The sequence below is a fragment of the Hordeum vulgare genome, chromosome 6H (genome assembly GCF_904849725.1).
Source record: "Hordeum vulgare subsp. vulgare chromosome 6H, MorexV3_pseudomolecules_assembly, whole genome shotgun sequence".
Lineage (NCBI taxonomy): Eukaryota > Viridiplantae > Streptophyta > Magnoliopsida > Poales > Poaceae > Hordeum > Hordeum vulgare.
The window spans coordinates 191983637-192055725 of NC_058523.1; the positions used below are offsets into that span (position 1 = coordinate 191983637).

The following is a 72089-nucleotide window of genomic DNA, read 5'->3' on the forward strand; positions in this document are numbered from 1 at the left end:
GTCGAGCCCAGTCGCTGACATATTTCTCTTGCGCCCTGCATCATTTGTTCAGCACATCCATCTGACTCATCAGCGCAGTCCTCTGTTTCCCCATCTTTTCCACTTCCTCAGTCAACACCTTGTTCACTTCAAGCGCCTGCTCCAATGACTTCTTCCGTTCCGCCAGAGCATCCTTCATGCCGGCCATTGCAAGCATGGACGCATCAAGTTCACCAGCGAACTGATTCCTCTCCGCCTTGAGAGTCTCATAGGTTGATCCCATTTCACAGGTTTTCTGCCACCAAACACCAAGAGACAATCAGAAAGTTCAACAGTTAAAAGTCTAAGTTCTTCAGACCCCTGCCGACACAAGCAGTCGACAGCGGTCTCGGGGACTACACCCAGTGGGTTCACTGATAGTGACCCCACTGGCATGCAGCTCAAGCAGGCCTGCCCTATTGAGATGCATGTTATCACCTACGCCTACGAGGCAAATGTTACCCGACCTGAGTACAACTTACTCTCGGAGACTCTTACAGTAAGTGCACTCCGAGTGCCACAACTGCTAGCAGTCGGTCATATTATTTACAGACACGACCAAAGCAAAGACAATATGTATAAAGACAATTGTCGGTGCAAGCACTCGACAGAAGTCTCGAGGACTACACCCACTGGGTTCACTAAGAGTGAACCCATTGCAAACAACAACTGCTATTCAAGAACACCCAGTGGGTTACAGGAGAAAAGTAAATACTTACTAGACCACTTACTCGGATATCATCACGCAGCTCCAAGCTCCGCTGGTACAAGGCCGCAATGGAGTCGTAGGCCCTCTTGGCTTCTCCAGCCATCAACTCCGCCTGCACCATAGCCCCCTTGGCCGCTCCCACCTGCTCCTCCGGAAGACGCTGGATGCTGAATTCAGCATTCGACGAACCTGGAATCGTCGGAAGTTCCTGAGGCATCCCAAGGTCCGCCCCAGTCGGCTCCTCACCCACCAGCACTGGTTCAGTCTGTGGCAGCGCCTCAGTCGGCAGCACGTCGGCGGCGAGAGCGGCGGCAGGAGGAGCAGCCTCGAGAACAGGCTCCATAGCTGGGTCGGCTCTCCCCTGGTCGCCCTCACCCAGACAAATCGCCCCTGACAGACCGAATGACACGAGGTCTCAGAAAAAGAAAGAAGCACCTGACTGGGACACGATAGTATAAAACATTCGACGTCCCTACAAGGCACCTGGCTGGGATGAGACGACGTGGTCCGTGTCCATGGGGTCGTCTTCCTGACGCGCCGGAGAGGTGGCAGAAGTAGCGACCCTGTCGAGTGAGACCCATTCGGCCAGTAAACAGAAGTTCACTCGGATATCAGAAAGAATTGAAAACTGTGTACACTTACGTAGAGGTGACGGGGACAGCAACCCTCATTCGCGGCACAGCCTTCCGAGGCTTAGGCCCACTCGGCTTGGCCACCTTAGAAGACTGACCTGCAGGCTCAGTGGCGGCATCCCTGGTCCTCTTAGTGCTTCAAACACTCGGGACCGCCGGAGCAGCAGGCGGAGCACTCGAAGACGCGGGAGGAGCCGAGGGGACGGCGGGCTCGTGTCGGCGCTTGGTCTGATGCTCTGGGTTCGGAGGTGGCGAGTCTTGCTCTTCGTTTTCTTCCTCCTCTTCGTCTTCTTCCTCCTCCTCGCTGGTCTCCTCCTCCGATTCCCCGCCGTCGGAGACGTATTCGGCGCTCTCCACGCTGCCCTCTTGGCTGCCTTCCTCCTCTTCCTCCGCCGGATTCCCGTTCGAGACGGGGGAGAACCAGTTGGTCCACTCCTGCATAAATTTCAGTCGGCAATATCAGACATCACACAGAGATATAGACAAACGACAAGAATTGGGACAGTTCAGTGCACTCGGCAATGTCACTCACCTGATTCGATGGAGGATGATCCGCGCTGTAAGGCCTCACTCGCCGAGATCCTTTGGGATTCTCGCAGGGGCCCGTGATTTGGAGCACCCACGAGGTCACCCTCTCCTCAGTCACGGCCACCACGTTGGTCCGAGTGGAGTCCTCGGGGCCTGTGTAATGCCACATGGCATGGTCGCGAGCCTGCAGAGGCTGGATCCGTCGACCAAGAAAGACCTCCAGCAAGTCTATGCCGGTGACCCCCCTCCTGACGACGTCCACGAGTGCCTCAACCAAGGGCTGGACGTCGTTCTTCTCCGCCCTCGTGAGCGCGAGTTGCTTAGGTGGGGCAGGCCGATCCAGACTGAAGGGAGGCAGCCCTGTCGAAGCATTCGGACAGGCGATATCCTGGCAGTAGAACCACGTCGACTACCAGTTCCTGACCGACTCACATAACTGGAGAGCAGGATAACTGCTCTGACTCTTTTTCTGGAAACCTAGATCCCCACAGAGCTGGAGAAGATGTGTTTTATCATCCGACTGGCTAAGTCGTTTGATGGTCTGGGATCTAGCAGAAAATATGTGCTTGAACAGCCCCCCAATGGGGGGGACAGCCAATGAAACACTCGCACAAGACTATAAAGGCAGAAAGGTGGGCGATGGCATTCGGAGGGAAATGGTGAAGTTGGGCACCGAAGTGATTCATGATACCCTTGAAGAAAGGATGCGGGGGTAAAGAAAAACCTCGATGGACGTGGCTGAGAAGCAAGACGCGCTCCCCCTCCCGGGGCGCCGGCTCGACCTCATTCTCCGCCGGCAGCCTCCAGGACTTATGCACGATCATTCCATGCTCCACCAGCTGCAACAGACCCCCCTCCGTCACCGTGGAGGGGAGGAAATCACCTTGAATCCACCCCGCCGGCAGCGGCCGCTGCCGCCGCTGAGCAGGTGCCGCCACCTTGCCCTTCTTCTTCCTCGCCTCCATCTTGCTGGTCTGACCCTTGGTCAGGGAGGCGACGCCGAACCCTCGGGAGGAAGGAGAAGGAAGGAGTGTAGGAGCGCTGGAGGTGGCGAGGAAGACGGAGCACGCGAGAGCGAAAGATTCGGCGAGCGTAACGAAGAAGCCTCGCCGCCCAGATTTAAATAGGGTTCCGACTGGGTCACTGGCGGGTGGCCCCGAAACCTTATCCGCTCGACCGGCCGCGGCGATATCAGTGGAGGAGTTGAAGGCGCGAGAATCGAGGCGTCAGGCGCTACTCGAGTGCGCTGGCGTCATCCCCGCTGAGCGCGCGGAATCCGAAATTTGAGATCCCGGAAAATCCGCCGCTGTCAGTTGACCAGTCGCGTCAAAAGATGCCGCGGAAGCACTCGGCTTCCGACAGTCTGTTTCGCGGGCGCTTCCACTCGGATCGTTGGTCAGAAAAGATAAAATGGATCGAGGCAAGCAACGCCCAAGCCAAATCTAATCCAATCGGATCCAAACTTCAAGCATCGCTTCGTCGTTCCAACCCCAATCCATTCGGGGACTAATGATGGGGTCATAGTCCTAGGGTAGGGTCATAGGCCTGCCATGCAGGTCCTACCCAAGGACTACCCCTCACAAAGGACAGGGCCCTTAGTCAGTCCTGACTGAATTAAGGAGTCCCCATCATCCAGTCGGTAACAGGTCCTCAATCATCCAGTCGGAGACTAGCATTCGGAGGATACCAAGCTAACCGACTGGATACACTCAGTACATCGTAACCTCTGTGGAGGGAAACGGCCGTACGTTTCCGGGTGCATTTATTAGTATTTAGAGCATACGTTACCTGTAACATACGCATTCAATCCCCACTATTCCACCCCTGTACCGGAACCGTTGTGGAGGGTAGCGCACTCTATATAAGCCGCCCTCCCCCACTGGTAGAGGGGTTAGAAAATCATTGTGTTCCATATTCCACTCGACAACAAGCTTTGAGAGAACTGAGACGTAGGGCTGTTACCTCCACCGCAGAGGGGCCTGAACTCATACAACCTTGCCGTAGCTAGGACTCTTCCCATCTCATCCGTACCCTACACATCTGCTGTCAGGCTTATACCCACGACAATAGGTGGAGCAGTTATCCCCTCTGACCGCGTAGTCCAGTTGCCCCGCTTGTTTTCAATTCTCGATCCCTGATCGATGAGTCAGACCCGACACAGCACATACACCCCCTTAGTTTTACGATGCTACAGAGATACTATCGGGTACCGAGGGTGACACCTCGCTAAGTACTCCTCATGATATCTCTGTAGTATAGCTAGTTGGTCGTGGTTATCGAGGGTGGTTCCTCTTTCACCATTCCTGACGATGCCTCTGTCATGCAACCCCTCAAGTGTGAGACCCCCGAGGGTGATTCCTCTAAGCCCACCTTGACGGATACATCGTTCGGAATCCAACGAGGGTGATACCTTAGATTCCCCCCGATGTCACAACCACACAGTTACTCGACCATGTTACTGGGATCATTGGTGAATAGTTGTTAAGACGGGTGGATTCGCGCGAGATTGTGTTGATGGCCTAATTAAAATGTTAATGGATTTGGGTATTTGATCTGGGTTGGTCGGAGACCTTTTCGCACTAACCGTCTGCGTGGGAAGAATTATGGTTACTCGACGTCGCGGTATTAGCCGAAGCTTTTCAGATGTCAGCAACATAGCGGCGTGCGCCCGAGTGGTCCCGAGATGCATCGCGCTTGTGATTAAGGGATGCTAGGACTGACATCGGCCGCCCACGCATCGTGCAGGAGCGTGAAGGGGAACTGGGACCATGAACCCTTTGTGCTTAGGATTTAGACCGACGGGCTGGCCTCTCTGATTAGTCTTAGGTGGGGATGAGACGTGTCGATATTCCGAGGCCGGGCAGGACCCAGAAAAGTGTGTCCGGCCAGAGTGTTATCGAGCGCATCGGGACATGTGGTGCACCCCTGCAGGGATGAAAATTAACTATTCGAATAGCCGTGTCCACGGTTACACGACGACTTGGAGTTGTGCCCTGATCTTATACAACTACAATTGTTACTTAACTGGAACTAGTTGCCTCGGGATTGCTTCCTCGCAGGGAGTCGAGGGAGGATCTCTGGGTGTGACCTCACTTTAATATTGCTGCAACAATATGACTATTAATTTGTGTTACACCTGTTCTACTCTCGTCTATTGCTGCAAGACCGTGAAGATGCTAGTCTTCGATAGGACTAGGCCTTCTCTCTCTATTTCTCGCATTGCTGCAGTCAGTCCACATATAAACCCCCTCCTTTGATACTGATGCATACTTAGCATAGTTCTGATGTAAGTCTTGCGAGTACTTTGGATGAGTACTCACGTTGCTTTGCTCCCCCTTTGTCCCCTTGATCCGTTGCTGCGACCAGATGAGGGAGCCCAAGAGATGGAGTTTCCTGCCGATGTCTTCCATTCCGATGGTGTCTTCTTCGTGGAGGCCGCTGAAGACCAGGAGTAGTTTAGGAGGTTCCAAGGCAGGAGGCCTCGCCTCGTTCGATCGTGTTTCTTTTGTGCTAGCCTTCTCTAAGGCACCCCATGTTATGTCTGTACTCAGATATTTGTTGCTTCCGCTGACTCGTGTGTTTTTCGAGCTTCTGTATTCTAGCCCTCGAGGCCCCTGGCTTGTAAGATGAAGCTTGTATTATTTTATTTGTGTCTAGAGTTGTGCTGTGTTATCTTCCCGTGAGTCCTTGGGTTTGATCGTACGCATTTGCGTGTATGATTAGCATACAATTAAATCGAGAACATCACAGGGAGGGTGGGATAAAGAAACAAAGGCAACTTGGGACAGATGAGATGCACCCCAGAAAGAAATGAGGGATTGATCTTGCAAATATTGAGAAGGATTGAATTAACTTGAAGAGAAGCACACTGGTTGGAAAGAATTGACATAACAAGTCTGATTTGAAAAGAATTGATAATACAATTTGACTGGGCAAAATAATTAGCACTCTCATAGAAATATGAGAGCACCAGTTAGAAAAGATATGAGATCACCACTAAACATCGAAGCAACTCGAATTACCATACTCCAACGAAACATAGAATGAGGCTTACTAAACAAGCGGGAAACAAATATATGACAGAGGTTTAGCATAGACATATTCTACAATAGAATAAGGTTCACATAGGATCTATTCTACAATAGACATTATGTACAAGGAAGTGCACGGGACACACGAAGTGTCCCTGGGTCGTAGCAAGCTACAATGATTCTTTAAGACACAACGAGAACTGTTGTAAGAAAGACTGTGAACAAACGAATCCACTAGATGTCGAACCCCAACCTCACATCATGCATCTTCTGGAAGATAATCCTACATAACTACTTGAATTCCCACCTGAGAACTCCCGAAATTTTTCCGGTTATGCAATCGGGTCCACGGATACAAGGAGTAAAATGCATCACTCAACTCCTAGCAATAACACTACCCGTCCAGTGTATCACATCGGTCAATAAATAACCAGAGACCCCAGAAACTCATCTACCTCAGACCCTCATAATCACAATGATACCAATTATGGCAGTACATCTGGACACCCTCCCCAGTACTAGATGATGCCAAACTCCTCTCGCCACAAAGAGTATTGAAGCAATTTCAAACATCCTCCGTCTTGAGATACTAAGGAAATTGAACGATAACGAGTGTGACAAGACTCCCCTGGAGCTCAACTCCTCGATAACGGGAGGCACCAAGAACAAAATCCCGGTCACAACGACATCGTAGAGGTTCCAGAATACCCTCGTGATCCTAAAATTTTTGAGTGAGAAGAGGAGTAAAATTAAAATTCCTAAGTCGTAATTGCTCACCAAAGCATAGAAGAGGAGTAAAAAGAATCCTGCTCTCCGATATATAGCTAGACTCACAGTAGTTTTTCACTAGACTTGACTCGGTCAAGCTCGATCAATCAAGGGGGCTCCTAGGTCGGTACTGCTTTGATACCAACTTGTAACGCCCAAAATGCGATCCTATCCTTATTTTGACATGAAGGTCTCGACGGGTATAGAAGCGCATCTCATTGTTCCGCAAAAATGGATATTGTTACAAATACATGTAGAGAAGAGATGGGTATATGGAATTGGCTTACACTCGCCGCAAGCTACAACATGAAAAACACAATACAACAATATATTCAATCACCATATAGAAGAGGAGAGTCCGACTATGGACGAAATTAAACGATAAAAGAAGGACGTCCATCCTTGCTATCCCGGGCTGACGGCCTGGAACCCATCCTAGATTGATGAAGAAGAAGAGGAAAGAACTCCAAATAGAACAATCAACGCGCTCATGTCAAAGTATTGCTTTACCTGTACGTGCAACCGTTGTTGTAGTAATCTGTGAGCCATAGGGACTTAACAATCTCATTTCCAATGGTATCAAGACTAGCAAAGCTTAATGAGTGAGGTATAGTTAAGTGGCGAGGCTGGAGCAAGCAACTGAGCATTTATATGAGTGGCTAACTTACGAGTACAAGAATAAGAGGGGGTGATCTACGCATAACAGTTGTGAACTAATAATGATCTCGAAGTGATCCTGAACACCTACTTACATGAAACATAAGCCCTCTGTGTCCTCTTCCGGATGCAGAACTCACGAGAAGATACAATCACGGTTACGCACACAGTTGGCATATTTTAATTAAGTTTACTTAAAGTTTGCTATGACTGGGTGTTAAACAAAGTTTCCAAGTTGCCACAGGGGTGCTCCAACTAGTCCATCACAAACTACCACAAGCTACGTCGGAAACCTCGACTACGGAAAACTCGTGATCTCCTTGGATTCCTGGTGGAAAACCTCAACCTCGAGATATCCCAAAGTATCCTTGGAATCCCTCGCACAAGACGTTCAAGAAAGGTAAAAAATCCAACAAGGTCGCCCGACGTGCCGACAATCCCGATAGGAGCCGTGTATCTTGTTCTTAGGGCACGTCGGTTGAGCTATGGTTACCACGCCAAACACCGAGTTTCCCCGGGTAGCGTTAATAAGCTGCTCTGGGTTGGACCAACACTCATGAGGAGCACTGGCCCGGGTGTTGATTAAATATGTGCGGGTGTTGGCGGGTCCCTATGCTTTTTTTATTAGTTATTAGGAAAATGTAGTACCAATGTTGGGCCTTGACAGAAGAGTTTTTTCCAAAACGAAGATCCAGGGGTACCCATAACAACACCAAACATGTTAGGAGCGCTCAATTATATAACATAACACCGGTACATAAGTAACTAGGGCGACAAAGATGGAACAAAACACGAGGCTACAAGGCCAAGCCTTCCATCTTTTACCAAGTACATAGGTGCATTAAATTAATTAGGTATAATATGGTGATATAACCAGGAATCCATGTTGGTACATGGAAAGCATCCGCTCCTGCAACTAGCAATGCTATCAGAAGGCTGAGCAAGCGGTAACATAGCCAAACAGTGGTTTGCTGGGTTGTGGAAAGGTCAGAGGCTTTTCATGGCAATGCTGGGAGGCTGACAATTAGGTGTTAGGCAGCGAGAGATAACAAAAGAAACGATACAACTAGCATCGCAATGATAGTAATGATATCTAGAGAAATGATCATCTTGCCCGTGATCCCGCTTGGAAGCAGAACGAACCCGTGAAATAGACGAATCACGTAGTCGAACGAATCCTCATACTCCGACACACTTGCGAAACTCTATCAAGAAGAAGCAATCCGAAAACAACAATCAACACACGATAAATACTATAACATATGCAAGACATGATGTGCAAGCAATTATGATGCATGTCCATTTAATTATGCACAGCATGACAAGCACAACAATTTATTAGTACACATTGAATGAAGTTCAATATGAAACGAGTTGCATATTAAGGAAAATCCATATTTGAATTACTTAGTTCACTCTCGTTTAGATACTCGTCAATATTAAATGTTGTTTAAATATGGCAAGAGGTGAAGCATAAATAAACTACACTATCTAGGCATTTTAAATGAGGCCGAAAACAACATACAACATTTCCGAAATGACCCCATATGTTAATTTCAAAATTGGTCCAAATCTGAACTAAACATGTTTTATATTTGTTAAAAACAAAATAAAGTGGACCATGTGATTGTACACGTTATTCTAGTTGATTTGCGCATATATATCATTTAAAACGGAGCTACGGTCTTAAGAATATGAGCGACACAAGATGATATGGCATGAATGCGAAATGTATGCAAATGACAGCCACAAACATGTTAAAAGGGGAGCAATAAGATATATAAAACTACACGAAATTGTATGCAAGTTTAAGTGAGCGCGGAACAACAAATAACAATTCTCGAAAAGCCCCATATGCAAATTAAGATTTAATACTGTTCTTGCCTATAACAAAATTTTATAGTTGTTAAACAGCAAAACAAATGACACCATGTTATACTACACATTTTCTGGTTAAGTTACATACATCATTTATTTATTTCGGAGCTACAGTTATTTATCTATGAATTAAACCATTGTAACATAGCATTCATGCAAATTAAATGAAGACAACAAGTTAAATATTTTAAACATGGTTGAAGGTTCGATATTGTGAAACTAAATAGAATTCTATGAATTTTACATGTCTGAAGTTTATAAATCCGACACATGATTAATTAGTCATTGCTATTTTAAAATCATGCATATTTTATGTAATTTACAAAGACTTGGATAACCGCCAAATCGCAGGGAAGAATGAAAAACATGTGGGCCAAATGCAGCGCACTGGGCAAGCCCTAGCGCGGATCAGGCACAAACGGGGTTGTGTGTGCGTGCCAAATTAAAGAAGACAAGGCAGCAAAAAAATTGGGTTACGTTATATATATATCATTTATTTCATTCTGAGCTACGGTTATTCATCTATAAATTAAATCATTTTAACATGGCATTTATGCAAATTAAATGAAGACAACAAATTAAATATTTTAAACATGGTTGAAGCTTGGATATTGTGAAACTACACAGAATTTTAAGAATTTTACATGTCTGCAGTTTATAAATCCGACGCACAATTAATTAGGCATTGCTATTTTAAAATCATGCATATTTTCTGTAATTTACAAAGACTTGGATAAACGCTAAATCGCACAGAAGAAGGAAAAACATGTGGGCCAAATGCAGAGAACTGGGCAAGCCCAAGCGCAGATCAGGCCCAAACGGGGTTGTATGTGCGTGCCAAATTAAAGAAGACAAGGCAGGCAAAAAAATTAGGTTGCGTTACATATATCATTTATTTAATTCAGAGCTACGTTATTTGTCTATGAATAAAATAATTTTAACATGAAATTTATACAAATTAAAAGAAGACAGCAAGCTAAATATTTTAAACATGGTTGAAGGTTCGATATTGTCAAACTAGACATAATTCTAGGAATTTTACATGTCTGAAGTTTATAAATCCGACGCATGATTAATTAGTCATTGTTATTTTAAAATCATGCATATTTTCTGTAATTTACAAACACTTGGATAAATCCCAAATCGCGCGGAAGAAGGAAAAACATGTGGGCCAAATGCAGCGCACTGGGCAAGCCCAGGCGCGGATCAGGCCCAAACAGGGTTATGTGTGCGTGCCAAATTAAAGAAGACAAGGCAGGCAAAAAAATTGGGTTGCGTTACATATATCATTTATTTAATTCAGAGCTATGGTTATTTATCTATAAATTAAATCATTTTAATATGGCATTTATGAAAATTAAATGAAAACAACAAGGTAAATATTTTAAACATGGTTGAAGGTTGGATATTGTGAAACTACACAGAATCCTAAGAATTTTAGATGTCTGAAGTTTATAAATCCGATGCACGATTAATTAGTCATTGCTATTTTAAAATCATGCATATTTTCTATAATTTACAAAGACTTGGATAAAAGCTAAATCACACGGAAGAAGGAAAAACATGTGGGCCAAATGCAGCCCACTGGGCAAGCCCAGACGTGGCTCAGGCCCAAACGGGGTTGTGTGTGCGTGCCAAATTAAATCATTTTAATATGGAATTTATGAAAATTAAATGCAAACAACAAGTTAAATATTTTAAACATGGTTGAAGGTTAGATATTGTAAAACTACACAGAATTCTAAGAATTTTAGATGTCTGAAGTTTATAAATCCAAAGCACGATTAATTAGTCATTGCTATTTTAAAATCATGCATATTTTCTATAATTTACAAAGACTTGGATAAAAGCTAAATCACACGGAAGAAGGAAAAACATGTGGGCAAAATGCAGCGCACTGGGCAAGCCCAGAAGTGGCTCAGGCCCAAACGGGGTTGTGTGTGCGTGCCAAATTAAAGAGGACGAGGCAGACAAAAAAATTGGGTTCCATTACATATATCTTTTATTTAATTCAGAGCTATGGTTATTTATCTATGAATTAACTCATTTTAACATGGCATTTTGCAAATTAAATAAAAACAACAAGTTAAATAATTTAAACATGATTGAAGGTTGGATATTGTGAAACTACATAGAATTCTAAAATTTTTACATGTCTGAAGTTTATAAATCCGTCGCTCAATTAATTAGTCATTGCTATTTTAAAATCATATATTATTTATTTAATTCGGAGCTACGGTTATTTATCGATGAATTAAATCGTTTTAACAGTGCATTATGCAAATTAAATGAAACAACAAGTTAAATATTTTAAACATGGTTGAAGGTTGGATATTCTGAAACTATACAGAATTGTAAGAATTTTACATGTCTAATGTTTATAAATATGACGCATGGTTAATTAGTCATTGCTATTTTAAAATCATGCATATTTTCTGTAATTTACAAAGACTTGGATAAACGCTAAATCGCACGGAAGAAGGAAAAATATGTAGGCCGAATGAAGCGCACTGGGCAAGCCCAGGCACGGATCAGCCCAAATGGGGTTGTGTGTGCGTGCGAAATTTAAGAAGACGGCAACGGCACACCCTATTTAGGGCTGCAAGCGCCGGTTTATTCGGTTTTCTGCAAACCGGCGCCTGCAGCTGCTTTTCAAGCGCCGGCGCATTTAGCCTTCTTTTTTTCTTTCTGTTTAATCCGACGAAAATAAACTGTGCTGAAACCTGAATTGAACCCGTGACCAACATGGAATTTTTTGCTGCTGCAACCATCCCACCAACCCGGTGATTTAGTAAGGATCAATTTTCTCTTTCTTTTATTCTCTCTTTTCCTATTTTATTTTTTTCATTTTCCGTTTTTTGTCTTACTTTGGTTTTCTGTTTTTATTTTTTTATTCATCCGGGTTCGTTTAATTGTTTGAAAATACGTGAACATTTCTTTTTTAAATTAATGATTTATGTATAAATTTGATAAAAAAATAAAATTCGGTGAACTTTTTTTCTATTGCGTTGAACTAACTCCAAACTTGATGAATTTCTTTAAAATTCGGTGAACTCTTATTCTATTGTGTTGTACTATTTTTCAAATTTGATTAACTTCTTTAAAATTCGGTGAACTTTTTGTATTGCGTTGAAATATTTTAAAATTTGATGAATTTCTTTAAAATCCGGTGAACTTTTTTAAAAATTTAGTGAACGTTTTTTCAATTGCTATGAACTATTTTTAAATCTGATGATTTTTTTAAATTAAGGTAAACTTTTCTAATTGGACGAACGTTTTTCATATTTGATAAACTTTTTTCAAATTCGTGAAGTTATTTTGAAATTTCATGAAAACAATTTAATTTCGTGGAGTTTTCTCAAATTTATGAACTTTTCCACACACAAAAAATTCGTCGTTTTAAATTTTTTATTGAATTTTTGTCCAAAGTTTATGTTTCTTTTCATATATTTTATATAAGATATATAATACTATATCTTAATGTTATACCAGCAGGGGTCATGTAGTCCCCTTTTGTGTTAATCTGTACTATTAAAAGCACGAGAGGGCAGATCCAACTAGGCATATTAGTCGTTGGATTAGTAATCTAATGGTCATAAACCATCGTTAACGAAACAGGTTCGCTAACGAAATGCAGCTTCGTCTAATAATCCCGCTTCGTCTCAACCGCCCACGCTGCCCACGCCCACGACGCTCGCCCCTCCGCCAACCCCCTCCACCGTCGCTGCTCGGAGCCGCCCCCGCCCCTCTATCGGACGCTCCGCTCGGCCCCTCCGCCAACCCCCTCCACTTGCGCCACCTTCCCCCACCGTCTCCCTCTTGAATCCCCTCCTCCCCCTTCCTCCTCCTACCTCAAATCCCACCACCCGCCGCACCCGGACCCCGGTTCCCCGAACCCCAGCCCCTGCAGCTACCTCCTCCATGTCGACGTCGACGACGAGGCCCTGATCCAAACCCCCGGCGGCACAAACCCTAGCCCGGGGGGCGCGGTCGGCTCCTCGCTCACGCTGCCGCCCGTCGACCCGACATCGCACATCTCCTCGCAGTTCTACACCTTCACCGCCGCCTCGCACGCGCTCATGCTGCGCTGCAACCTCGCCGGCCGTCCCGCCATCGCCGACGAGGTCCGCGCCGCCACGTCCCCCTCCGTGCTCGCCTCGTGGCGGGCTGTCTGGAAGGACCGGAACGAGGACACCGCCTCCGGGCCCCGCGAAGCAGCGAGACACAAACATACCCCGGCTCGCACGCTCGCCGCCACGGCGCCACCGGCACCTCCCCCGCCCCGTCGCCCGCCGCCCGGCGGGCCAGACGCAGACGGCATGGATTGCCTGAGGCGGGCGAACCCGTTCCGCGCGTGCGCTGGGCTGCGGGTTCTGGGGTACGTCATGCTGGCGCTCGTCGCTGCCATCGTCGCCGCCTCCTACTACGCCGTCGTCGTCTACGCCTGGGGCCCTGTCATGCCCAAGATGCGATCCTATCCTCAATTTGGCACGAAGGCCTCGTCAGGGATAGAAGCGCATCTCGTCGTGTCGCAAGAATGGATATCGTTACAAGTACATGTACTGAAAAAAAAAAGATATATTTATAGAGAGTTGGCTTACACTCGCCACAAGCTACATCAGAGTCACAACAGTACAGTACATAAATATCATGAAGTAGAGGAGGGTCCGACTACAGATGAAGACAAACGAGAAAAGAAGAACGACGTCCATCCTTGCTATCCCAGGCTACCGGCCTGGAACGCACCCTAGATCGATGATGAAGAAGAAGAAGAAGCAACTCCAAATGAACAATCAACGCGCTCGCGTCAAGTAACCTTTACCTGTACCCGCAACTGGTGTTGGAGTTATCTGTGAGCCACAGGGGACTCAGCAATCTCATTCCAAAGGTATCAAGACTAGCAAAGCTTAATGGGTGAGGCATGGTTTAGTGGTGAGGTTGTAGCAACGGCTAAGCATATATTTGATGGCTAAACTTACGAGTACAATAAATAAGAGGGGGAAGATCTACGCATAACGGACGGGAACTACGATTGATCAAATGAATGATCCTGAACACCTACCTACGTCAGACATAACCCCACCGTGTCCTCGATCGGAGAAGGAACTCACGAAAGAGACAGCCACGGTTACACACTCAGATGGCATATTTTAGTTAAGTTAACTTCAAGTTATCTAGAACCAGTGTTGAACAAAGTTTCCACGTTGCCACATAACCGCGGGCACGGCTTTCCGAAAGATTTAACCCTACAGGGGTGCTCCAACTAGTCCATCACAAATTACCAAAAGCCGCATGGAAATCCTCAATCACGAAGCTCGCGATCTCGTCGGATTCCTTAGTGGAAAACCTCAACTCTGAGATTACTCAAAGCATCACCGGAATCTCGATGCACAAGATATCTCGTCAAAGGTAAAACTAATCCAGCAAGGCCGCCCGACGTGTCGACGAACCCGATAGGAGCCGCATATCTCGTTCTCGGGACACGACGGATGGAACTAGCTACGGGTGCCAAACCTCGAGTTACCTCGCGGTGGTCCCGCAGGCGGACCGTTTGGGACCAACACCATCAGCACTGGCCCCCCTGTTTATGTAAAATTACTCCTCGGGTAGCGCTAACTCCCTATGCGTTCAGTGTTAACAAAATTATTATGTTGGGCAAATGTAGAACCAATGTTGGGCCTTGCCAGACCAGCTTTAATCTAACACGACTTATCAAGGGGGTCCCCATAACAACCCTGATCGTGTTAGGAGCGCTTAATTATGAAACATAACATCGGTAGCTGAAACTAAGGGGGCAAAGGTGGAACAAAACACCAGGCTAGAAAGGCCGAGCCTTCCACCTTTTACCAAGTATATAGGTGCATTAAAATAAATAGCGTTTAACATGGTGATATGACAAGGAACCCATGTTTTCACATGGAAGCAACTGCACCTGCAACTAGCAATGCTAACACAGGGTTAAGCAAGCAGTAACATAGCCAATCAGAGGTTTGCTAAGTTGAACATGTTGAAGGTTTTCATGGCATTGTTGTGAGGCTGATATTTAACATATGGTAGGCAACGAGACATAATCGATAGAAGCGATAAAACTAGCATGGCAATGATAGTAATGGTATCTAGGGAAATGGTCATCTTGACTGAAATCCCGCTTGGAAGAAGAATGCCTCCGTGAAGCAGACGAACCGACGTAGTCGGACGGGTCCTCACATCCGACACGCTTGCGGAACTCTATCGAGACGAAGCAAACCGAAAACACAAATCAACGCACGGAATTCACCACACGATGCACAACACATATGATGCATGAGCAGCTGAATGCATGCAAGTCATGACATGACAATTCATGCATACAGACACTACACATTAAGTGAAGTTCAATATGCAACGAGTTGCATATTGACGAAACTCCACGTTTATTTATTTAGTTCTATCCCGATTAGATACACAGCAATATTAAATGTGTTTAAACATGGCAAGCGGTGAAGCGTAATTAATCTTCCTATGTAGGCATTTTAAATGAGGTCGGAAATGACATATAGCACCCCCGAGACGACCTCACATGTTAATTTACAATTCTTCCCAGATCTGAACTTACACATTTAATTAGTTGTTAAACAGCAAAACAAATAGGTTCACGTGATTCTACGTGTCATTTCAAGCAATTTACACATAGAGAACATCTCCAACGGAGCTACGGCTCAAAAAATACAAGCACCGCAAGATATGATGGCATGAATGCAATATGTGTGCAACGAAGGTCACGAGCACTTCAAAACATACAACCAGCAAGAGAAAATGAAACTACACGAGATTCTAAGAAAGTTCCATGTAGGACACGATCAAATCGGAGCTACGGTTCAACAACTACGAGCAAAACAAGAAATCACTAAAATCTGCCAAAATCAGCCACATAGCATTTTCTACACCATACAACTACGAGCTACTCAACTCAAATATAATCAACCAAGGCACGACACGAAAGAGGGCAAGAAGCACTGCAACACACAACTAACAACAACTAGCATGGCAGCAAGGAACACTAGGAAAAGAAGTCACAAAATGGCTTCCCACACACTATTTCAGACTTAGTGAAAATTACACTTTACGAAAGTGCAGTTTTCGATCTGAAGCCATATTGACAGCATAAAAACCAAAAGCTACAGGACTCCAAATGACATGAAAATTCACAGCATGCTAGAGAAACACAAGGTTTACAACTAACTCCATTGGACCAACCTTAAAAGAGCTACATATCAAAAGATACAAGCAAGACAAGACAGCAAAAAAAATATAACAAATTCCAGACTTAGAAATATTTCAGCTCCTCCAAATCAGCACTATTTCTAGCAACTTGAGAGCAAGCAAACCAGACCTAAACATGCATATCTATTGCAACCAAAAATACCAGGGGCTAGACAAAACATCCAAGATCAACTCTCTAGTTGACAACTCCTTCAAACGAAGCGCGGAATAAATCCTACAAATTAAACAAAAGGGCAACATGGCCAAATATCGCGCGAACTAATTTGCTCAAAAGCTAAAACTAATTGCACAGAAAAATCCAAATCCCATGAATTTTTCTACCCCGAAAATATATAAAATATGTGGGGTTGCAACACAAAATAATGCCACACGTAAATGCGAGATAATAACCCATACACGGAAAAATAAACTAGCGGCAATCCCTACATGCAAAAATACGAGTGACCGCTCTGAAATACATGGAAAATAGGTTTCTAAAAGATGGGCATTTTATCTATGGCATACGAGCAACCCGGTCTTGCGTGAAAAATAATTATGGGCACTATCCTATTGGAACAGCACGCTAATATATGCATTTGGCACAGCAAACCACGTCAAACAAATATGCAAGTTATTAATTTGGATTCTACGCGAAATTCTACACCAAATCCATATACTACACGCCTCGTTTCGACTTACGGAATAAAAGATACGGTCGATCTAATATACGTATATTTTTCTGGAATTAATTATAATTCCGAAAAAATCCCTAAAAAGAAAAATAACTATCGGGCCTAAACTATTTACTAATGGGCTACAGAGGCATGGACGCAGATTAGCTAAAACGCGCACGAGCGTCAAATAGAGGGATCAGGGGGAATCAGCTCACCTGAGGGCCACACGGGCCAGGTCGGTGGGGAGCTTGGGCCGCGGGACGTTGGGCCGAAGGGAGGAGCTGCTGGACCGGGCGCTGGCCAGGGTGCGCTGCTCCTGGCAGGCCGGGGCGCTGCGGCCCACGTGTCGGCGCTAGGGAGGCCCAGGCGGAGGAGGCCCAGGCGGGGCGGAGGGGCAGCCCGAGCGGGAACTGCTCGGCGTCCTCCTCGCCGGCACGCGCCCCTGGCGGCGCAGCAACATGCACCAACGGCGGGGTAGAGGAGGCCAGATCCCAGCGGTGGGGGCAAGGGGATGCCGGATCCCGGCGGCCTAGGGGCGGATCCGGACCTCGGGGATCCGTTCCCGGCGAGAGGGACGGCGGAGCACGGGATCTTGGAGGCCATGGCGCGGAGGTGGCCGGTGCTGCAGTCAGAGGCGGCGCGGCTGCGGTGCAGGTCGGGGCAGGGAGGAGCGAACGACGCGAGGGGCTGCGGCGGCTCGCCGACGAGCTGCAGCCGGCGGCTGGCGCTCGGGAGAGAGGCTCGGGACCGCTGCAGCGCACGGGAGGTGTTCGCTCGGGCAGAGAGCTCATGGGTAGGAGGAGGGAGGCGCCTTGGGCCGTTGGATTCGAGATCCGACGGTCCAGATCGGGTGAGCTAGGCTGGATCAGATCTGGGGAAGAGAGATGGTTGCTAGGGTTTCGGGAATTGCACGCTTTTCGAGGCAGGGTTAGGGGAGACCTAAAATGGAAGGAAGGTGTGTTTAAATAAGAAAGGGGGGCTAGGTTAACCGGAATTTCGTTCCGGATCCAACCGTGCGGTCGGATTCGGACGATTCCGAACGTGGGAACGGTTACGAGGCCGTGTAGAGTGGATATCCGAAGACGAGAGGGAGAACGGGCGGCGCGACAACGAATTTTAAAACACCGACACACATCCGACGAATAACCGAAGACGGTGCCGCTACGGTCGACCGTTCGGGTACCAGACGGAGTCCGATCGCGACGAAATTTGACAGGCGGCCTAGCTATAACTAATCTTGACCGCATGCCAAGTTTCATCCCGATCAGAGAAAGTTTTGCGCACACTTTTAAAACAGGGTTTTTACGATGCCACATGCGCGTGCGTGTGTGGTCGGGCTCAGAACGAACAACGACGAGAACCGGGAACTAACAATGGCTGCAAGCTTGAAAACTAGCGGCAACGGAGACGCCGATGCAATGCAGATGATGCGAATGATGCGATGATGATGCGACAAATAAAAATAGACACACGACGAAAACGGAAAGAAAAGGGGAATCTTCTGGAACGTCGGCATCGGGCTGTCACAAGTCTCCTACACTACAAGAGGATCTCGCCCCGAGATCCAAGAATGAAAGGGGGAAGAGGATGAGAAAGAACAAGAGGTAAAAACTTAGTCGCTTCTTTGACAAACGAGTGAAACCAACGATCCTTGAAAAATGCAAAGAGATGAGGAATGATATGAGAAAGAAGCAAGAATTCACGGAAAATTTCGGAGCACTTCGGTAGGAAAATGGGACAAAAAACTCGATAAGATGGAAGAAATAGACAAGATTCATAACAAACAACTAAATAAAACAAGGGAACACCATGATCTTGGTAGAACAACATAATAGACCCAAAAGAGCAATATCACAATGCCTCCGGAACAATAGAATAGGAACTAGCTCATACGGAAGAAGAAAATGAAGAGAGAATGACAACTACTAACTCAAATGAACTTTGCAAGCATCCTTGCAAGAAGAATTGAACGGAGTTGTTGGAAAAACAAACAACAAAAGAACAAGAAAGTAGTGGGTTATGGAAACCTTTTCAAACTAATGAAGTGACAACCAGCCACTAACAGAAACAAGGATTGATTGGGAGAAAGAAGATATGAACTATTTCTTACACCAAGAGGAAACATTGAGAACTTGGATTAATGACAAGTACCATGATAGCAACAATCCATGGAAAAGCTTTAGGTGAAATCCAAACCAAGATAGCTCAATGAAGAAATCATGGGTTGCAAATATCTCATGATCATAGGATTGGTGGGTTTAATTACCTCATTCTTGAAAGGAAATCTCTTCGAGGCTCCTACACTAACAAGAATGCTATAATACCACCTCAAAAGATAAAGGAAGAACAATTGCACATATAAATGCAAGAGAAAGGATACTTGAGGTACTCCAACAGGAATCTTGAAGAACACTTGAGAATGAATTGAAACCTTGATGAACCACCATGAAGGACCTCCGTATACAAAAGAATGATGCAAAGATATCAAGGTAGAAATGAATAAGATTAAAGGCCTTGCAATGATTTAGATGAAGCTTCACAAAGAGATACTGATAGACTTGGAACTTCGGAAAAGAAAGATAAGCACTTGAGAAAAGAATTGATATCATGAGCCACCCCGGAAGAAGAATTCAGATTACTATGAACAAGAATAAGAATTATGTTATGCTTATCCTTCATCAAGTTAAATTGATGACAAGCAACAAATTTAGCATACCACTTATTCTTCTTGAAATGATCTTGAAGAGACAGAGAGATAAGCACCACTTGAAGCATAATTGAAGGAAGCACCGGTAAGAATTCACAATTGAATGGGAAAACCAAGAATTATTGGAGATACATGAGAATGAAGAGATCATGATCCACCTGAAGGAAAACTTGAACGAAGCACCGGAAAATCGAGAGACGAACGAAGAGACCACAATTAAGAAGAATTGAGGATGAAGCTGAAAGCTGAGAACGAAGAATCTTCTAAAATCATGGCCTTCGGAGGATCGAGAATGAAAACAACTCAGAAATGCACCGGATAGCACGAAAGGGATTACTCATGATTGGAACAATTAAGATGATGGCACCAAGCTGAAATGCTGAATCTCCAAGAGAATGAACCAAGATTTGAGAGAAACAACCCTTCTGTCTTCAAAGCTGAAATGATGAGGAGAACACCACCAAGAATAACTGCGACACTACGGAATAATGAAGAATGAAAGGTTGAGCCAAATATGAGAATTAATTCGAATAGATCTTGGAGAAAGAATATGACTAATGAAATTCATACTTACGTCATAGTTGAAAATAATTAAAGATCTCCGGAAAAGATTACAAGGCTAAAAGATCCTGGGAAAAACCTGTGGGTTATGGGCCCACTCAAAGAAACAACCGTTGAAAAGATTGCTCAAAATGATAGATACTGCACCGGTATAAAGAAAACTTGATGAGGTTGAAAACCTCGAAATAACTGAAGGATTGAAAACCAGAACTTCTGAAATATCTTTAACACTCCAAATAGAAAGAGAGAGGAATTAATAAACAAGATAGGCTGAAAGAATTTCCAACGTCGGAAAGAATTACAAGGATGAATAGGATATAGTGAACACGGATAGCTTGTACTGAATTCACCGGAAAAGATGACAAGAATGAATAAATATGACACGAATCTCTTGAGAATCTTCACAATGAATCACCAGGTAAGAGAGAAAAGAACACACAACGGAAAGCACCATGAAAAGAAAAGTCTTGGATGGAAATCCAATCACTGAAGAAAAGGGTGGGAGGGCGGGGAAAAACAAAGACGACTTGGAACAGATGAGATGAACTCCGGCATAAAAGAGAGAATGATCTTGCAAAATTAGATAAGATTGAATTCAGTTGAAGAGAAGCACACCGGTTGAATGGAATTGATACGATGACTCCAGTTGAAAGGAATTGATAAGACAATTGATAGAGCAAAAGAATTAATACTCTCATAAAAATATGAGAACGCCTCTTAGAAAAGATCTGAAATCACCACTTGACATCGAAGCAACACAAATTTGTTGGAAGATCGTCCTATAAGTAACTACTTGAATACCCACCTATGAATTCCTGAAATATCTGGTCATGCAATCTGGTACACGGATACAAGGAGTAATATCACACAACTCCTATACTAACCCGTCACCTGTATCACATCCGTCAACACACAACCAGAATCTCGGACCTTCATCTACAACAGACCCTCGTGATCACAACGATACAAAGTATGGCAGTACTCCCGAACAATCTGCACTAGTACTGGGGACATCGGGGTTATCTCGCCACTACCAGTATTGAAGCAATTACAGACATCCTTCGTTTTGAGATACTAAGAAATCTGAATGATAACGACGTGCTCAAGAATCCCCTAGAGCTCAACTCCCCTGAAACTCAAAGCAGATAGGAGGCACCAAGACAGAACTCCGTCACATCGGCGTCATATAGATTCCAAAAATGTCCGCGTGAACCTAATTTTTTTAAGTGAGAACAGGAGTAGAATTAAATTATTACGTCAAGATTCCTCACAAGAGCATAGAAGAGGAGAAAAAAGAATCCTACTCTCCGATATATAACTAGACTCAAAGCAGTTTTTCACTAGACTCGACTTGACCAAGTTCGATCAATCAAGGGGGCTCCTAGGTCGGTACTGCTCTGATACCAACTTGTCACGCCCAAGATACGACCCTATCCTCAATTTGGCATGAAGGCCTCGTCAGGGATAGAAGCGCATATCGTCGTGTCGCAAGAATGGATATCGTTACAAGTACATGTACTGAAAAGAAGAGATATATTTATAGAGAGTTGGATTACACTCGCCAGAAGCTACATCAGAGTCACAACAGTACAGTACATAAACATCATGAAGAAGAGCAGGGTACGACTACGGATGAAGACAAACGAGAAAAGAAGAATGACGTCCATCCTTGCTATCCGAGGCTGCCGGCCTGGAACCCAACCTAGATCGATGAAGAAGAAGAAGAAGAAGAAGCAACTCCAAATGAACAATCAACGCGCTCGCGTCAAGTAACCTTTACATGTACCTGCAACAGGTGTTGGAGTAATCTGTGAGCCACAGGGGACTCAGCAATCTCATTTCCAAAGGTATCAAGACTAGCAAAGCTTAATGGGTGAGGCATGGTTTAGTGGTGAGGTTGCAGCAGCGGCTAAGCATATATTTGATGGCTAAACTTACGAGTACAAGAAATAAGAGGGGGAAGATCTACGCATAATGGACGGGAACTACGGTTGATCAAATGAATGATCCTGAACACCTACCTACGTCAGACATAACCCCACCGTGTCCTCGATCGGAGAAGGAACTCACGAAAGAGACAGTTACGGTTACGCACACAGTTGGCATATTTTAGTTAAGTTAACTTCAAGTTATCTAGAACCAGTGTTAAACAAAGTTTCCACGTTGCAACATAATCGCGGGCACGACTTTCCGTAAGATTTAACCCTACAGGGGTGCTCCAACTAGTCCATCACAAATTACCACAAGCCGCATAGAAATCCTCAATCACGAAGCTCGCGATCTCGTCGGATTCCTTAGTGGAAAACCTCAACTCTGAGATTACTCAAAGCATCACCGGAATCTCGATGCACAAGATATCTCATCAAAGGTAAAACTAATCCAGCAAGGCCGCCCGACGTGTCGACGAACCCGATAGGAGCCGCATATCTCGTTCTCAGGACACGACGAATGGAACTAGCTACGGGTGCCAAACCTCGAGTTACCTCGCGGTGGCCCCGCAGGCAAACCGTTTGGGACCAACACCATCAGCACTGCCCCCCTGTTTATGTAAAATTACTCCTCGGGTAGCACTAACTCCCTATGCATTTCAGTGTTAACAAAATTATTATGTTGGGCAAATGTAGAACCAATGTTGGACCTTGCCAGACCAGCTTTAATCTAAAACGAATTATCAAGGGGGTCCCCATAACAACCCCGATCGTGTTAGGAGCGCTCAATTATGGAACATAACACCGGTAGCCGAAACTAAGGGGGCAAAGGTGGAACAAAACACGAGGCTAGAAAGGCCGAGCCTTCCACCTTTTACCAAGTATATAGGTGCATTAAATTAAATAGCATTTAACATGGTGATATGACAAGGAACCCATGTTTTCACATGGAAGCAACTGCACCTACAACTAGCAACTCTAACACAGGGTTAAGCAAGCAGTAACATAGCCAATCAGAGGTTTGCTAGGTTGAACATGTTGAAGGTTTTCATGGCATTGTTGAGAGGCTGATATTTAACATGTGGTAGGCAACGAGACATAATCGATAGAAGCGATAAAACTAGCATGGCAATGATAGTAATGGTATCTGGGGAAATGATCATCTTGCCTAAGATCCCGCTTGGAAGGAGAATGCCTCCGTGAAGCAGACGAACCGACGTAGTCGAACAGGTCCTCACATCCGACACGCTTGTGGAACTCTATCGAAACGAAGCAAACCGGATACACAAATCAACACACGGAATTCACCACACGATGCACAACACATATGATACATGAGCAGCTGAATACATGCAAGTCACGACATGACAATTCACGCATACACACACTACACATTAAGTGAAGTTATATATGCAACGAGTTGCATACTGACGAAACTCCACGTTTATTTATTTAGTTCTATCCCGATTAGATACACGACAATATTAAATGTGGTTAAACATGGCAAGAGGTGAAGCGTAATTAATCTTCCTATCTAGGCATTTTAAATGAGGTCGGAAATGACATATAGCACCCCCGAGACGACCTCACATGTTAATTTACAATTCTACCCAGATCTGAACTAACACATTTAGTTAGTTGTTAACCATCAAAACAAATGGGTTCACGTGATTCTACGCGTCATTTCAAGAAATTTACACATAGAGAACATCTCCAACGGAGCTACGGCTCAAAAGATACAAGCACCGCAAGATATGATGGCATGAATGCAATATGTGTGCAACGACGGTCACGAGCACTTCAAAACATACAACCAGCAAGAGAAAATGAAACTACACGAGATTCTAAGCAAGTTCCATGTAGGACACGATCAAATCGGATCTACGGTTCAACAACTACGAGCAAAACAAGAAATCACTACAATCTGCCAAATTCAGCCACATAGCATTTTCTACACCATACAACTACGAGCTACTCAACTCAAATATAATCAACCAAGGCACGACACGAAAGAGGGCAAGAAGCACTACAACAGACAACTAGCAACAACTAGCATGGCAGCAAGGAACACTAGGAAAAGAAGTCACAAAATGGCTTCCCACACACTATTTCAGACTTAGTGAAAATTACACTTCACGAAAGTGCATTTTTCTATCTAAAGCCATATTGACAGCAGCAAAACCAAAATCTACAAGACTCCAAATGGCATGAAAATTCACAGCATGCTAGAGAAACAAGAGGTTTACAACTAACTCCATTGGACCAACCTCAAAAGAGCTACAGATCAAAAGATACAAGGAAGACAAGACAACAAAAAAAATATAACAGATTCCAGACTTAGAAATATTTCAGCTCCTCCAAATCAGCACTATTTCTAGCAACTTGAGAGCAAGAAAACCTCACCTAAACATGCATATCTATTGCAACCAAAAATACCAGGGGCTAGACAAAACATCCAAGATCAACTCTCTAGTTGACAACTCCTTCAAACGAAGCGCGGAATAAATCCTATGAATTAAACAAAAGGGCAACATGGCCAAATATCGCGCGAACTAATTTGCTCAAAAGCTAAAACTAATTGCACAGAAAAATCCCGAAAACATATAAAATATGTGGGGTTGCAACATAAAAATAATGCCACACGTAAATGCGAGATAATAACACATACACGGAAAAATAAACTAGCGGCAATCCCTACACGTAAAAATACGAGTGACCGCTTTAAAATACATGGAAAATAGGTTCCTAAAACATGGGCATTTTATCTATGGCATACGAGCAACCCGGTCTTGCGCGAAAAATAATTACGGGCACTATCCTATTCGAACAGCACGCTAATCTATGCATTTGGCACGACAAACCACGTCAAACAAATACGCAAGTTATAAATTCGGATTCTGCGCGAAATTCTACACAAAATCCATATACTACACGCCTCGTTCCGACTTACGGAATAAAAGATACGGTCGATCTAATATACGTATATTTTTCTGGAATTAATTATAATTCCGAAAAAATCCCTAAAAAGAAAAATAACTATCGGGCCTAAACTATTTACTAATGGGCTACAGAGGCATGGACGCAGATTAGCTAAAACGTGCACGAGCGTCAAATAGAGGGATCAGGGGGAATCAGCTCACCTGAGGGCCACACGGGCCAGGTCGGTGGGGAGCTTGGGCCGCGGGACGTTGGGCCGAAGGGAGGAGCTGCTGGACCGGGCGCTGGCCAGGGTGCGCTGCTCCTGGCAGGCCGGGGCGCTGCGGCCCACGTGCCGGCGCTGGGGAGGCCCAGGCGGAGGAGGCCCAGGCGGGGCAGAGGGGCAGCCCGAGCGGGAACTGCTCGGCGTCCTCCTCGCGGACACGCGCCCCTGGCGGCGCAGCAACATGCACCAATGGCGGGGTAGAGGAGGCCAGATCCCGGCGGTGGGGGCAAGGGGAGGCCGGATCCCGGCGGCCTAGGGGCGGATCCGGACCTCGGGGATCCGTTCCCGGCGAGTGGGACTGCAGAGCACGGGATCTTGGAGGCCATGGAGCGGAGGTGGCCGGTGCTGCAGTCAGAGGTGGCGCGGGTGTGGTGCAGGTCGGGGCAGGGAGGAGCGAACGACGCGAGGGGCTGCGGCGGCTTGCCGGCGAGCTGCAGCCGGCGGCTAGCGCTCGGGAGAGAGGCTCGGGACCGCTGCAGCGCACGGGAGGTGCTCGCTCGGGCACAGAGCTCAGGGGCAGGAGGAGGGAGGCGCCCTAGGCCGTTGGATCCGAGATCCGACGGTCCAGATCGGGTGAGCTAGGCTGGATCAGATCTGGGGAAGAGAGATGGTTGCTAGGGTTTCGGGAATTGTACGCTTTTCGAGGCAGGGTTAGGGGAGACCTAAAATGGAAGGGAAGGTGTGTTTAAATAAGAAAGGGGGGCTAGGTTAACCGGAATTTCGTTCCGGATCCAACCGTGCGGTCGGATTCGGACGATTCCGAACGCGTGAACGGTTACGAGGCCGTGTAGAGTGGATATCCGGAGACGAGAGGCTGAACGGGCAGCGCGGCAACGAATTTTAAAACACCGACAAACGTCCAACGAATAACCGAAGACGGTGCCGCTACGGTCGACCGTTCGGGTACCAGACGGACTCCGATCGCGACGAAATTCGACAGGCGGCCTAGCTATAACTAATCATGACCGCATGCCAAGTTTCATCCCGATTAGAGAAAGTTTTACGCACACTTTTAAAACAGGGTTTTGATTATGCCGCAGGCGCGTGCGTGTGTGGTCGGGCTCAGAACGAACAACGACGAGAACCGGGAACGATCAACGGCTGCAAGCTTGAAAACTGGCGGCAACGGAGACGCTGATGCAATGCAGATGATGCGAATGGTGCGATGATGATGCGACAAATAAAAATAGACACACGACGAAAATGGAAAGAAAAGGGGAATCTTCTGGAATGTCGACATCGGGCTGTCACAGGCCCACTGCTCCTACGCGGTGGCAGCAGAGGCTCCGTAGCCGCCGCCTCTCTCGTCCTCGCCGCCTTCCACCTCCTTGTAAGCGCTGCCACCCCGTCTCTCTCTTACCATCTAATTTCAGTAGGTATGCCTCGAGGAATTAGTCGTGTGGTGCTAGGTAGTAGGCTCTGTTTTTTTCTTGATCTCGAATTTTTTTATGTCAAATCGAGCGTTCCCGCGTCGTAACCGATTTGTGCTTACAATTTTCGTGGGCTTGTTATTTGTGCTTATGAACTGCGGATTACAGGTGTGCAGTTAGACAGTACAATTCTCGTTCAGTTTCCATGACCAAGCACATCAACATTGCAAAATATATATATAAAATAGCAACTGTCAGGATCGCTCCCTTTTCCCTAAAAACACATCAATATTGAGCATACATAAAACCACATGGTAACTACTCATGAATTTGTATATCTTTTGGCCGAAAAGTCAAATCACACCGTGCAATCTCCTTGAAGGTGAGATGGGCCACCTCTATATATGACAATCTCGTGCCGTTGAAGATACGTCGGTTTCTCTCCTTCCAGGCGTTCCACATTATGTAAACGAGGATCCCACTGTGACCTCTCCTTTGAGGCCTGTCTATATCCTTGAGACCAACATTGCAATTTTGAACTGCAAGGAAGCTTAGTCATTTTCAAGAGGAGCTAATTGTGCAATATGAATCTTAATTCAGGTTAAGAATAATTGATGTCTTCCAGATTAACACATGATAGATGCGTATGCTCCAGCATCATATATTTATTGAACTAATTATATCTCAAGAAATACTGTATATCCTTTGAAATTACCTTTTGAGGGCCCTTTCTTATTCTTGACTTTGAGCATTGAGAACATCATCAGATGCTATGGTTATACTCTTGTTTAACTAATTTTTCATGCTTCAAGCCGTAGCATATAAATTGAACCATATTTGATGATAATTCCTAGACGTGATATTTTGAGCCGCTATCTTGTTATTCACCAAACTATATTTATTAGATTTTAGATTTTCGTTCTAAAACATTGAGTATGACAAAGGATGTGTTGGTTTCTTCCAATTAGAGTGAATTATTCACCATATGGATGAAGCGCCTTACATTATTTGCTATCATGGACTTCTCTTTTTTTTAAATGAGAAAATCAGACCATGATTATGTGTGTTTCTGTTTTGTTTAAATTTCTTTAGGGTTCTTCTTTCTTCTGCAGCTTATAATGATGCTATGGTGCTACTTTATGGTTGTTTTTACGAATCCTGGAGCTGTACGAGGAAACTGGAGACATGCTGCTGAAGAGGATGGTATGTATCCGAACAAAAGTAGCACCATATCAGATAATGTTGCTACAGACTGTGCGAATCGTCCATCCACTTCAGAGGAGCAAGGACATGCGCCTAGATATTGCTCTCGTTGTCAAAATGGAAAACCTCCACGTTGCCATCACTGTTCTGTCTGTAAGCCAGCCTTCTTCATGGTGTCAATTAATTTATAATATGCCACTGTTTCAAACCAACCTTCATACTTCAGGAAAAATGATTTTTGTCATCAAATATATATTGGTTGGTTATGATGCGAATGATCTTGCAAGTGCCGGATTATGGTCAGTGAACTGGATTGAATGTGGCTTTAGTATCAATGTTACTTTCAATGAATAATGGTCAGTTTACGGTTGCTGAATTGTATTGCGCCGAACTTAATTTATAATCTGCTATGGAAAAATAGTCGTGTAAGGTGGATTATCATTAATTTAAACAAAAGGTAAAATAGAGAAAAGCTCGAAAGGTAAGGTGGATTATCATTAATCCACTCCAATGCCAAAAGCAGCCCACGAAAGGGTGATCTGTAAAGTTGCTACAGAAATGCATGGTGAAAAGCACAAGAAAGTTCTTGCATAGTTTGTGTGCAACTTGTGTGGTTTTCTTTTATAGTTACCGATAAATGCATGAAAGTCATCTATCCCTTCTATTAAATTCTTATTGTGACTTGTGTATTTGACTATGTAGGTGACAGATGCGTACTGAAAATGGATCATCACTGTGTTTGGGTAGTAAATTGTGTCGGAGCAAGGAATTACAAGTACTTTCTCCTTTTCCTGGTAGGATTGGAACACTCATTGGGAAATTAATCTCAGATAGTGTATAATGGTTTTCTGAGAACGCATTTTTATATAACTTCAGCAAGATTTTAAGTTGTTATTCTGTTAGGATTGGGTGTAGTGAAAATATTTTGTATTAGTAAGCTATTAGTTTCTTATACCTGTTTTGGACTTGTATGAAAACCATGCTAAAGTGATTTCACAGACATGATCATCACTGTGTTTGGGTAGTAAATTGTGTCGGAGCAAGGAATTACAAGTACTTTCTCCTTTTCCTCGTAGGATTGGAACACTCATTGGGAAATTAATCTTGGATAGTGTATAATGGTTTTCTGAGAACGCATTTTTATATAACTTCAGCAAGAATTTAAGTTGCTGTTCTGTTAGGATTGGGTGTAGTGAAAATATTTTGTATTAGTAAGCTATTAGTTTCTTATACCTGTTCTGGACTTGTATGAAAACCATGCTAGAGTAATTTCACAGACATGTATTTTTGTTTGTATCAATGCCTGAATGAAAAAGATTTATGCTCCTTTTTGGCTTTCCATTTGAATCTTGTTATCTATCTCGTGGAGTATTAACCCATCATAAGCAATTTAGTATGGTAATACATTATAGAACACCATTAGCTTCGTATGCAGTTCGATTTTTTCATAAAGATAAGTACTGAAACCACAAGTTTGTTTATTAGGATGAAGTCTTATATCTAATTTACTACTTTTTGTATGATGCATCATGCATGGATGATGTGCTCAGGTATTTGGAGATCATCAAGATCATATGATTATATGCAGGGGACTGAGCGAAGAGAGGATTAGTGATCCATACCTGCATATACATGCAACGACATTCAAAGATGGTATGTATAATCATATGGTCTATTTATTTGATCATGTATAAAAGATAGCAAAATCTCATAAAACATTAAGAGCAGAAAGCATATATTAGATCATGTCTTGATATACTATTCAAGAGAGGAAGCAATTAAACCTGTAGAAACCGTGAATGAAAAATATCATATTCCTAACTTATGTATACCGTGTATCACTTAATCATATGTTTGATTGATTTAGCCGCATTGTCACCTAGTTAATGGCAAGTGGTTCATGGAAACTCCTTAATAGTGAGTCAAAGAAACCTCGCCGTATGGGCACCAGATTGGCCTTGTTGTTGCCCTCTGATACACGTCTGTTTCACTCAAAGCCGGGCCTAAGAGTGCGTCAATGGTCGTTGCCTACCTCACGCCGAGCTTGCTTTGTAATTGACTAGGCATAGGTCATTGTGATCAGGTAGACACCGCGGCCACCATGGCTTAACGCGGGAAGGGGGATAAATAGGGCCTAGAATGGGAACAACTATGTAGGTGGTATAGCCGACTATTTAAAACATTGTCTGTGACATCGAGTGAGGGCAGCTGTTTTGAAGTAGGCTAAAATGTGACTTGCAATAAGTTAGAGAACAACACAATAAGAAAGCTAACTGATAATTACCCCAGCCCCAACTCTTACCTACCAAATAAGGTAGAAATCCTTAAAATGTTTATACGATTCATGAAAAAAGCAATCAATAAATAAAAAATGAGTGATCTAAATGATAGAAAACAAAATGAATGCCAGTTATTAGAAAATTAGGGCATATAAAATATAACTCTGATGACAAAGGCCACAATAAAATCTAAATAACACATATGACCAACACCTCCAGAGAATAACTGCACACAAATGGAGCTTTATTATATCTCATGAGCCCAAACATGTGGACTTTGACACCCTTGTCTCCTGGTATCATATCATGCATGAAGTAGGTTAGGCAGATAAAGGTTAGAGGTAACAATACAATTTTGAGCCAGCAAATAGAGTAATCCGAATTTCTATAAGGACCTGATGACTTGTTGCACATCAAAAAATTAGAAACTTGAGAAATAGAAATGGGTTACTATACTTGGAGAGATATCTCGGTCTATCATGGTTCTTTGTATGGCAAGCGATAGCAAGATCCTGCAATAAGAAAATGGAGAAATAAACATAGGTTAGAGATGATAAATTTAGGTCTATTAGTGGGCATAAGGATGAGCTTACCAAATAAGTACAAAATAGATATACCAAATAAGTACAAAATAGATATAATAAGTGCAGGATAATATAACATGAGAAGACTGAGCTAAAAGTAGTTTAATAATTTTCAAAAGAAGAAACCAGTAAGCCACAAAATAATTAAGAAAGGCAACACAATCTCTCTTAGTTCCTAGACTAATTTCAGCACTCCATTGATCTACAGTTTCTCCCTGCTGCTTGAGTGCGGGCTGCTGCTTTACATGAATGAAGCCAAATATCGAAGCTCATCTCTTGTGTGATTTTTCTTTTCCTGAAATGCATCCATTATTTCACAACTTTAATTCACTACCATCATTTTTCTCTCAACAGTGCTCACCAAAGCCCTTTTCTCGTTTGCAAGTCGGCTAGCTCCTGTTATCATATTTGTGGATGAGGTGAGTTTTCATTTATCAAACATACTGAAGTAGGTGTTTTATATTTAGGACGGCATCCTTATCATTTTGACAGGTCATGCGTAATCTCCTGACTCATGCAATTTTGGTTTGCTAATGGCAGGTTGACAGCTTACTTGGTGCAAGGGGTGGTGCAATGGAACATGAAGCAACGAGAAGGATGCGCAATGAATTTATGGCAGCTTGGGATGGTCTAAGGTCCAAATATAGTCAAAGGATCCTTATTCTTGGTGCAACAAATCGTCCGTTCAATCTAGATGACGCTGTAATACGACGTTTGCCTAGGAGGTAAAATCTGCATAGATGTGCTTGTGTTGTGGCTGGGAAAGTATTGTTTTGGCTCGAGTGACTTAAATGTGATGATATGTCAAGATGACCCACAGGATATACGTCGACCTTCCAGATGCGCAGAATAGGATGAAAATTCTCAAGATTTTACTTGCCAAAGAAAACCTAGAATCTGAATTTGGATTCGACGAAATAGCCAATTCAACAGAAGGTTACTCTGGGAGTGATTTGAAGGTATCATGCTCAAGTCATCCACAGATGTTATATTCTTCTTCCTTGCGTGCCAGATTATCTGTTGTCCACCTATTTCACCTATTTGTAACTTGCTTGGCACATTTTCTGCAGAACCTATGTGTAGCTGCAGCGTACAGGCCAGTTCATGAACTGCTAGAAGAAGAAAAGAAGGTGGAATTTCCTTGCTTCCAGTATTACTTGTTGCATTCCAAGTTTATTCACCGTGGATCTTTCTCGTCATGTCTTTGATCACCTGGTTATCACTTTCTCTTAGGGGTCTGCGGGCAGTACGAAAATTTATTTAAGGTCCTTAAAGCTGGATGACTTTGTCCAAGCGAAAGCCAAGGTAATTAGAAACAAACCGTCTGTTGACTGCGCCCTTAAAGTTGGATGACTTTATGTTTCATGTTTTATTGTTTTCTCTCCCACCGTGCAGGTGAGCCCGTCCGTTGCTTTCGACGCCACGAGCATGAACGAGCTAAGAAAATGGAACGAACAGTACGGCAAAGGCAGCATCAGGAGCAAGTCGTCGTTCGGGTTCGGCACCTAACATGATGCCGGTAATTATTTTGCCACTGTATCACTTGTAGTACCAAATGTGCCCTGATTTAGCCATAGGGAGTCAGATCAGCGATGGCGCTATTCCTTTTCAGCTTCGATGCCGGCCCTTTTGCCTGTAGCGGCCACTCTGCTCCTTCCTCCGGTTTTGGTACTCACCTAGAGCCTCTTCGAGTGGTGCTATGGTGGCCCTATATCGATAGGCAGACGCCTGACGAACACCGAAGTTTCCTGAGGCACAGCAACTGGGTCGCCCATTTCTAATGTTGTACTGTTGCCGTGTCCCAGCGGAGGCCTCACCAAACTACACATAGGTACATGAATTTTGTACCAAGAACAGCCGACAGTGTACCGTCTCTGAAATAAATCACATGTTCATGATTTGATTTGATGATGGTCTTCTGCGCAGTTAGCTGTTATTGAAGAGTAAGCGAGATGCTTTATATTTTTGTATGAGTTGCCAGATTTGTTTTTATGTCTCGTGTTCCACACCTCAATCAATCACTTGTGTTGTTGTAGCCGTTTCGCGGTCGTTTAACAGCCTAGGTGTATTGTTTCGTCTCGGTTGTACGCCGGGTAAGAGCTGGTGCTTGCTACGTTTGTCTTGTCCCTTCGTGGTTCCAGTCTTTTTTTTGAGGAAGTGGTTCCCGTCTTTAACCGGCAAGAGCAGCTCGTGTCATTCACTATTTCAAAATGTTCGTCGGCATACGCCAACTTAATTCGGCACGTCTTAGTAGCAACTTAATAATGGAGTTGATAAATAAACTGAGATTGCACTAAGACAAACAAACACTTCTGTAGAAAAAACACTATTTTGCCTTGTACATGAAACATTGCCTGTTGCCTGAAATATAACAACCCATAAATGTTATGCTTACTTTAAGCTTGCCTGAAAAGAACATAACATTTCTGTATGCTAGCTATTGTACCTTATTCTTCATTGCTAGCAACTTCTGAGAGTTCGAGGGCAAATCATGTCGCAGAATCCCCTGAAATATTCAAAACAGACAACTCAACATTGGGCACCAAAAATATCCAACTCAAAGAAATACACGTGCATCATGCATGTTTTGTAAATATTGAACCAGAACGCTAGCTTCTGCAGGTGTGTTAGAAACCCCAAACCAACCTATTTTGCGCCATATTTTTTTTCCTGATTTCAGTTCAGTTCTTCAGTTTAGTCAAACTTGTTTTTGTACAGTACCATGTTTGGTTATCATGATAAATCTACCTTATTTGGTTCAAAAATAATAATTAGTGACTTGCACAGATGGCATCAAACTTATTATCATTTAGAGAACACTAATTGTCATTTTACCGAAGTATTCAAATGCCCCCTGCATAGTGTTCATTTTACTCCAGTTTAGCGCATAGAACCTTTCCTTATGATTGTTATTTTCTCAGAATCGCTAGAGTAGAAGGTACAGTAATTACTTGATTATATAAGATGATGTTGTGGTATATTTTCCAGAAGAATAGATTACTCTAAGTGCATTATCACATAACTTTTCATCTACGAGAAGTGTGTTCTGGTAGAAGTTGGTGTGGAAGTTTTTGATGTATGTATTTTTTATTTTTAACAATGCCATAGCAAGTAAATATCTTTCTTTCTGATGAACATATACCATCCATTTTGAGACCAATCTTGCACCCTTGCCTATTCCAGTCTCACCATTTTTCCTATTGTGTTACTGCAAGACACAGGATTACAGTTTTGGAAATAATACCTGCATTTTGTTTATACCGAGGATTATATGAGCTTAGCTAGTATGCTATTAGGGCTTCAGAAACAGGAAATCCTGACATGCGATGGAGTGATCTAAAGGACCGTACAAATGGAATGAGGGATGTGATGATCATTATTATTGTTAAGTGGTTAGTTTTGCTTCACGTTGCATATTATTTTGACTATGTTGCTTCAGTCGGAAACAGCTCTGGTCTCATTTCCATCATCAAACGTCTCCTAAGGAAGAACCCCACTTGGAGAAGGATAACTGTTAACGAAGTTGTCGATAATGATGTCCATGTAGAAATGGACAAGCTAGACATTATCAAAGAAGTAAGTTATTATATTACAGTTCATCACTCCTGCATACAATTCAAATTTTCACCTGATATTTGTGACTACGTTGTTGTCTGTGATGATCTCAAGAAAGTATATCATGGAAAGGATGGTAACCCTAATAAGTATGTTGTTCGAGGTCTATCACTTTCTTTACTGTATGGAGAGTGTTTGGGTATTCTTGGTCCTAATGGAGCTGGCAAGAGCTCTTTTTTAGCATGGTTCGTCACCCTTAATTGACTTGATATATCCTAACTGTGTTACAATGTACATGTGGAAGACATCAAGTCATTTCTGTCCAAACTTTCATTTTTTGAACACATTAATTCTAATTTTATTATCTTGTCCATGTTGATTCTTTCATTTGCAATATTCTTTATTATTCATCTGTACCGCGGTTCAGTTTAACCATCTTTCTTCATGATTAAATTACTAACTCCTTTTCAAAGTTCTGAGTTGCGTACTATCATTGGTTAGTTGTGGTGTCTTAATCCTATTGTGACATTCATCCTTCTTGCTGATGTGTGACAGATGATTGGGTTTTCAAAGCCAACATGAGGGAATGCTTTTGTACAGGATTTCAGCATACATACTGACATGGAAAACATATACAACAACATGGGGGTTTGCCCGCAGAATCAATAGGATATGCACTTCTTTATTTCAAAATAATTTCTTAGTAATTTTTGTCAAGTTCATGATAAATTCCTTCTGATTCTCACATTACGTTGTCTCTATTTTGGGATGCAGTATGCTATGGGAGATGCTGACTGCAGAGAACATCTCCAGTTTTATGGTCGACTGAAGATTCTGAGTGGCTCTGCTTTGGACCTTGTAAGTTATAATAGTTCACTAATTACATAGTGCATTAGCATAATCTCTAAGGTGAATCCAATATATGTTCTAGATGAAAAAGCGGTGTATGCTCTTTTGAGACTTAAATTTCTCTACTTACCTTAGATTTACCATGTAAGATATGTAAAAATACCTTTTTGTTCTGTGGAGTTACAAAGAAACCTGAAAAAGATTTACTGAAATGAAAATGATTTCTGATTTGACATCTGATGGCAATGATTTCTAGGCCATCTAAGAATCCTTAGGAAATGTAAATTTACTTCTTGGTAGTGCTGCTGACAAGCAAGTCCGGAAGTACAACGGTGGCATGAAGAGGCGTCTTAGCATCGCCATCTTGCTGATTGGAGATGCAGAAGTATAGCTTTTCACGTCATCTTTATTTTCTTCAGTCACCAGGTGATCCATGCTCATATTTTTATAAATGCGTCTGAGGCAGTGTACATGGACGAGCCCAGTACTAGACTAGATCCAGCTTCAAGGAAGAGTCTAGACGATCTATGGACTGCTGTGACGCAAGCAAAGCAAGATAGAGGAATCATTCTTACTAACGTGCAACTAAGAAACATTTGATAGAGATAGTTTGTAGCATTACATTGAGTACTTAACATTTGATAGACATTCCTAATTCTGAATGGAGTGAAACTAAGAAACTTTGGTCTAAAAGTTGAAACTACTTTTTTTGTTCCACCTCCTTTGGAGTATGGTTTCACATTTGTACATTGGATTATTTGGGCTGTGTTGACAATGACCTTATTTTCGTTGACATCCAGGATAACAGAAAGAATTTTTCTGTATTTCACCATTCCAATCTTTTGTACAACATGTGGATTATAAATAATCTTGGTAATAAGTATCAAGTATCAACCACCTGTCTTATTTTCACTTCAATGTTATTGGGATTTGACTTCGGTAATACACATTACCGGCAACTTGAACTATCACGGCTTTATTTTATTGCGGAACGACCATTCTTTGGCTTGCGAGCCGGTCATCGCCTTCATGGCTGGAGGCAAGAGCAACATATTTTGGTACCAAGCACAAGAGCTGGTGCTTTTTTCACAATGGGAAGGCCACCAAAATAACGACACAGAGGGTGAACGCCTTTGAAGCGAAGGAAGGTCGCCACCATCCAGATTACTGAGCAAGAGTGCCCAATTCAAGTGTTCCTGTGTTGCATAGTCCAGTGGTGAGAGATCATTCCATTTGCATACCAGTGCTGATTGATTCTCATTCTTTTTTCTTGTCCCATGTACTATTCTTTTTATATAATTGTTAATAAAAAGTGGTGCAAACACTATTTGAATGATGCAATATTACTAAATTCTTGTTTAATTGTTGGTATATTCAGTTCATTTATATTGTTACCAAAGCTAATATGAAAATGGGGTGCTATGATACATCCTTGAACAGAGATATGAAGAAGTTAGGGGCTTGGTTTTAAGCAAAAGCAAAAAATGGCTGAAGTAGTATCATGCTATAGTGTGCAATAGTGTACAACCTTCAAAAGACTCTAGGATGAAGATATTCGGTCACCGAACTTGAAAATTATCATAAGAAATGTGCAATGAACCTATATCACCTGCCTTAGATGATCCTGCTACCACTCTTGGAATTAAGCTTTTATTTTTTGCCGTGTCTTGAAGAAACTTAACAAATACTTCCCGTTGGCCATTGCAACATTTTTCCGTATAGCGAATTTGGCACCTTAGAGTGATATTTACCTTGAGTACTAATTCAACTGTATGCGTGATCAAAAATATTTGAGTAGCGTGAGTACATATTTTCCCACTATTATTTTTGGTTACTCATGAGCTCATGGTTTTCTCATCGTGTAGAATAGGAGAGCAAATGTCTCATAACAACTATGTTTTCTCTATCTGAGAAAAAATGCGGACTTAGAGATTTTTTTCCTGTCGACATTTGTGATTTATATGTGTTACATGAACTATGAAAAGCTACATCTAATTAATGACCCATTACATCATTGGAAAGATTTCTATCTTGTAGTTTTTATATGGTGTCTTGAGGTTTCCTAAATTTCCGTTATGTTTCTAAAAAATTTCCTGCACCTGCAAATATAATTTATAACATTCTAGACATGCATTGCACCTTGTAAGCTTTTGCCACGTTAAGAATTGCGTAAACACATAAGAAATACTAGGATAATTAGTTGTGTCTTCACAATAGTGTGCGGGTTAAACTGTAGCATATCTTAAAGCTCATTTAAATTACAGTTTATTTCTAAAATAATAGTACCATTGAAGTATCTTTCTGAACATGTTAATTCTCACAGCAACCAGTAATATTAGTTGAAACGTGTGCTGCACGTGCAGCTTACTAGTAGTCATAAAGAGGAGCTTGGGCTAGTGGTTTGTGCGTCTTGCTGCTGTTGATTGCCAAAGAAGTTCGAGTCCTGGTACTTGGAAAGATCAAAACAGTCTTTTTTTTCCGTATCAAACGAACGAGTATGGGCCGAGACAGAAATAGCCCAACAACAGATGTTGTAGGCACCACTTGCCCTAACCGATGCATAAAGCGCCGATTAGGAGCTCCAAAAAATATTGGGATGCTTCGGACTCGAACCCCAGACCCATTGCTTGGAAGTTGACTTGCTACTGATATGCTGGTGATAAATTACGGTGCCAAATCTACATAACCTTTTAGAGCATCTCCAACAGCTGCGCTATATAGACGCCGCGCTGAAAAAGTAGTCATTTTAGCACGCGCACTACCATTCCGCGCGCTCTAGCGGACGCGCAAAAACTACGCGCGCGGCATATGTAATTCAGCGCGCGGGAGGAAACGCCATCGCGCGCCGCTTATTTGTTGCACCCACTCCCGCGCGCTGAACTCTCGAGCACTCGCGCGAAACTCCACCTACCCATCCAGCCGCGTCGTCGTCGCCGCCCTCGCCACCCCGTTTTTCCGGCGACCGTTCCGGCGCTTCCCTATTCTCTCCCCACGCGACCGTGACTTCCTCCCTCTCTCTCTCGTCAGCGCCGCCCGTCGCGCGCGGCAGTCCTCCGGCGAGCAGCGTCGGGCCGCCCACTGTTGCTTGGCGCCCGCAAGGTATGTATTGCTTCCAACTTCATATTTTTACATGAATTTTGGTGCATGTTGTTTATAGCCTAGTTTGGAACATTTTAGATGATTTCGACATATGATTCTTCTGAAGAAGAATTTTATATGTAAGAGGAGGAGGATCTTGCAATGATCCTAGCTATGCACATCAATAAAAAAACGAAGCAAGGGGGTTCGGTTATGGGTCGGCAAAAAATTTGGAGGGATAGGATTGATGCCCACAACAGATTGATGATGCACTATTTTGTGGAGAATCCCACATACCCCGAGTCGTACTTTCGTTGCCGGTTTAGGATGAGCACCGAGTTGTTCAGGCACATTGCAGAGAAACTAGCGAGCCATGACTAGTTTTTTCAGCACAGGAGGAAAGCTGCCGGAGAGCTCGGGCATAGCACCTTTCAGAAGGTGACAGCCGCTTTGCGTATGTTGGCATACGGTATTCCCGCTGATCTAGTTGATGATCACTTGGCCATGGGTGAGAGCCAAGCCATCATGTGTGTCAAGCGCTTCGCAGTCGGAATTGTGCAAGTGTTTGGCCCGGAGTACCTGAGATCTCCCAATGTTGAAGACGTCGCAAGGCCATTGGAGATGAACAAAGCTCGCGGTTCCCAGGTATGCTTGGCTCAATAGATTGCATGCATTGTAGTTGGAAGAATTGCCCGAAGGCATGGCATGGCCAATTCCACGAACAAAAAAAGGGTTGCACTATAATCCTTGAAGCGGTGGCCGATCAAGAGACTTGTATTGTTGTATTGTTGTATTGTTGAACTATTTGTTGTATTTCATGATACTATTTGTTTGAGTTGTATTAGTTTTAGCATTTGACACTAAAATTGATCAGTAGATCAACACCAGCTTGATGAATTTCCTACAACATCATATTTGGACAGTGAAATTAATTATTCCATATTTGTAAATCCCAGTTCTGATTAGTCCACGGTTCTAACAACATGGAGCAGAGATATCTCCCTGTCGTGAGAAATGGGAGGATCAAGATGAGGAGAGCTCGAGGCGGAGGGCGGCGACGGCGTGTTCTTCCGCCCCTCGTTGGCTTTCAAGACGGGGCTAGTGTCGTGCGCCTGCCAGGACGTGTAGTACTTCAGACTCGGTGCCCATGGTTTTCTACTGCGTATTTGAACTTGTGGGCATGAACTTTTGGGCACGAACTTGATTGAATTATGTTTTTGATTCAAATTATATGCCATGTGTTTTGTGTTGAATGAAATGTGTGAAATTTGTGTCCAAAATGAAGAAATGTGAGGCGTCAGTTGCGCACGCGCTGCATTGTAGCGCGCTGCTGGAGTTGCACGCGTGCGCTGCATTTCCGCGCGGTTCCTGGAGCCAGCGCTGTGTGCCGCGCCAAACCTGGTGATGGGCACGCTGTAAATCAGTTTTTTGGGCGCCGGGCGAAGCGCGCCTGTTGGAGATGCTCTTACACGCCGAACAGATCTAGAAAAAACAAGGTTGAGCTACGATTCTCACATGAGGGAACATCTACATAACTGTCGGGCTAATGCAGAGACAGCAGCGCCACGGGCGGTGCTGGAAGCGCCCGGGGCGTAGCGATAGTGGTGAGGAGCAGCAAATCCGACAGTTGCTACTCGCCGAAGGGGCATGGCAACGGTGTGGGGTTGGGGAAGACGGGTGGCGGAGAATACACAAACGAGGAGCTCCCAGCAGCGTTGCTGGCTTCGGCTGTGATCTACTTCCTGGGTTGGCTCAGACGAACTGCGGCACGACTGCGACGAGGATGTGGGGCCGACGGAGTTGTCCGCTTCGGTGGTGCGTAGGGGCCAGCGAGGGAGCAAGGACATCTGTTGTGTCACCGACGTCACAATGAGCTGGTGGGGGGGTCGTGGCCTGGGTCACTTGGCCTTGGTGGAGCTCCGACGAGGAGGTCCTCGGATGCACAACAGGGCGCTCATGTGGAAGGAATCTCGGGCGGCTCGTGAGGTCGCAGGCTGCACAGGGTCGGCCTGGTCCGACAACGGGGTAGGCGAGGCTCGGAGCAAGGTGGTTGGGCGAACGGCGTTGCGGGTGCATGGTGCTGGCGGCGATGGACGCGTCCGTGCAGTCCGGCATGGGGATCGAAGCTGCACTGGACGAGTGGTGGCAGCGGCTGGTCGTGGGTTGGTGGAATGGGGAACCCGAGGTGGGTGGCTGCGCGCGGATGGGACTGGTTGAACTAGGCATAGATCAGGTGACATGCAAACGGCATGTCACCATGTGCCTCGCTGGCTTCCATCCACCGTCCAGCCTGCATCCAACGCACCACAGCTTTTCAAGGCAAAACATCCAGACTTCACACTTTTTAGTCCAGACACTCTGAAACTTCACAACTTGGAACTTTATATGATACAGATACAAATCTTTTGCACTTAGATTCACAAGAAATTCAGTTTTGAACAATACAAAATATAAACATCAGCCATTTAGTCCGGAAATAGTACAAACAACAGTCAATTATACTGTTTACATTCATATTCATAAGAAATTCAAACATGCCATTCATCACTATTTAGATTCAGACAACCCACTTCATCACAAGTAATTCAGAAGTACATGATTTGAAGTTTCAGCACCACTTTACAGTGAATTCAGTGAGCTCTTAATAGCCATTTAGTGCCATTTGATTTGTACACTTAGGCCCCAAAAGACGACTATAGTTAGCCCAAATACTATACTTAACTATGTCCAAAATACTTCTAGCGAGCTTGCACGCTAGAACAATCATCCTCACCACAAGGCGAAGCTGTCAAAAGCTGGGTGAAACTCATGATAGCATTGCACTCTTGGGGTTGTACATCATCCTTCTTCTTTTGTTTCACACCATCCTTCTTCTTTTTTGGCACACCATCCTTCTTTTTTTTGCACACTATCCTTCCTCTTTTTTCTTTGCCAATGAAAAGTATAGTAATTAGTTTACAAATGAAGAATAAAAACATATCATGTATCAATTGCAGCATACATTTTCTCCCGTTTTGGTTGGCGCGGTGGATTTATATGGTATACTCTTCCCCTTGAGTAACTTACAAGCCAAGTTTTCTTTCTCCTTAATTTTGTTGTCGGAACCTCTTTTTTCTTCAGTCGTGCTGCTCTAAGCAATTCATCTATTTGCTGCACATTTGGGTCAACATTCTCTTTGTCTTTATATGGTTCATCCATAGCACTAGTGGCATTGAGTATTTCCTGTATGCTAGGTGCAACAGAGGCAAGTGCATTGGCCAATAGGAAACAACATTGTGGGGAGCTGGCTGCTCCATGTGCCGCATTGTGAAATTGATGATACAAATCCCTATACGGAAGTTGAGCTTCAAGTTTTGGATTTTCTACCACTTCCCTTCCTTCCTTATCTTGTATACTTCCATTGCGAGCTTCTCTAGTCCATCTCTTCAAGACATAATGTGTCGGCAATGTCTTTATATTCATAAAATCAAGAACTTTTAGACCATGTCCACACAATATCCCAGTCCTATTGAACATTACACAACTACATGAAACCGTTTTAGTCAAAGGATCACCTATAACTATGCGCTCCTCCTCAAACTCTAAATCACCATGCAAACTCGTAATAGCAACGGCAAATCTGTTATTTCCATCCAATACTCTACAACATGCAACTGTTGATCTTTCATACTCACCTTGGAAAGCTTCAAATATAACTGAAGTGTACACTTTGCTTGCTTCCACCAACATAGGAGTGAACATCTTAATTCTTGGTATATATTTTCTTGCATTGAATTCAGATTGCAATTCTTTTGTTCTTTTTACTTCAACCGCCCTCTCAAAATGCATCAACAACGAAGAATATGAAAATCTGATTTCAAATGATTTTTCAACGCATTGTTGAAGCTCTCACTTAATTGTGTAATTCTCACTCCCAAGATAAATACATCTCTCATATAACATCCAACCCATTTTTCTTTCACCCCGTAGATGCTACCTAACCAAGTTTGCTTATGCACTTTGAGCCTCATATTGTCAAACGCTTCTTCAAATGCTGCCTTGTCCTCATATCCATACATACAAGCACCAAAATCTGTGAGAATATGAGGCTCTTTTTCTTCATCCTCCACTCCCACTTGAGTTAAGTGTTTGACAGCATTTTGCATGATATGAAATGTACACAGTCCATGATATGATTCTATGAAGACCTTCTCTATGGATCCTCCCATTGCTGCATCTTGATCGGTATAGATAGTTCTAGGCTGCCTTCCATTGTGTGTGGCTAGAATGTCTCAAAGAGCCATATAAATGAGTCGCGTGTTTCATCAAACATCAATGCAACACCAAAAATGGTTGTTCCTCTAAAGTGATTGAGCCCAAGAAAAATACCAAATGGCATATACTCTTTGTTCGTGCCAAATGTAGTGTCAAAAGTGACAACATCACCAAAGTGTGCATAGTCAAGTAGCATTTTAGCATCAACCCAGAATATGTTGGCTATATGCTCCTCACAATCCAACTGCAAATGATATTGGAATGATGGATTCTTAGCTATCTTGTCACGAAAGAACTTCAACATACTACCGGCCTGCCTATATCCATCTCCCGCTGTTGCTTGGTCCACAAATGATTCTTTTGGTCAGTCAAAGTGTAACCAACGTTGAAATTCCCACCAGATCGACGACATGCGAATTAATGTGAAGCTTTTGGCATAATTCCAGAATTATCGGTTGTTTCTATCTCTAAAGCTTGCACATCTGAAATCTTCCTTTATGATGCCAACAAGTGACAGGTTTTTTGGCAATTGAAGGAGGTGATTGTGTTCCAAATCAACTTCGGTGACTTCAAAAAATTTGGCCACTCGATCAAATGAAACAATCATCCGAACTTTACAATTGGTTCTTGTTTCAGATCTAATGCACTTCGGGTCATGATCTATTTGACTTTTCCTTTGAATGGCTTCATTGGAACAAACAAACCTACATGAAGTGGTTGTTCCATCAGTTCTGCTTTTGATGGTATTTCTTTACCTCACATCAAAGCCTATGTGACCTCCATATTACACCTAGAACTCCAAAGCCTCATCCGAATTTCTGAACCTTATACCAACTTCGGGTATCCTGTTGCCAATCGATCCCACCGCACAACACACAATTTTGCTGCATACATTTGATCGAGTGCATTAATCAGTGGCGGAGCCAGACAGCACGAGGAGCGTGGGCAAATCTCGTTCATAGCGATGTGAGCTAGCTTTGCCCCCCCCCCCCAGCAAAATCACTACTAAGCTACTAAGCCTCTGGCACTAATGGGATAAGAGAGAGAAAGGGGACCTGAGATTGGCTCCACCGACGGCTCGCGGCGGCGCTCGTCCCCGGATCCTGCAGCGGACGGCGCTTGTCCCCGACCCGCGGCGGGGTTTGGCCTTGGTTCCCATGGCGGACGGCGCTCGTCCCTGCCTCTCCTCAGTGGCGGCGGCGGGCGGCGGCCAGTGAAGGACGCGAGACGAGGAGACGCCAGTGAATCGCCGCGCCAAAGCCCGCCTTTTCCCTGTCTTCCCTGCTAGATTTTTCCCTGCCTTCCGTGTCCGATTTGGTCCGTGTCTTTGTTTTTGCCTTGGGAAGCTGTGGTGCTTTGGATGCAGGCTGGACGGTGGATGGGAGGCTGCGAGGCACACGGTGGCATGTCGTTTGCATGCCACCTGATCTGTGTCCAGTTGGACTAGGGTTAGGGTAGGTCTACATTCGTATATAAATAGCAGGTTCGGTTACATTTGGACATTCCGATCTCGATTGGATTGTCGAAAAAATAGGTTAGGGAGTCCATTTGAGAAACTCGTGATGGTTTGCGGTATTACGGGGTTGATCGGGACCCAACAGTCACGATCGTATGTTTCGGGTTCCATGAGTTTTTCGGGCTACGTTGCGCCTAGGGTTTGTGCACTTTGTAGAGGGGCAAGGGATTGAAGAGAGGGAAAACAGGCAGCCCGGCACCAGATTTTTATACACCAAAAAAGTCTGGCATTTGACCGGCTATAGTGCCGCTATAGGTTTAACGGTTCGGATACCAAACGGACTCAGAATGTGATGAAATTTGGCATGTGGTCTACCTACATTAAAATAAGACTGCACGCCAACTTTCAACCCAATCCGAGAAAGTTTTATACATACTTTAAAATAATATTTTAACAATGACGCGGCGTGTGCGTGTTTGGTTGGTCTCAAAATGGTCAGCAACAAAACGGGGAGAACCGACAACTAATAATGGATGAAAGTTTTGAAAAATGACGACAACTGAGTGCTGATGAAATGCACATGATGCGAATGATGCGATGATCGATGCCACAAACAAATACAATACATGACGATAGCGAAATAAAAGGGGAATCTTCTGGAGCATTGGTTATGGGCTGGGTTGCATTTTTATCTTTCTGTTGGGTCTTTATGTAAGATGTTGCATGCTTGTCTAATATAAGTCTGGATCCTTTGGGGCCCTTCTTGTGTTAAATCATGATACATTTTCATGTCATGTCCCATTGTCCCCTAAGGGGCTCCCGATGTTCTTGGCTCCAGCTAAGCGCCATTGCTCCACACTCCTTCTGATAGCTTCGGTAACACCACTCTTAGACTGAATTTTGCCCCTGATCGTCCACTTGTTAAGTTTCTGCCATAGCCTCCAGCAGATCAGAATGCGCTTTCTGGCGACTTGATCCGATTGGTGAATGACCGCTGTGACAATGGTCGTAGTTGTGTGGACAGCTCCCCAGGTTTCCGATCGCATATCATTGCAGCCCTTTCGCAGCTCGGCATGATCCGATATGGAACATGCAAACTTGCATTCTCATAAGAGATGAGCAGAGCACTCGAGGCTTCGTATGCAGAGAGAGCAAGAATAGCCATTTTGGCCAGCCCGTGTGCTGTAATCTATTATAACACAAGAGTTTTTTTTAAACGAAGGCAAAAGATTTGCCTCATATATTAAATAAGAGAAGATACTTTTTTTGTTACAAACGGTGAACTCATACATGACATGTGGGATTACTCACACGTAATAATGATGCCTAGTCTCTTTGCCCCAGCGGTGGTCCATAGGTTTGCCTCTTGATCAATGATGTTTAAGAGGATGGGCGGTGGAGCGCTCCTGTGACAGAAGACCCAAGCATTTCTCTCATTCCACACCGTCCATGAGACAAGAATGATGAGAGAAGCCATTGCCTTCCTATTGGGGACCCCTGAGACGGTCCTGCCAGCCCACCAGTTCAACAATAAATCCTCGAGATGCCAAGTCAAGGTGTCAAGGTGATGGAGCCCATATTTATCCCTAATCAAGCTCCAAAGCCTGAGCGTGTAACAACATTTGAAAGGGTGTAGAGTCAACAATTTGGCCAACCCCTTTTCTCCAGCCTATTAGTAGTTCAAATTCGATCTTGGATAGCCATCCACGCAAAGAACTTGGCCTTCGGTGGCGCCCAAACCCCCTAGATCATATTATCCATGGGGGAGAAGACCAAGCCAAGGTATTGGGCCTTTTAGGCAGAGGCAGTGGAGTAGTGTCCCCTCGTTGTGTGTTTCCAAACAATGGTATCTTTGGTGAGGTCTTCGAGGTGGACATCATTCAACATCGTCCATAAGGTGAAGAACTGACACATGTGCTCGACGGAGACAAAGGTGGTGGTTTTGGTGTTGAGAATCCACGTGTTGCCTTTTAGGACCTCACACACCTTCCAGTTCTTCTTGGCACAGGTCATGAAGACGACCGGTGCCAAATCTCTAGGCTTGCACCCGTGCAGCCAAGGCGAGTCCTAGAATGGCGTCTTGGTGCCATTACCCATCGTGATTGTCGTTGATGCATAGAAGAAATCTAGATCTTTTTGATAGCATGGGTTTCCCAAACCGACCCACAACTTGTGTGGGGCGGTCCACTCGAACTAAGGCCACCTCAAACGTAGGCCCCGCGTGAATTTGTCTATGTTTAGCACTTCAAGGCTTCCATATTCCAGCGAGCGGCAGACAATGTTCCAGTTTACTTTGCACTTGGCACCTGTCGTCTTGTCCGACCCCGACCAAAGGAATTCCTGCTCAAGCTTGTTGACGTTGTGCAGTACGGCAGGCGAAATGACCAAAGAGGTGTCGAACTAGACAAAAAGTGATGAAATGGCGGACTTAACCAGTGTTGTGCATCCAATGGTGGTAATGTTTTGGCCCTCATTGGTCAACATGTTGCTCACAACCTTATCCTCGAGGAACTGGAAGTCCAGTGTCTTTAGCTTCCTAACCAACAGAGGGAAGCCCAGGTATCTGAGGGGAAGGCTGTCTTCTTTGCCGCAAGGCTATGAAAAATGCAGTCAAGTTTTAGGTGATTACATCTGATGGGAACAACCGAGCTCTTGTTGAAGTTGGTGCACAGCCCGATGATCTCCCTGAAATTGTGCAAGATGGCCGAGAGATAATCGATATCCCTTTTGAAAGGGGTCATGAAGATAGCTGCATCATCCACACATAATGAGGTGTGAAACATAGCCTCTCTTCCTCGAACCTTACAAAAAAACCCTTTCTTGTTGCAAGGTCAAGCAGATGTTGCAGGACGTCAATGGCAATGACAAAGAGGAGCGGGGAGACGGGATCCCCTTGCCTGAGACCACGCCCGTGCTTGATAGGCCGGCTTGCCACACCATTGAGCAGGATCCTCGATGAAGAAGTGGAAAGGAGAGCCGCAGCCCAATCCTGAAATTTTGGCGGGAAAACCCTCCGCCGAAGGAGGTCGAGGATGTATTCCCGTTTGATAGAGTTGAATGCTTTGCGAATGTCCAGCTTGAACATAAGGGCCGGGGTCTTGCATTTGTGCAGCCTTCGTGCCATGTTTTTCATGCACATGAAGTTGTCCTGAATGCTTCTCCTTTTGATAAAAGCACTTTGGGCATTGAATATCAGTTTTTTCATGTGCGGAGCAAGTTGCAACCCAAGGATTTTGGCAATGATTTTGGAGACGACATGGATGAGGCTGATGGGCCTGTAGTCGCCAATCCCCTCGGCACCCTCTTTCTTGGGCAGCAACACCACATTGGCGAAGTTGAGCCAATGGAGGTCGGTTGTGTGCAGGGTGTCAAATTGGCGAATGACCCTCATCATGTCGAATTTGATAATTTCCCAACATTTCTTGAAGAAAATTCCAGTGAAGCCGTCAGGGCCTGGCGCCTTGTCGCTCGGTAGGTCATTTATTGCCTCGCGGGCCTCCTCTTCTGAGATGGTTGCATCTAGCCCGTGCAAGTCAAGCATCTCGACATTTAGTTCTTCCCAATTGAAATCCTTAACGCTTGTTGCCCCTTTTTCATCACGCTGGAGAAGTGTCCCAGGATGAGCTTCTCCTTGTCGTCATGCTTAGTAACCCAACCTTGATCGTGCTTGATCCTCTGTATATGTTTCTTCCGTCGCCTAGCATTGATACGACGGTGAAAAACTTGGTGTTGGCGTCCCCCTCCCTAAGGTTTTCAATCCCTGCACTTTGTTTCTTCTGTGCTCTCTCAAGCACAACCAAACTAATGAATCTTCTTTCCAGTCGTGTCCCGAGGTCGCCTTCCTCGCTGGAGAGCAGGCGGCTCTCCTGAGCGATGTCGTGTTGTAGGATCACCAGTAGGATCACAAGAGATGATTTTGATGGAGAAACCATTAAGACATATTCGTCTTCCCCTCAACCCACACCTTCCATATGGTGGATTTGAAGCTCGTCGTGTTGTTGGCCTCGAACTGCGCCTGGTAGCGATCCAGTCAACAACCCGCCTAGACCTTAGACTTCATTTATGTGTAAATGCTTGTAAACACTATGACTTCATTGTCATCGAATGATGATGTGTAATTTTTAATTTGCATGTGATCGATAATGTGTTATGCAATGTGGACATGCCGACGCGTTATCTCAATTTGTATAAATGTCTACTGCGCCGTGATAAAAAAACATCGGATTTTTTTGGGACATGAGCTATATGTTACGGGCTCTAAGAAAAGATACGTGACATCATTTTGTAAAAGAAGTGACGGTTCCTGCAGCATCCCCAGTTATAAATGGTTGCTAAGGTGAGTGACGGGCTTGTTTGAAGCGTTTGACTATTGATGCACTAAGCATAACTCACTCATGTCCTATACTTCATAAGTGACATGTCCTCCGTAGTTACCCGCTACTCAAAGGGTAGGCCTGAGTGAGGGTCCCTTGAACATTAGTGATGCCCCGAAACATCATTGACATAGCCCATGTGACGGGTAGGAAACTCATCACTTATAGGACGTTTTCCTGTGATGGCCTTTTCAGCCATAGTGGACATGTTCAATTAAAAATAATAATACTAAAATGACATATTATCACTAAAATAATATTAAGTGTCTTGAAAAATCTATTCTATATTTAAATATTGGTGCTAGCCATCGGGCAAGTTTTTGTAATAAGCACAACTAAATTATTCATAGAGATTAGGGAAAATCAAATACTCACTTCTTTTTGTCGAAAAAGGATTTCACCCCGCTTTATAAATAAAGCAAACCGTGATAGCAACACAAACAGGTCCAACACACACAAACACACAAACGCACGTCCCACACACCCGAGTCCAACACCCACAAACACGAACGCACAAAAGTAGCACATGACAACACCAAAGGGTTCTGCTGAGGACACAACTCAACAAACCCTAAGAGACAAAAACACACAGACCCACACCCAGCTGGTGGCATGTGAGGAAATGCCACAACAGGCTAATCAGGCTAGGGAATCAGAGGAGGAAGCGGGGGCGCCAAGCGGAGATCCATCAGATGAAGCTTGGAGATGATGTTGGTGATGGCGTCTCCATCGGAGGAGCAGCTAAGTGGCCGCCAGAGCTGCAGGAAACCACACATTTTAAACATTGCGTCAATGGCACATCGGAGGGGCACATGTTGGATCACAAGCTTGTGGAGAATAGTCCAGAGGGTCCACGTGAGCACCCCGATGGCCAGCCACCTAATGTGGTGGGCCGATGAGGGGGTGGACTGAATTTCCATGAACAAGTCAGGCACATTGGTACGGCACCACTGACCGTCGAATGTTTCGCGAAAGCAACTCCAAAGGAATTGAGCAGTGGTGCAGGAGAAGAAGATGTGATTGGAGTCCTCCAATACGTCACATAGAGGGCATATCCCATCACCTGGACCGTTACGTTTGAGCACCTTCACCCCAGAAGGAACCCTTCCGCGGATTCATTGCCACAAGAATATCCCGATTTTTAGAGGAAGCCTAATGTCCCACACGCTGGTGAGGGCCACCGGGGCAGATGAGGGGATGATGGCCCGGTACAAGGATCGGGTGGAGAAGCGGCCCGAGGGCTCAAGGCACCAAGACATGTGGTCCATGGAAGAATCAATGTCGGGAGAGCTGAGGGCGATGCATTGGAGCATCTCATCCCAAACCGCGAGCTCGGGTGGCCCGAAAGGGCGGTGGAACGCGAGGCGCCCAAGATCCTGGAGCGCGACCTCAACCGAGGTCCTAGCCTCCACGACAATGGTGAATAAACCCGGGAAACGAGTGGCAAATGGCGACTCACCAGCCCAGTGATCAAGCTAGAACAACATAGTGGACCCGGAACCAATCGAGATGGAAGAACCAATGCGAAGGACCGGGAGCAACTGGATGACTGATTGCCAGAACCGTGAGCTTCCGGAGCGCTAGCAGAATGCAAGCGACTAGCCTCGAAGATACTTGTTCCTACTGATGTCAAGCCAGAGGCCACCGTCACCGTTTGCGATTCTCCAAACCACTTAGTCAGCACGGCGATGTTCATGCGCTTGGACGGCATGATCCTTAGATCACCCTAGTCGCGAGGCTTGCAGATGTCGGGCCAGCTCACCATGTGGTATTTCTGCTTATCGTCCTCGCCATCCCAGTAAAAACTAGACTCGTACTTGGCAGTGTCATGGTGCAAGGTCTCATGGAGACTGTAGAAGCTCATCACAAAAATGAGAAGTCTGGACAGGGACGAGTTGATGAGCACGGTTCTGGTCGCCTTGGACAGCCACCGACCTTGCAAAGGTTTAATATGGTGTTGGATCCTAGACATCGTTGGCCTCACGTCAGTGACGAAGAGGCACGCATCACTAATGGGAATCCCCAGGTAGGATGATGGGAAGTGCCTGCTACTTCTCAAGCAATAGCACCAGAAATTGACACGTTGACGGAGACTTGCTTGCGTTGGTTTTTCCCTTGAAGAGGAAAGGGTGATGCAGGACAAGATTACATTGATAGATCTCCATGAAGATCATGGAGAACTTTGCATTGAAGATCCAAGAGAGAGAAGAATCCATCTAGCTACTAGCTATGGACCCATAGGTCTATGGTGAACTACTCACGCATCATCGGAGAGGTCATGGTGTTGATGAAGAAGCCCTCTGTATCCGAATCCCCCCTCTGGCAGGGCACCAGAACATGCCCCAGATGGGATCTTGCGGAGACAGAAGCTTGTGACGGCGGAAAAGTACTTTCGATGATCTCCTGATTTTTTCTGGAATTTTTGGGAATATATTGGCGAAAGACCTAGGGCAGAGGAGGCCCAGGGAGCCCACAAGCCTGGGAGGCGCGCCCCCTGGCTGCGGTTAGGGGGCTTGTGGGGTCCCTGGTGGCCCCTGCCTTGGTTCTCTAGTTCCCCGATTGTCTTCTGTTTCGGAAAAAATATTTTTGGAAGTTTCGTTCCGTTTGGACTCCGTTTAAAATCCTCCTCTGAAAAGGGTCAAAAACATGGAAAAAACTGGAACTGGCACTTGGCGCTGAGTTAATAAGTTAGTCCCAAAAAAGATATAAAAGGCATACAAAACATCCAAAGTTTGACAAGATAATAGCATGAAACCATCAAAAATTATAGATACGTTGGAGACGTATCAAGCATCCCCAAGCTTAACTCATGCTCGTCCTCGAGTAGGGAAGTGATAAAGACTAAATTCTTGATGTGGAATGCTACCTAGCATAGTTGTCCATTGTAACTTATTTCATGTGACATGAATGTTCAGATCCGTAAGATTCAAAACAATAGTTTGCTATTGACATGAAAACAATAATACTTCAAGCAAACTAGCAAGGTAATCATGAACTTTCAAAATAACAAGGCCAAGGAAAGTTATCCCTACAAAATCATATAGTCTGGCTATGCTCCATCATCCTCACACAACTAATTTAAATCATGCACAACCTCGGTATTGGCCAAGTAATTGTTTTCGCACTCTTACTTCCTCAAACTTTTTATAACTATCACGCAATACATGATCATGAGCCATGGATATAGCATTGTAGGTGGAATAGAGTGTGGTGGTGGTTGTGAGACAAAAAAGGAGGAGATGGTCACATTGACTCGGCGTATCAAAGGGCTATGGAGATGCCCATTAATAGATATCAATGTGAATGAGTAGGGATTGCCATACAAAGGATGCACTAGAGCTATAAGTATGTGAAAGCTCAAAAGGAGAACTAGTGGGTGTGCATCCAACTTGCTTGCTCACGAAGACCTAGGGCAATTTGAGGAAGCCCAACATTGAAATATACAAGCCAAGTTATATAATAAAGATTCCCACTAGCATATGGTGGTGACGAAACGAGAGGCTCTCAATCATGAAGAACATGGTGCTATTATGAAGCACAAGTGTGGAAAAAGATAGTAGCATTGTCCCTTCTCTCTTTTTCTCTTTTTTTTTTATTTGGGCTCTTGGTCCTCTTTTTTTCTCTTTTTTTTATTTGGGCTCTTTGGCCTCTTTTTTTTATTTCCTCGCATGGGACAATGCTCTAATAATGATGATCATCACACTTTTATTTACTCACAGCTCAAAGCTCAGAACGATGATGACTCTATAGGAAATGCCTCCGGCAGTGTACTGGGATGTGCAACGATCTGGCTTGGCGTATGACGTTGGAACATCTCGCTAGCTATCTTATGATCATGCAATGGCAATATGAGAGTGACGGAACAAGTCATGAGACAGAACGGTGGGAGTTGCATAGCAATATATCTCGGAATGGCTATGAAAATGCCATAGTAGGTAGGTATGGTGGCTGTTTTGAGGAAGGCATATGGTGGGTTTGTGTACCGACGAAAGTTGCGCGGTACTCAAGAGGCTAGCAATGGTGGAAGGTGAAAGTGCATCTATACCATGGACTCACATTAGTCATGAAGAACTCACATACTCGTTGCGAAAGTTTTTATTAGTAATCGAAACAAAGTGCTAAACGCATACTCCTAGGGGAAGGGTTGGTAGGTGTTAACCATCGCGCGATCCCGACCTCAACACAAAGGATGACAATCAATAAATCAATTATGCTCCGACTTCCTAACATAGCGGTTCAACATACGTGCATGCTACGGGAATCACTAACTTCAACACAAGTATTTCTAGGTTCACAACACCCTACTAACGTAACTCTTAATATTACCAAATCCACGTCTCAGAACTAATTGAGAGGAATCAAAACTTCTCTTTCTACTCAATGCACATGAAGATGGAGGTTTTTGTATCCTCTTTGGGTACCTATCACCTTTGGGACTACTTTCATAGCACAAGCCAACTAACAAGTCACGCACCGTCATGCTCTAAAAGATCTAAGTTAAGCACATAGAGCAAAGTTATCTAGCTCAAAATATATAAGTGAAGCACGATGAGCATTCTAGCAAAATCACGATGAGTGCATGTCTCTCTCAAAAGGTGTGCAGCAAGGATGATTGTGACACAACAAAAAGAAAAGACTCCTACGATACAAGACGGTCCAAGCAAAACACATATCATGTGGTGAATAAAAATATAGCTCCAAGTAATGTTACCTATGGATTGAAGGCGAAAGAGGGGATGCCTTACCGGGGCATCCCCAAGCTTAGGCTTTTTGGTGTCCTTGAATTTGGCTTGGGATGCCTTGGGCATGCCCAAGTTTGAGCTCTTTCCACTCCTTATCTCTTTGTCCATGAGAACATCACCCAAAACTTGAAAACTTCACAACACAAAACTTAAACAGAAACTTGTGATAACATTAGCACAAGAAAACAAACTACTCCCTCCGTCACGGTTTAGAAGACATGCTTGGAAAATCTCTGGGACCAAGGTAGTCATCGATTGGTTGTGAGATGTAGCAGGTGTAAATGCTAATGCGCCTAATCAACTGAGAAAATACTAGTACTAATGTGTGATCAGCAAATTGGAAGGGCGCATGCATGAGTAGTACTAGTACTAATTAATAGGAGTAATTGCTTTCGCGCCTTAAACCTTGTCTATTATGGAAAACGCACGCAAGTTTAACTATGCCTTCTAAACCGTGACGGAGGGAGTACCACCTCTTTAGGTACTGTAGCAATCTTGATTTCTATTTATATTGGTGTTAGATTACTGTATTCTCACTTTTCCATGGCTAGTACCCCTCGATACTATCCATAGTTTCATCAAAACAAGCAACCAACTCAACAAAAACAGAATCTGTCAAAAACAGACCAGTCTGAAGCAATCTGTATACTTCGTATACTTATGGTACCTCAAAAATTCTGAAAAATTACGACTGCCTTGGAAAAAGGCATATAAACCAGCAGAAAAAAGAATCAACTGAAAATCTCTTTCTTAATAAAAATGAAATATAATCTCGTGAGAGAAAAGTTTCTGTCTTTTTCCAGCATGATCAAACAACCATCACCAAGACTAGTCATAAAGGTTTTACTTGGCTCAAACACAAAAAGAAACACAAAAGACACTATCATAACAGAATTATGATGGTATGGACGCAACCAAACAGAACAAAAAATATAAATTCATTGGGTTGCCTGCCAACAAGCGCTATTGTTTAACGCCCTTAGCTAGGCATAAAGCGATAGAATCACGTATCGTCGTCTTTGGTGCTCAAAATATAAGTAGCGTGATCACTTATCATCTTAAGGTATTCATCTTTCTTACTAGATGATTCACCACTATTTTTAGGAACAAAAACAGACTTGGTGACCTTATTGTGGGCAAAGTTTGGAGTATTGTGCACAGCGGCAAAAGCGGAACCCAAGTTGGTTATAACATCCTCTAGTTTGCCAATCCTAGCGGAATCATGACCTAGTTTTTCGTTAACTCTGGGTTCCTTCTCCTTTAAAATTTTCAAAACCATTCCCACCTTGGATCCGTACTGAGTGATTTGATTGCGGATCTTTTTATCCAAATTCTCAATAAGCTCGATAGTAGCAACTTTATTTTCAATGACATCCAGCCTACGCATCACATGTTCCAGAGTTAAGGTAGTTCCATTAACCATGAGTGGGGGTGAGCCTACCAAATTTATTACAGCTCCGTAAGAATCAACGGTATGGCTACCCAAGAAATTTCCACCTACGATGGTGTCAAGAATATACCTATTCCAAGGAGAAATACCCACATAAAAACTACGAAGCAGGACGGTAGTAGATTGCTTATGAGTAGATCTACTCTGAGCATCGCAAATACTATACCAAGTGTCCTTTAGGTTTTCTTCCTCAATTTGTTTGAAATTGAGAACTTCGTTCTCAGCAGTATCGTTCTAAGTGGTGGATCTAGCCATGAGGACAGATAGGCTATCCCACACAAACGAACAGAGAGCAAGCGAACGAAAACGGCGAACGAAAAAGGAAAACGAAAAAGGCAAACGAAGAAAATGGCAAATATTTTTGTAAATTTTTGTTTTTTAGAAGTGGGGGAGAGGAAAACAAGAGGCAAAAAAGTAAATGCAAGAGATGAGTTTGCGACACTTACTTGGATGAGTTCTTGCTTTGATCCTCCCCGGCAATGGCGCCAGAAATCCTTGTGCTACTTCTCAAACAACAACGCCAGAAATTGACACTTTGACGGAGACTTGCTTGCGTGGGTTTTTCCCTTGAAGAGGAAAGGGTGATGCAGCACATGAGAAGTAAGTATTTCCCTCAGTTTGAGAACCAAGGTATCAATCCAGTAGGATAATCTCGTCAAGTCCAGAGTACCTGCCGAAACACAAAAGAGCTTGCACCCAACGCTATAAAGGGGTTGTCAATCCCTTCAAGATTGACTGCAAAGTGAGATATGAAGGCGGAAAGTGCAACGAAGTAAAAGAGTAAGGCTGAAAATATGGTGTGAAGTAGACCCGGGGGCCATAGTGTTCACTAGAGGCTTCTCTCAAAATAGCAAATATTACGGCGGGTGAACAAATTACTGTCGAGTAATTGATAGAACCGCGCAAAGTCATGACGATATCTAAGGCAATGATCATACATATAGGCATCACGTCCGAGACAAGTAGATCGATACTTTCTGCATCTACTACTATTACTCCACACATCGACTGCTATCCAGCATGCATCTAGTGTATTGAGTTCATGACGAACAGAGTAACACCTTAAGCAAGATGACATGATATAGAGGGATAAACTCAAACCAATGATGAAAACCCCATCTCTTTACCCTTGATGGCAACAACATGATGCGTGCCTCACTACCCCTTCTGTCACTGGGTGAGGTCACCGCACGGTATGAACCCAAAACCAAGCACTTCTCCAATTTCAAGAATCATAGAGCAAGTTGGCCAAACAAAACCCACAGTTCGAAGAGAATTACAAGGATATGAAATCATGCATATAAGAGATCAGAAGAAACCCAAATAAGATTCATAGATAATCTGATCATAAATCCACAATTCATCGGATCTCAACAAACACACCGCAAAATAAGATTACATCGGATAGATCTCCATGAAGATCATGGAGAACTTTGTATTGAAGATCGAAGAGAGAGAAGAAGCCATCTAGCTACTAGCTATGGACCCGTAGGTCTATGGTGAACTACTCACGCATCATCGGAGAGGTCATGGTGTTGATGAAGAAGCCCTCCATACCCGAATCCCCCCTCCGGCAGGGCACCAGAACGTGCCCCAGATGGGATCTTGCGGAGGCAGAAGCTTGCGGTGGCGGAAAAGTACTTTCGATGACCTCCTGATTTTTTCTGGAATTTTTGGGAATATATAGGTGAAAGACCTAGGGCAGAGGAGGCCCAGGGAGCCCACAAGCCTGGGAGGCGCGACCCCCTGGCCGCGGCTAGGGGGCTTGTGGGGTCCCTGGTGCCCCCCTGCCTTGGTTCTCAAGTTCCCCGATCGTCTTCTGTTTCGGAAAAAATATTTTTGGAAGTTTCGTTCCGTTTGGACTCCGTTTAAAATCCTCCTCTGAAAAGGGTCAAAACATGAAAAAAGGAACTAGCACTTGGCACTGAGTTAATAAGTTAGTCCCAAAAAATATATAAAAGGCATACAAAACATCCAAAGTTTGACAAGATAATAGCATAAAACCATCAAAAAATATAGATACGTTGGAGACGTATGAGTGCCCAAGCTAGCAGTTAAGGCGGTCGGCGATGAGTTGGTCCTCATTAGGCGGGTAGCCAAGGATCATCACTTCACTTTTGTCGAAGTTGATCTTGAGCCCCGACATCTGCTGGAACTAGAGGAGGAGGAATTTAAGGTTGATAATATCATCCTCCGATACCTCCACCATGATAATAGTATCATCAACATATTGCAGGAGGGAGACCCCTCCCCTCCTACGAGATGTGGAACAACACCCGGAATATGGCCGACTGCCTTGGTCTTGTCTAGAATGTGTCACAACCAGTTTCCAAATAAATGAATTAATTGGAAATCAGCCATGTGCGTCCTAGTGAAGAAAAATATTTCTCACTGGCAGACTCATCTTGATACAGAAATCCAGTAGTACTTAATATTAAATAGGTAGATCAGAGGTTGCTCTATGATTATTACAACATATCCAAGTCTCAAGCAGATGGAATATTACAGTGGTCTTAGGGTGACTCTACTGCTCGTAATTAAAAGGGGCATGGCACATCAGAGTAATGTGACATGACGAGTACTACTACGCGCCAAGCATCACAGTGAAGCTTGACGATTATTCGAGGTGGCAGAAGCGGTGAAATAATACAACGACAGACTCCAGGATGGCAAGACCGACTGAGACTCATCTATACATCGGACTCGCTATCGAACTCTTCATCCATGAGGTCTCCTTCATCCATATCTGACCACATCAACAAGCGAGTGAGTACTTCGAAAAAGTACTCGCAAACAGTTTGCAGAAAAGATGAGATGTATGCAGTTGATTATTAATATGCATGGTTCAGATCATGATATATTAAAAATGTAAGCGTTAGAAATAAATTAAGTTAGTGAATAAATCATGCGGTAGGCTTCCTCAGGTATCCTAACAGAAATGTAAAAATGCACCGATCGGGTGTCTGGAGTGACGCCTCGAAATGTTAACAAGGGTTAGTAAACCACCGTCGGGCGTGTGAGCGACACCACATACACGGTATAAAGATAAATAGCAAGCCACAAACGGGCGTCTTAGCAACACCACAGAAAGGGCATATAAATAAATAATAGACCACAGTCGGGCGTCTTGGCGACACCGCAGAAAGGGCATATCAATAAATAACAGGCCATAGTCGGGCATCTTGGCGACCGCAGAAAGGGCATATAAATAAATAACATGCCACTGCTACTTCTTGAGTTTGCGTTGGTTTTTCCCTTGAAGAGGAAAGGGTGATGCAGCAAAGTAGAAATAAGTATTTCCCTCAGTTTGAGAACCAAGTTATCAATCCACTAGGAGTTTCAAGATGAGGCACCAATGAACCTGCGCAAAAACAAACAAACTTGCACCCAACACGATAAAGGGGTTGGCAATCCCTTCACGATTATTTGCAAGGTGAGATCTGAAGGTGATAAAAGATAAAAAGAAATAAAAGTGCAGCCAAGTATTTTTGGTGTTTTTGAAGATCTCAATATATGATGTGTAAAATAGACCCCGGGGCCATAGTGTTCACTGGAGGCTTCTCCCATGATAGCAAGTACTACGGTGGGTGAACGAATTACTGTCGGGCAATTGATAGAATCGAGCAAAGTCATGACGATATCTAAGGCAACGATCATACATATAGGCATCACGTCCGAGACAAGTAGACCGATAATTTCTGCATCTACTACTATTACTCCACACATCGACCACTATCCAGCATGCATCTAGTGTATTAAGTTCATAACAAACAGAGTAACGCCTTAAGCAAGATGACATGATGTAGATGGAAAATTTCATGCAATATGACATAAACCCCATCTTTTTACCCTTGATGGCAACAACACGATGCGTTCCTCGCTAGCCCTTCTGTCCCTAGGTGAGGACACCGCATGGTATGAACCCAAAACCAAGCACTTCTCCCATTGCAAGAATTATAGATCAAGTTGGCCAAACGAAACCCATAACTCGAAGAGAATTACAAGGATCCGAAATCATGCATAGAAGAAATCAGATGAGACTCAAATAATATTCATAGATAATCTGATCATAAATCCACAATTCATCGGATATCGACAAACACACCACAAAAGAAAGTTACAATGGATAGATCTCCATGAAGATCATGGAGAACTTTGTATTGAAGATCCAAGAGAGAGAAGAAGCATCTAGCTACTAGCTATGCACCCGAAGGTCTATGGTGAACTACTCACGCATCATCGAAGAGGCAATGGTGTTGATGAAGAAGCCCTCCATGTCCGAATCCCCCTTCGGCAGGGCACCAGAATGGTCCCCATATGGGATCTCGCGGAGACAGAAGCTTGCGGCGGCGGAAGAGTATTTTTGTGGCGAAAGAGGTAGGGAATTTATAGGCGAAAGAGGTAGGGCAAAGGAGGCGAGGGGGGCCCACGAGCCTGCTAGGCGCGCCCCCCTTGGGCGCGCCTAGGGGGCTCGTGACCTCCCATGAGACCTCCTGCCTTGGTTCTCAAGTCTTCTGGGTATCTTCTGTTATGGAAAAAATAATCCCGCAGGTTTTATTCCGTTTGGACTCTGTTTAATATTCTTTTCTGAAAAGGGTCAAAAACACAGAAAAAACAAAAACTGGCACTAGTCAGTGAGTTAATAGGTTAGTCCAAAAAATGATATAAAATGGCATATAAATGCATATAAGACATCCCAAGTTGATAATATAATACCATGGAACAATCAAAAATTATAGATACGTTGCAGACGTATCAGCCACCGTCGGGCATCTTGGCAACACCGCAGAAAGGTCATATAAATAAATAAGACGTATCCGGGTGGTACAACCAACCTTCGGGATAATTCTTGAACCAATAAAAATATTTGATCATGTTCCACATCATCATTAGATTTCCACAACCGTTATGAGGGTGTGTTTGGTTTGAGGGATATCCTCCTTGGGACAGGGATAGCCCTTTTTTCGGTGGCTGCCACCCGTTTGGATCTGGGGCAAAGAAGGATAGAGTCAGCCAGATACCCCGAATATTCCTCAAAAACTGGGATGTGGTGACCCGCGAAAAAACGAGCGGGTGGCGGCAACCACCCCGCGCGCGCTTCGTTCTCGTCGCGCGCGAAACGTTTTTTCAGCCATATATGCTCCCGCTTACCCCCACGAAACCCTCACTTTCCCCATTACTCCCCCTCTCTTTCCTTGCGCGGTGGCGACGCATCCAGCATAGAGGACCGGCTGCACGTGAGTTCCTTCTCTACTTCTTCCCTCTCTCCTCTGTTTCTACAAGGCTCATCCAGAGGACGAATGATACGTCTCCAACATATCTATAATTTTTTATGGTTCCATGTTATTATCTTGTCAACTTTGGATGTTTTGTATGCATGAATATGCTATTTTATATCTTTTTTGGGACTAACCTATTAACTCAGTGCCAAGTGCCAGTTTCTGTTTTTTTTCGTGTTTTTGACCTTTTTCAGAGGAAATATTAAACGGAGTCCAAATGGAATAAAACCGGCGAAATGATTTTTTCCATAACAGAAGATACGCAGGGGACTTGAGAACCAAGGCAAAGGACCCCCAAGGGAGGTCACAAGCCCCCTAGTCGTGGCCTGGGGGGCGCCTAGCACGCTTGTGGGCCCCAGTGGCTCCTTTGCCCTACTTCTTCTGCCTATAAATTATCTAAAAATTCAAAACTGCAAAAGAGAGCCACGAAAATACTTTTCCACCGCCACAAGCTTCTGTCTCCGCAAGATCCCATCTGGGGCACGTTCTGGTGCCCTGCCGGAGGGGGGATTCGGACATGGAGGGCTTCTTCATCAACACCATTGCCTCTCCGATGATGCGTGAGTAGTTCACCACATACCTCCGGGTCCATAGCTAGTAGCTAGATGGCTTCTTCTCTCTCTTGGATCTTCAATACAAAGTTCTCCATGATCTTCATGGAGATCTATCCGATGTAATCTTCTTTTGCGGTGTGTTTGTCGAGATCCGATGAACTGTGGATTTATGATCAGATTATCTATGAATATTATTTGAGTCTCCTTTGATCTCTTATATGCATGATTTCGTATCCTTGTAATTCTCTTCGAGTTGTGGGTTTCGTTTGGCCAACTTGATCTATAATTCTTGTAATGGGAGAAGTGCTTGGTTTTGGGTTCATACCGTGCGGTGTCCTCACCTAGTGACAGAAGGGGTAGCGAGGCACGCATCGCGTTGTTGCCATCAAGGGTAAAAAGATGGGGTTTATATCTGTTGCATGAATTTATCCCTCTACATCATGTCATCTTGATTAAGGCATTACTCTGTTTGTTATGAACTCAATACACTAGATGCATGCATGCTGGATGGAGGTCGATGTGTGGAGTAATAGTAGTAGATGCAGAGAGTATCGGTCTACTTGTCTCAGACGTGATGCCTATAGGTATTATCATTGCCTTAGATATCATCATGACTTTGCACGGTTCTATCAATTGCTCGACAGTAATTCGTTCACCCATCGTAATACTTGCTATCATGAGAAAAGCCTCTAGTGAACACTATGGCCCCCGGGTCTACTTCACATCATATTTTCAGCTCTACACTTTTACTTTGTTGCACTTTCCACCTTCAGATCTCACCTTGCAATTAATCGTGAAGGGATTGAGAACCCCTTTATAGCGTTGGGTGCAAGTTTGTTTGTTTTTGCGCAGGTACATTGGTGACTTGTCTTGATAGTCCTACTGGATTGATACCTTGGTTCTCAAACTGAGGGAAATACTTACTGCTACTGTGCTGCATCACCCTTTCCTCTTCAATGGAAAAACCAACGCAATCTCAAGAGGTAGCAAGAATAATTTCTAGCACCTTTGCTGAGGAGTATCAAGTCAAGAATAGTCTCCCTTCAACGTGTCAATTTCTGGCGCCGGGGACTATTCTAAGTGAAGCATATTGAAGTAACTATCGCAAACTCATCTCTTGCATTTACTTTTTTTGCCTTTTTCGTTTGACTTTCCTTTGTTTGTGTGCTATGTGCCATCAATATGCTTGCATCTTCGCTTGCTGAAAATCTATTGATATGGATCCTCATCCACTTGCTAATCTCTTTAAGAGATCCAATTATGTTGATCCAATTGCTAGTGAGTTTTGTGCACTAGATTATCTTTATGAAGTTTTACTTGAGATGCGTGAATCTGAAAATTGTGATGAAGAAATTTATGAAGTGATTCATGAGGGCTCCTTGAATGAAAATCATGATTGCAATGGTTTCACTATGAATTCTATGAATGTCAATCATGTTAAAAATACGGAAAACCCTAAGCTTGGGGATGCTAGTTTTGCTATGTCCACTACTTGTTGCAATGATCATGATTGGGGTAATGATTTTTCTTATGATATTGAAAATTTGTTTAAGCCTCATGATGAATATGATATTTGCAATAATATTGAAAGTGGGTTTGGAGAAGTCATGACTTTAGTTGATGATAATCCCACTATTTTTGAAGAGCGTCAATTTTGCATGCATGTGGATCATGAAAAGAATATCCTATGTGATAGCTATATTTTTGAATTTGAATATGATCCCACATGTAATTGTTATGAGAGAGGAAAATGTCGTGGTAGAAACTTTCATATCACTAAATCACCTCTCGTTATGTTGAGATTGCTATTGTCTCTTTCTTCTTCCTTGCATATGGTAACTATTGGTTGTCTTGACAATCTGTTTTCCTATAAAATGCCTATGCATAGGAAGTATGTTAGACTTAGATATGTTTGTCACATGTTTCATGATGCTCTCTTCGTGTCCGATCGCTATCTTTTATGTGAGCATCATTGAATTATCAATGCCTAGCTAAGGGAGTTAAACAATAGCGCTTGTTGGGAGGCAACCCAATGAATTTATCTTTGCTTTTTTGCTTTCTGTTTTGTTGTGTCCACACCATCATAATTCTGTTATGATTGTGTTTTTATGTTTCTTTTAGTGTTTGTGCCAAGTAGAACCTTTATGATCAGTTTTGGTGATGGTTGTTTGATCATGCTGAAACAGATATAAACTTTGTGCTCACGGAGTTATTTTTAATTCCTATCCAGAAAGATATTTTGAGTTGATTCTTTTTGCTGCTGGTTGATATGCAAATTTACCTAATTTTCATAATTGTTCAGAATTTTTGGGATAGCAGAGGTATACGAAATATACAGATTGCTACAGACTGTTCTGTTTTTGACAGATTCTGTTTTTATTGTGTTAGTTGCTTATTTTGATGAAACCGTGGATAGTATCGGGGGGTACTAGCCATGGAAAAGTGAGAATACAGTAATCTAACATCAATCTAAATAGAAATCAAGTGTACTATAGTACCTAAAGAGTTGGTAGTTTGTTTTCTTATGCTAATGATATCATGAGTTTCTGTTTAAGTTTTGTGTTGTGAAGTTTTCAAATTTTGGGTGATGTTCTCATGGACAATGGGATAAAGAGTGGAAAGAGCTCAAGCTTGGGGATGCCCAAGGCATCCCAAGCCAAATTCAAGGACACCAAAAATCCTAAGCTTGGGGATGCCCCGGGAAGGCATCCCCTCTTTCGTCTTCAATCCATCGGTAACGTTACTTGGAGCTATATTTTTATTCACCACATGATATGTGTTTTGCTTGGAGAGTCGTGTATTATAGGAGTCTTTTATTTTTTGTTGTGTCACAATCATCCTTGCTGCACACCTTTTTGAGAGAGACATGCACTCATCGTGAATTTGCTAGAATACTCATTGAGCTTCACTTATATCTTTTGAGTTAGGCAATTTAGCTCGTGTGTGCCTCACTTATATCTTTTGAGCTAGATAACTTTGCTCTAGTGCTTCACTTAGATCTTTTTAGAGCACGACGGTGTCATATTTTTAAGAAATAAAAACTCTTGATCTTCACTTATATCTTTTTTAGAGTGCTCTCCCTCAGTAACTTGGTAATTGGCTTGTGCTATGAAAGTAGTCCTAAAGATGATAGGCATCCAAAGAGGATATAATAAAAACTTCCATATTCAAGTGCATTGATTAGTCAGAGAAGTTTGATTCCTAACAGTTAAGTTTTGAGATATGGATTTGGTAATATTAGAGTTATGTTAGTAGGGTGTTGTGAATCTAGAAATACTTGTGTTGAAGTTAGTGATTCCCGTAGCATGCACGTATGGTGAACCGCTATGTTAGGAAGTCGGAGCATAATTGATTTATTGATTGTCATCCTTTGTGTGTCGGTCGGGATCGTGAGATGGTTAACACCTACCAACCCTTCCCCTAGGAGTGTGCATTTAGCACTTTGTTTTGATTACTAATAAAACTTTCGCAATAAGTATATGAGTTCTTCATGACTAATGTGAGTCCATGGTATAGATGCACTTTCACCTTCCACCGTTGCTAGCCTCTCTAGTGCCGCGCAACTTTCCCCGGTACACAAACCCACCATATACCTTTCTCAAAACAGCCACCATACCTACCTATTATGGCATTTTCATAGCCATTCCGAGATATATTGCCATGCAACTCCCACCGTTCCATCTCATGACTTGTGTCGTCACTAACATATTGCCATTGCATGATCGTAAGATAGCTAGCGAGATGTTTCAACGTCATACGCTAAGCTAGATCGTTGCACATCCCGGTACACTGCTGGAAGCATTTCCTATAGAGTCATCATTGCTCTAAGTATTGAGCTGTGAGTAAATAAAAGTGTGATGATCATCATTATTAGAGCATTGTCCCATGTGAGGAAAAATGAAAATAGGCCAAAGATGCCCACCCAAAAAAATATGAAAAAAGAGGCCAAAGAGCCCAAACAAAAAAAAATGAGAGAAAAAGAGAGAAGGGACAATGCTACTATCTTTTTCCACACTTGTGCTTCACAATAGCACCATGTTCTTCATGATTGAGAGTCTCTTGTTTTGACACTTCCATTTACTAGTGGGAATTTTCATTATATAACTTGGCTTGTATATTCCAATGATGGGCTTCCTCAAAATTGCCCTAGGTCTTCGTGAGCAAGCAAGTCGGGTGCACACCCACTAGTTCTCCTTTTGAGCTTTCACACACTTATAGCTCTAAGTGCATCCGTTGGATGGTAATCCCTACTAATTCACATTGATATCTATTGATGGGCATCTCCATAGCCCGTTGATACGCCGAGTCGATGTGACCATCTCCTCCTTTTTGCCTCACAACCTCCACCACACTCTATTTCACCTATAGTGCTATATCATTGGCTCACGCTCATGTATTGCGTGAGAGTTGAAAAAAGTTTGAGAAAGTAAGAGTGCGAAAAGAATTACTTGGCCAATACCGGGGTTGTGCATGATTTAAATACGTTGTGTGGGGATGATGGAGTATAGCCAGACTATATGATTTTGTAGGGATAACTTTCTTTGGCCTTGTTATTTCAAAAGTTCATGATTGCCTTGCTAGTTTGCTTGAAGTATTATTGTTTTCATGTCAATAGTAAACTATTGTTTTGAATCTTACGGATCTGAACATTCTTGTCACAAGAAAGAAGTGACAAAGGACAAATATGTTAGGTAGCATTCCACATCAAAAATTCAGTCTTTATCACTTCCCTACTCGAGGACGAGCAGGAGTTAAGGTTGGGGATGCTTGATACGTCTCCAACGTATCTATAATTTTTTATGGTTCCATGCTATTATCTTGTCAACTTTGGATGTTCCGTATGCATGAATATGCTATTTTATATCTTTTTTGGGAGTAACCTATTAACTCAGTGCCAAGTGCCAGTTTCTGTTTTTCCGTGTTTTTGACCATTTTCAGAGGAGAATATTAAACGGAGTCCAAACAGAATAAAACCTGCGAAATGATTTTTTTCATAACAGAAGATACGCAGGGGACTTGAGAACCAAGGCAAAGGACCCCGGGGGAGGTCACAAGCCCCCTAGCCGCGGCCTGGGGGGAGCCTAGCAGGCTTGTGGCCCCCCCCGTGGCTCCTTTGCCCTACTTCTTCCGCCTATTAATTCTCTAAAAGTCCAAAACTTCCACAGAGAGCCACGAAAATACTTTTCCACCGCCGCAAGCTTCTGTCTCCGCAAGATCCCTTCTGGGGCACGTTCTGGTGCCCTGCCGGAGGGGGGATTCGGACACGGAGGGCTTCTTCATCAACACCATTGCCTCTCCAATGATGCGTGAGTAGTTCACCACAAACCTTCGGGTCCATAGCTTGTAGGTAGATGGCTTATTCTCTCTCTTGGATCTTCAATACAAAGTTCTCGATGATCTTCATGGAAATCTATCCGATGTAATCTTCTTTTCCGGTGTGTTTGTCGAGATCTGATGAATTGTGGATTTATGATCAAATTATCTATGAATATTATTTGAGTCTCCTCTGATCTCTTATATGCATGATTTCGTATCCTTCTAATTCTCTTCGAGTTCTGGGTTTCGTTTGGCCAACTTGATCTATAATTCTTGCAATGGGAGAGGTGCTTGGTTTTGGGTTCATACCGTGTGGTGTCCTCACCTAGTGACAGAAGGGGTAGCGAGGCACGCATCGTGTTGTTGCCATCAAGGGTAAAAAGATGGGGTTTATATCTATCGCATGAATTTATCCCTCTACATCATGTCATCTTGCTTAAGGCGTTACTCTGTTTGTTATGAACTCAATACACTAGATGCATGCTAGATAGAGATCGATGTGTGGAGTAATAGTAGTAGATGCAGACAGTATTGGTCTACTTGTCTCGGATGTGATGCCTATATGTATGATCATTGCCTTAGATATCATCATGCCTTTGCGCGGTTCTATATATTGCTCGACAGTAATTCGTTCACCCGCCATAATACTTGCTATCATGAGAGAAGCCTCTAGTAAACACTATGGCCCCGGGGTCTACTTCACATCATATTTTCAGCTCTACACTTTTACTTTGTTGCACTTTCCACCTTCAGATCTCACCTTGCAATTAATCGTGAAGGGATTGACAACCCCTTTATAGCGTTGGGTTCAAGTTTGTTTGTTTTTGCGCAGGTACATTGGTGACTTGTCTTGATACTCATACTGGATTTATACCTTGGTTCTCAAACTGAGGGAAATACTTACTGCTACTGTGCTGCATCACCCTTTCCTCTTCAAGGGAAAAACCAACGCAAGCTCAAGAGGTAGCAACGAACAATACCTTAACAAGATTATTATTCATTATAAGGAGATGATGAACATAGCTGGAGGGAGCATGGCTACAGAGCAATATGCAAAAGGCTCAAGTGACGCTCTTGCTACAGAAGTGGTTGATATTGAAGAAGAGACATCCAAGAAACACACTACCCCACATGAAGAGGTTGAACAATCAACCAATGCAGGTTCATCCGGTCCCAAACCAAAGAAAGCCAAACCAAATCCTTGTGTGGAAGACAAGTTGCATGCCACCATACTTGCATCTAGTTAAAGAATTGCTATTGCCATAGAGAAGAGTTCTAACACCAAGAACAATGCCATAGATGGTCTTTGGGAGAGCATGAAAGTACTCCCTGGGTTCAGTTTGGATTACCTTGCTCATTACTATGCATATTTGGTTGACAATCCTCGTGTTGCTATGGCATTCAAGGTGTTGGAAGAGGAGAAGAAGGTTTGGGTTTCTAGGTATGTCAAGAATACCTTTCCAGAAGCATAAGGATGGTAAGTGCATATGTGTTGAACTGATGACTGCCTTATACTTTTGATGCAACCTAAACTATAACTATGGTTGTATGTAGTAGCTATTTTGACAACCAAGACAATAACAATGGGTTGTACTATGAGCTCTATGCAGTTGACTTATGTATGTAATGTTGAACTATTATGTGTGATGGAAGTTCAAAATTTCTACTATGAAAACGGTGAGATTTTTGAAATTATGACTGTACATATTGTATTCTCCTTCATTCCATTGAAAAAATGGAAATTATGAGGGTAATCTCACCTCAATAAAAAAGGTGACCACAACCCTTATTATTCATTTATCCCTTGAACCAAACACTCCAATGGCTATCATCAACCACTTTTCATCCTTTCAACCAAACAAAACATGGGATAACCCCACCCTCTCAACCAAACAAAAAAAAGGCTATCCCCAGCCACCTGGTTGGGGATACCCACAACCACCCTAGACTATCCCTTAAACCAAACACATCCTAAGTCTCGCTATCTGGACACGACAACAATGATGTTTTACAAGATTTCCTTCCACACGGTGTTGTTGTGGTGCAGTGATACTCGATGCCTTCACAAAAATCTGGAACCTCGCATTATTGGTTGGATCCGACTACGACAATGTGAGCCGTATTACTCATTGGAGGCGCACATTTAATACTAGGCTCTACTATACACATCAGAGTTGCATGTACAATCTTTTTAGCCTACGGCGTATGGTTTACTAAGGACTCGTCTATACGTTGTATTTTTTTACAATCTACCATTGCATATACTTTGATGTTGTTGATATAGAGTTATCGATTTTTGTAAATAGTTTTGATGTAAGCATCCCTCGTGCAGATGCTGGTAGTAATGAAGCTTCCATTTTCCTCAAAATAATACATGAGTAACATAAGAATGTATATTTTTGAACTGGGCTAAATCCTTATTACTCAACATAGTGGAAATACAAATATTCAACAAAAGACCAGGAGGTAGTAAGATGAGTAGAAAAGTTGGCACACTTCAAACAACGAACAAGACTCTTGACAAGCAAAGCATCTATTACACCGTTTGCCATTTTAATTTATGTTCACCATTAATTTCCTCTCCATCACCTTCGCAAAAAAGGAAAATCCTCACAGTCGGACACACACACACGAATCAAGGTTCTTATTTCAAAACCACAACATACATGCATGAATGAATTAATAAGTAATCGTGCCCCCGCCTTGTCAGCGGGGATGTGGTTTCACACTTCACGTTGCGGTTAATAAATTGGTTCCACGTAGAGCAACGTGATCATCTCCTTGATCTCGTGCGAGGAAGTGAAGGCGTCACCGCGCTTGTACATGTTATTCACCGTCCTCGCGAAGTTGACGACTGTCCACGGCACGGCCAGCGGCTGCTGCTGCTCTGTCGACGTGACACAATGTCGCACCATGTCCTTCCATGAGTCCTCGACGTGGTCTTTTATCTTCTTGAGGGCATCCTTCAGCGTCGCACCGTGCTCTTCCATGTAGCACTGGATCGTAGAGGCGTAGTGGTCCCCGACTTGCTCACGCTGCAACAAGATTTAGTGTCAGCTGCTTATCTATCCAGCCAATAAGAAGAAAAGTGCCAAGGTAGACAAGGACCTGGCTTGATACGATGTCATTGGAGAACCGCACAAACATATCAAATGTCTTGAAGAGTTGTGGATAGTTCAGAATCCACTCGAACGTGTCTGTTGTAGCTATGCCACCTACTCCAGCAAATAATGAAGCAGACGCTAGTGTGAAGCCTCCGCTGCTTCTCGCCGAAACCCCGAGATGTTCATCCAGTGTTTTTGGCACATAATTTCCGTCACGCCATTTTAGCTCCTCCGTGTATGCTTGGACTAATCGCATCAACTACATGGTAGGTCGAGTTGAAGATGAACAATTGTGAATTTAAAGGCCCCATTTTAGAATCTAGCTAGCTGGGGTGTGCTGCTATAATCCCTTGATGTCTTAGAACACAATTGTAAAATTTATGAGCGTGCAAAATTTTAGCGGGACACTTACCGCTTCTTTTAGATAATGCACATGGTGGCTTTTACCAGGGCCTAGTTCATACTCAAATGAATCAAATGTCTTCAATAAATATAAGTAGAATCCCTTGATGTATGATGGAAGCAGTTCTGTTGCACTTCCATTCCACCTGCATTATACAATATACGATGTATTTGTTAGAATCGCTAGCAAAGAGAGCCTTGGCTCAATGGTTGGGGTTGCGTTTGTGCGGCCCAACAACCCGAGTTCAATTCCTAGAATTGACAGATGATGCATAGGGGGTTTTCTTCCATTTATTGAAGGATCAAGTTTGGTGTGTGGTGAAAGCACTCATCAAAAAATATCTTGATACTCATTTAGAAAAATTCTAAGGACCATGTTTATCTTGGTACTCATACTAATATGGACATATGCAACTTGGTACAAAGGCCGGAACGTGAAAATCTCTCCCATTTTAAGGACATTTATTTACTTTAGGTACCCCTCGCGTCGCCTCCCCTCGGTCGATGCCAAGGGGACCCTGCGCCATAGATCGAGGGTGGGTGGTAGACGCGGAGCAACGTCCCTGTTGCGTGGCGACGATCGATGCCTCCATCGCCCATTGTGATATGAGGTTGGATGGTGGCGGTGGCGGTGCTCCATCCAGCGTCGGTCGAGGTTGTGCGCATTGGATGTCTTCTAGGGCTACAGATCTGGCATCCTGCCCATATCCATCATGGGTTGACCTCGGTCGAACGGTGGCGCGAGGAGGATCGGTGAAGGGCAGCTGGAGGCCCCTTGCTGTCGTGCCGACGGCGGTCCTCACCTAGTCGGCGATCCCCCTTGGTTCCACCCAGCTGCGAGATCGGGGGGGGGGGGGGACTTTCGATGAAAACCACGCTGACTTCGGTCATGGCAGACGATAGTATGTCATTACCATCTTGAGGATTCGTTGTTGTACGTCGTGGCATCCCACTTGTGATGCTCTGGGGGAAACCCTAGATCCGGATTGCACGATGATGGCATCTTCGATGTCATTTCCCTCCCGAGGGCATCATTTTGGAGTACGTGTTGGTTGGGCGGGACAAGAGGAGGAGCGGTGTTAGTTCTACCGCAAGCCAGACGGTGGATCCCGGCGGCATGGCGATGCGGAGGTTCGGCGACGGGCGCGTGTGGATGGATATGTGTAGGATGGTGGCGTTGTGTGGCGCCGTGGAGGCGGCGACGACATGCCTCGCAAGGTCATTGCGTCTATTCTGGCTTTGAAAATGGACCGGTGGAAGATGGTGGCGGCAGTCTCTGAGAGTGCGCCGAACCGGTATGGGACCTAGTCCCGGTGTGTGGCTGGGCTAGGGCATCCGCGTATAGATGTTAGGATTTAGTGCGATGTCTGTTTGATATTTGGTCCAGATATTCGACACACCTTCATCAAGGGATATGAGTAGCAACAGGTGTTGCCTAGACGGTGGCTTCAGACTGACTCGTGTGTTACATTGTATGGTCTTTATAAATAATTAATAAAATAACTGCATGCATCGTCCAGATAGAGAGACCGGGGATATATCCTCCTTTTCTAATAAAAAGCACCAACTTAATTATACTTCACTAGACACATTGGAGCTGACTTTTCAAAAGGACTTGCCCATCACTATTATTTGTGCAGTTGTAGCACCATTTTAGAACTTACGTTATTATAAATTAATTGGGTGTTACAAAAAAGTTCTACTCGGCTTAGCAGTAAATATTTCGTTGCCTAATTAAACTACATTCCACAATGCGGCACGACAACCATGGATCTTCTTGCTTATGTTAAAAACATTTCACGTGACAGGGAAATCTTTATATAAATACGCGCAATGAGTATTCCATTAATATCTACTAGCTAGATGAATGCCTTATAGTTAATTATAATTGATATATTCAAGTAATGTTATACTTGGTATACCAAATGGTGTATACAGACCTAAAGATTCAGTTTATGAAAAGTTGGTAATTACTCCCTCCGTCTCGGTGTATAGGTCATCTTAGGTCACTTCTAATGCATCGGTGCTAAGATGAGGTGCTAAGCATATTAAATAGTTTAGCAACTAAAGTTTTCAATGCATAGTTGCTTAGCTTAGGCTGGTCGTAATGGGAGTATCATAGCTAGTATCATGCATGCCAACTAGACAACTTTGATGATGTGGCATAGAATTAAATGAAGAAAGAGAGGGTTAAGTATCATATCATGATACCGTATCATATTAAATGTTGTGCTACTTTGTGTTTTGCATGCCAATAAATTACCTGTTCTATGATACTAACATATGATACTATGCATTACGGGTGTGGTATCATAGACTAGTATCATATGCATGATACTAGTATATGATACTCCCCATTACAACCAGCCTTATTGTAGCTAAGCCTCCTTATTTAATGCTTTTGTAACTAAAGTTGTGCATGCATTGATGCATTTCCTTCATTTAATTGTTTTACCTAGGTTCACACGCTTAGCATTGTTTCTTTCTCGGATCACCACACTAATCTCTCTCCTATTAATTAGCATGCCACATCAGATTTTTTGTCTATGTGGCAGCCTTAGCACCTGTACAAGGTGGAGCATTGAGAGTAGCCTTAGGTTGTGCACCGTGACCAAGACGGAGTGAAAAATAAGAAAATTAATGTGATTTTGCTAATTAATACCATTGATTGCTAGTTAGTCTTAAGTCATTAAAAACATACACGCC

At 43.7% G+C, this 72089-nt stretch overlaps 3 protein-coding genes and 1 pseudogene across 3 annotated transcripts in view; 3 read left to right on the forward strand and 1 right to left on the reverse strand.

The window, feature by feature from the left end:
- Positions 1–13525: 13525 nt before the first annotated feature.
- LOC123405286 (probable protein S-acyltransferase 12) lies at positions 13526–28932 on the forward strand. The gene is made up of 4 exons (XM_045099032.1): positions 13526–13670; positions 26789–26865; positions 28018–28261; positions 28811–28932. Exons 1-4 carry the CDS (start codon positions 13541–13543, stop codon positions 28930–28932), a joined length of 573 nt encoding a protein of 190 aa, XP_044954967.1. The 5' UTR covers positions 13526–13540.
- Positions 28933–31780: 2848 nt separating this feature from the next.
- LOC123405287 (katanin p60 ATPase-containing subunit A1-like) lies at positions 31781–32480 on the forward strand. Its single transcript, XM_045099034.1, has 3 exons — positions 31781–32101; positions 32205–32276; positions 32367–32480. The coding sequence occupies exons 1-3, from the start codon at positions 31781–31783 to the stop codon at positions 32478–32480; spliced, it is 507 nt and encodes a 168-aa protein (XP_044954969.1).
- Positions 32481–34520: 2040 nt separating this feature from the next.
- LOC123405288 lies at positions 34521–36068 on the forward strand (annotated as a pseudogene).
- A 32550-nt stretch (positions 36069–68618) lies between these two features.
- LOC123405289 (zingiberene synthase-like) overlaps positions 68619–72089 on the reverse strand; it is a 7245-nt gene continuing 3774 nt past the window's right edge. Inside the window, exons 5-7 of the mRNA XM_045099035.1 lie at positions 69394–69529; positions 68986–69240; positions 68619–68912 (exon numbers count right to left, since the gene is read on the reverse strand). Coding sequence (XP_044954970.1) covers positions 68619–68912; positions 68986–69240; positions 69394–69529 — 685 coding nt within the window. The remainder of the gene's footprint in view (positions 68913–68985; positions 69241–69393; positions 69530–72089) is intronic.

What these genes read in the sequence shown, in the direction of transcription:
- LOC123405287 (XM_045099034.1), top strand. Translation starts at nt 31,781, where the DNA reads ATGACCCACAGGATATACGTCGACCTTCCAGATGCGCAGAATAGGATG. An exon ending in TGCTAGAAGAAGAAAAGAAG is followed by an intron (nt 32,102 to 32,204) that starts GTGGAATTTCCT and finishes ACTTTCTCTTAG; the next exon opens with GGGTCTGCGGGCAGTACGAA. An exon ending in TTGTCCAAGCGAAAGCCAAG is followed by an intron (nt 32,277 to 32,366) that starts GTAATTAGAAAC and finishes CCCACCGTGCAG; the next exon opens with GTGAGCCCGTCCGTTGCTTT.
- LOC123405286 (XM_045099032.1), top strand. Translation starts at nt 13,541, where the DNA reads ATGGATTGCCTGAGGCGGGCGAACCCGTTCCGCGCGTGCGCTGGGCTG. An exon ending in CGTCGTCGTCTACGCCTGGG is followed by an intron (nt 13,671 to 26,788) that starts GCCCTGTCATGC and finishes GGGCTGTCACAG; the next exon opens with GCCCACTGCTCCTACGCGGT. An exon ending in TCGCCGCCTTCCACCTCCTT is followed by an intron (nt 26,866 to 28,017) that starts GTAAGCGCTGCC and finishes TTTCTTCTGCAG; the next exon opens with CTTATAATGATGCTATGGTG.